Source organism: Coregonus clupeaformis, chromosome 3 (assembly GCF_020615455.1).
Source record: "Coregonus clupeaformis isolate EN_2021a chromosome 3, ASM2061545v1, whole genome shotgun sequence".
NCBI lineage: Eukaryota > Metazoa > Chordata > Actinopteri > Salmoniformes > Salmonidae > Coregonus > Coregonus clupeaformis.
In genome coordinates, this window is record NC_059194.1 from 27,789,892 (window position 1) to 27,860,994 (window position 71,103).

Consider the following 71,103-nt stretch of genomic DNA (forward strand, 5'->3'; position numbering starts at 1 on the left):
ACTCACTCACACCCAAATGACACAGATACACACCCGTTCAAGACGCATTTCACCTTTACAAAACATTTGGGTGTCTTCTAAAAATATACAGTACACTATAACCAAAAAGTGAATTATCATTGATGAACATCATGACTTGTTCACAATGGGGGGGTCGGAGGGACTATAACAAACAGCATATTCACAAATGGACAAAATAAGCCTACGATTTTTATTTTAGTCATTCAGACATTTTCAACATTTGCTGGCCTGGTTAGCATTACATTGATGTGAAATCTGTGACTAACTCAAGTGATTTGCAATTTATTTGGAAATGTTTTATGTAGTCGCCTAATCACATACAGTTCCCTGAACCTTTCAATAAAACATACATGTACCTTCAAAGCTAGAAAACCAACTGAAAACTGTACTGATCTTGTTCAGCGCTGATTCTTTTTAAGTTGAAAATACAGACATAGACTGCATAAGGGCCAAATGAAATGGCAGATATGGCTTTCTGTGCCATAACACACTACTCTCCCTCACTTTTCTCATTCTCTCACTTTGCATTCAGTCTCCCTCATACTAGTCCTCACACTCCTCCAGCGCCCTCTTTCTCCCTCTCCGCTCTCTCTGCAGCCCCTAGCAGCATGCCTTCCCTATCTGGCCTGTCATATGCCGCTGCATGGCGACTGCCTCTACTCAAGCTTGAAATTTGAGCCCATTATGTCAACAGGGGTTATGGGCAGAGAGGAGAGCAGTGTGCAGCAGTCAGAATGAAGGGAGAGGGAGAGAGAGGGGAGTGGAAAGCAAGTCATTCTCGGAAAGGAAGGAGAGACAAATATGGAGGAGAGAAGCGAGTGTGTGAATGAAGGGCTACAGCGACAGGCTGGAAGTATAACATGATAAGCAAAATGGTTGTGTTCCTGTATTCTTTGGGTGTGTATTTTCTTTAATCACAGTTGTGCATGTTTTATCTGAGGAAGAACATTATTTGGCCATGTCTTATTGCTTTTTAAGTCCATCACATCAAGGAAGAGACAAGTTATGGGTAACACGTACATTTTACTTATGCTTAAACCAATGGGCACTTTAACAGACACACACTACAAGTAGCACTTCAGGAATAAGCTCATTACAAGTAGCATTTCAAGAATAAGCTCATTACACACAAATCTTTGACAAACATTTTCAAGATACGCTAATAGTGGTGTTGATTGATGGGTCATAATAACTGAGTGAAGAAATGGTTAATAATAGCACTTTCTTAGTCCAGTTCCCATGTGCTTCTGAGTATACCGCTATTTCCAGTCGTCTTTTAAGTAATACCTACAGGACAAACACTAGCTAGCAGTTAGGCTAGTATCATAGGAATCCCCAACCAGCTAATGTTGGTGATTTACCGCCATCTGCAGTGCTGGAGTCCTGAACCAAATAGTGTCATTAATTTACTGTGGCCACTAGATGGCAGTGACTTAGCCTAAAGCGATTTACAAATCAAGACAATGCTCTGATCATTGGCTGATCGCTCCCAACCATAGGAATCGACAATCAGTTGCGTACTTTAAAATGGTGGAAGCCATCAATGGCAACGTCCATGCTGAAATGGGTTGAATCCAAGTTGAGTCCTCTAACTATCTCTATAGCTATTACACTGCACAGGGTTGAATCATAGAGACAGATAGAGGACTCCTCTTTATATATGTGCCATTATAGAGTCTGTGACAGCATGGGCAGCGTCATTGAGGCTACAACTCATAGAGCCCCGCAGTGGAGGTGTCATAATACCCATAAATCCTAGCGGTCAAACAGGGAAATGGTTCCAATCGTTTTTCCACTGTTTATTTTTCCCATTGAGGATTTTAGAAACACTTAAAATACGGGCTGTGTTTTGTGTAGGCTTGCCCTGGTGTGACGTTTTGATAACCATGTAAATCTCTCTCGGACAAGGTGACTTTTATCAATATATTCGGCTCTATTTACTCTCAGAATCAAAAATGGTAATTAGCGTCAAAGTAGACATCATGCAAAACCACAAATCCCTGCAAGGTCCTGCACATCATCTCTAGCTGACACCTTTGCTAACAGGTATTGTGTCAATTTAAAACTTGCACAAGACAGTTAACAGAATTGTCCATTTAAAGAAATGTAGCCAATTTATTCATTACTACATTTAGCTAACATTAGATAGTTAATCCAGAGATTCTTCCCTTTGCCTCGATTCGACAGTCTCGTCCAGATCATGGCATTTGTAGTTCTTTATGATAGCCACATTAGCAGCTAATTAGCATTTCATTTTTGGGGGATAAATTCAGGCAAATATATTGATTAAAGTCACCTTGTCCTAGAGATTTAAACGGTTATCAAAACGTCACGCCAGGGTAAGCCTACACAAAACACAGCCCTTATTTTAAGTGTTTCTAAAATCCCCTATGGAAAAAATTAATGGTGGAAAAACGATTGGAACCCTTTCCCCGCTAGATTTGATGGGTATTATGACTCATACTGTGGTACTTTAAGGGAATCCACACCCAGTTGACTACTTTAAAATGGGGGAAGCATGGTGGAAGCCCTCATTGGTGCTGCCCATGCTAAAACTGCCTTTTGGCCACTAGAGGCCTCTATCATTCTCTATGGGTCGAATCAGTGCATATTCCAAGATGACCGACATGGTAAATAGTTGGACAACAATCAGTATACCAGAGTTCACAGTTAGAGGACCAGAGTAGGGAAAGGAGAGGGGTTGAAAGGACTAATAATCAATGCACACAGATCAAAGCACTGGTCAACACAATGAATAGTTATTTGAAAGGTGCTCTTGGTCACTCTAACAAAGGCTTACCCCCATTAAACTGCCATAGACACTTACCCCCTACATACGGGGGGCCAGTATGAAAAATTTATGCACTCACTAACTGTAAGTCGCTCTGGATAAGAGCGTCTGCTAAATGACTAAAATGTAAAAAACACACACAAAAAAAAACACTATCTGGACCTGTTTGGGTGGGCAGTGGGCACATTAGAGTTTCAAACAAAAAGACAGCACCAACTACGATCATCTTCCCCCTCAAACAACACTTTCCCAAGTATTTTTCTCGCTCTCCTCCTCACTTTCTATCCCCCTCACTTTCTATCTCCCCCTTAAGTACACTGAGCAGAAGCTCGTATGTCGCGTTGATGATGCCCCAGGAGAGAAGGGAGCGGTGGTAGTTGAGGTGTGCCCCTCTGAACAGCATGGCCACGCTGCCACCCCTCTCCCTCCACACCGTCATCAACACCTCCCCACAGGGGCGGAAAGCACCCCCCACCTGGGACTGGGCCCGCGACTTCACCACATTCAGCGGGTAGAACATGATCCCCAGCGCCGCCCCCAGCACCCCTCCACACACAAAGTCATTGACCAGGTTGCCAGCCCGGCTGGAGGACTCAGGGAGCTGCTCCTTGATGGGCCCGCGGAGCCCGAAGAACAACACGTTACTGGGCCCGTTCCTTATTAAGACCGGCACCAGACCGCGGTAGCACTCCTTCACACCGTACTCGCTTAGGAGCGTCCGGAAGGTGTGGGCCGTGTTGTGGAAGCGGCCGTGGTGCCGATGGTCCTGGAGGAGAGTCTGCACACGCTCAAACGGCGTCAAGACAGCCTCTGCCGTACCTGCCAGCGCCGCCGCGGAGCTCCGCGTCACCAGCTCGGGAATGCCGCTGCCAGTGGGCACCTGGTCCAGTAAGACCCGGGAGAAGTCCTCGTACAGGCCGAACATTATGGCTACAGTGGTGGTCTTCTGGAGGAGAGGAGGGAGCAGCCCCCTGTAGAGTTTCCTCACCCCGTCCCGCTGGAGTTGTCTGACGGCCTCTCTGGCCCGCACACCGTGAAGCTGCTGCCTGAACAGAACCTTCTGGATGGGGAAGGTCACCACGATGTTGGTGAAGGCAGCTATGGAGCCACACACGTAGTGCTTCCCTCGAGGGCCGAGCGCAGAGCCCAAACCCCTGCCAGATAGCAGGGAGCCCCCTCCTTTACCCAGGGACCCCTGGGGCTGTGACGTGCGGGCTGACTCTGGGTCCATGCTGGTAACAGCCATGGGAGATGAGACGCACCCTGACCCTACGCCACCAGCATCACTGCTGGGGAGACAACCTCTAGGATGATTTTACACCTGTGGGAGGGAATGAAAAATAGTTAAATTTACAATGTTTAAAACTGGCTACAATATTATCTATTGGTACTGAAAAAGTGTGTGAATTGAAGCTTCCTGTTCCTTTCAGCAAAACATGCATTGGCTATTATAACATTGTAACAAATGGATGGTCAACCAGTCTGTGAAAACTCCCTCATGATTAGTGGAGAAGGATTGTGTGACAATGAGGCTTGTATACAGAAGACATCAGGTTTTCTGCACTGGGGTAGGACTGCAGTTTTGCCAAATGATAATACACCGGTAATATTCTATAAAACAATGTCCCAGTGTAACAAGGATCTTGTGTAAGTAGGTTTGGTAATGCAGTTCAGTGCACCATGGACACAATCCAGGTCTTTGTACTGCATCAATTGAAACTTGGCTCTCACAGTTTGCTGCCATTACCACCTCAGTGATAATAATTATTGCATAACTTGATTCTAATGTACAAGGTGATATTTACTCTTCAGAAAGGAATTAAGAGACATGCATCATCATTTTATGCAGCCTAGAAGTTGTCCAGAAACAATTTAAAACCAAGCTCCACACTCAAGTGCCTTCTAAATATAGGTCAGAGTGGTGGAACTGTCACTGGAGGGTAATTAGAGGTCAAGGAATGAAAGCAGATTTCGTCAAAGTGCTTCTGCCAAATGCAAACCGTTAACAATTGAAATTAGTTGAGTCACCCAGTGCAGACGAACTGTCAGTGACCAGGAGGAACAGTCAGTTTGCCAACCTGGTTGTTGAGTCTGTTCATCATTGTTTTTTTTATTTCACCTTTATTTAACCAGGTAAGCCAGTTGAGAACAGGTTCTCATTTACAACTGCGACCTGGCCAAGATAAAGCAAAGTAGTGCAATAAAAACAACACAGAGTTACATATGGGGTAAAAAAAAAACATAGTCAGAAATACAACAGAAAATATATATACAGTGTGTGCAAATGTAGCAAGTTATGGAGGTAAGGCAATAAATAGGCTATAGTGCAGAATAATTACAATAGTATTAACACTGGAATGCTAGATGTGCAAGAGATTATGTGCAAATAGAGATACTGGGGTGCAAAAGAGCAAAATAAATAACAATATAGGGATGAGGTAGTTGGGTGGGCTAATTTCAGATGGGCTGTGTACAGGTGCAGTGATCGGTAAGGTGCTCTGACAACTGATGCTTAAAGTTATTGAGGGAGATAAGAGTCTCCAGCTTCAGAGATTTTTGCAATTCGTTCCAGTCATTGGCAGCAGAGAACTGGAAGGAATGGCGGCCAAAGGAGGTGTTGGCTTTGGGAATGACCATTGAGATATACCTGCTGGAGCGCAGACTACGGGTGGGTGCTGCTATGGTGACCAATGAGCTAAGATAAGGCGGGGATTTGCCTAGCAGTGATTTATAGATGGCCTGGAGCCAGTGGGTTTGACGACAAACATGTAGTGAGGACCAGCCAACAAGAGCGTACAGGTCACAGTGGTGGGTAGTGTATGGGGCTTTGGAGACAAAACGGATGGCACTGTGATAGACTACATCCAATTTGCTGAGTAGAGTGTTGGAGGCTATTTTGTAAATGACATCGCCGAAGTCAAGGATCGGTAGGATAGTCAGTTTTACGAGGGCATGTTTGGCAGCATGAGTGAAGGAGGCTTTGTTGCGAAATAGGAAGCCGATTCTAGATTTAACTTTGGATTGGAGATTCTTTATGTGAGTCTGGAAGTTGAGTTTACAGTCTAACCAGACACCTAGATATTTGTAGTTGTCCACATACTCTAGGTCAGACCCGTCGAGAGTGGTGATTCTAGTCGGGTGGGCGGGTGCTAGCAGCGTTCAATTGAAAAGCATGCATTTAGTTTTACTAGTGTTTAAGAGCAGTTGAAGGCTACTGAAGGATTGTTGTATGGCATTGAAGCTCGTTTGGAGGTTTGTTAACACAGTGTCCAATGAAGGGCCAGATGTATACAAAATGGTGTCGTCTGCGTAGAGGTGGATCTGAGAGTCACCAGCAGCAAGAGCGACATCATTGATATACACGGAGAAAAGTGTCGGCCCAAGAATTGAACCCTGTGGCACCCCCATAGAGACTGCCATAGGTCCAGACAACAGGCCCTCCGATTTGACACACTGAACTCTATCTGAGAAGTAGTTGGTGAACCAGGCGAGGCAGTCATTTGAGAAACCAAGGCTATTTAGTCTGCCAATAAGAATGCGGTGGTTGACAGAGTCGAAAGCCTTGGCCAGGTCGATGAAGACGGCTGCACAGTACTGTCTATTATCAATCGCGGTTATAATATCGTTTAGGACCTTGAGCGTGGCTGAAGTGCACCCGTGACCAGCTCGGAAACCGGATTGCATAGCGGAGAAGGTACGGTGGTATTCGAAATGGTCGATGATCTGTTTGTTAACTTGGCTTTCGAATACTTTCGAAAGGCAGGGCAGGATGGATATAGGTCTGTAGCAGTTTGGATCTAGAGTGTCACCCCCTTTGAAGAGGGGGATGACCGCGGCAGCTTTCCAATCTCTGGGGATCTCAGACGTTATGAAAGAGAGGTTGAACAGACTAGTAATAGGGGTTGCGACAATTTCGGCGGCTAGTTTTAGAAAGAAAGGGTCCAGATTGTCTAGCCCAGCTGATTTGTAGGGGTCCAGATTTTGCAACGCTTTCAAAACATCAGCTGTCTGAATTTGTGTGAAGGAGAATCGGGGGGGGCATGGGCAAGTTGCAGCAGAGGGTGCAGAGTTGGTGGCCGGGTTAGTGGTAGCCAGATGGAAAGCATGGCCAGCTGTAGCAAAATGCTTGTTGAAATTCTCGATTATTGTAGATTTATTTATTGTACTCTGGTTAGAGGGTCTTGAGTAACGTTAACGCCTTCTAGGAACTCCCCATTTGCTGTTATGACTCATGGGCATGCTATGTGGATACACCTTCCAAATGATGCACACATGAAATGCTAAAGTTGATTTGGTCAATGGAGAAATTGTCAATATGGTCAAGAAAGACATGCTCAAGGCTATCTGAGTTTGAATATATGCAGCTAGCTTCAGAATGTATTCCAAAGATTACACACTGGCACAATCCCGATTATTCTGAATTAGTTATTGCTTTACTAGCCAACTCCAAAACACAGGACAGTAACGTTACAGTCTGCTAAACCGGTCTTCGTCCTGGCTAGACCCACAAAAATGTTTCCTGATTGGATGTCAAAGGGTTGGGTCCATGCTAACAAGCCAGCTAATTAGCTAACATCACCTTTTCAGGGCCTTCTTTAGCAGCCAGTGACATGGCTAATCTTGACAGTAAAGATTTCATTTGCAAGCTATAGTTAACAGGAGTTTGACTGAGCTAGCTATCTAGCAAGTTAGCTAGTTTGCAGTCCTTTTGTATCCAGCTAACGTTGGCTAGCAAGTTGGCAGTGTCAAAGCAGACAACTGGCTTTCACTTGTTTTTTTTGACCAGACAAACAGTCGCGAGAGAGATAGCATGCCCATTCAAGGCTATCGTTGTAAATGTAATAAATTAAAACCCACATTATATATGATATTTCAACACTAGGCCCCTAGTATCCAACTGTACCTGTCTTTTACCTTGCCACGAAGAAACCGTAGTTTACCACGGAAATGAGGCTTGCTAGGTCGTTCCGTCTGCTGTCGATCGCAGATGCATAGGGAAGCAGGTGACAGCAGGAAAACCAATCGAGATGCAGATCGCGTGCCATGTAGCGGGCCTGCGCTACGACCACGGGTCCTGCGCTAATCTACAAAAAAGAATACAAAAAATAAGTATCGCCTATACCTATAGTTTGTGGCTGAAGGTTTCAAACGTATCAGTTTATACGGATTTTCTGATACACACTAGAGGGGCTATTGGCTCTCTTGACTCATGTTACCACAATGTGTATTTGATAAATAATAATATATTATATTTTGAGGGTTAACTCCATGACTAGAATACTGCCCCATGCTTTTTGTGATGCTCTATTTTGCATTGACACGTTTATGTCTGGTTGTGTGATCTACCCTACATTTTCTATGTGCAATATTCTGTCATGCACCAGGTGGCAGCATTTACCAAGAGGATCCCTAAGTCGTCACTAGTTACCACATCCACAAATGGCTAAACCCCGCCTATTTCTACAATGTATCTTCTTAGAATCTGATTTTAAACCTAACGCTAACCTTAACGACACTGCTAACCTTATGCCTAACCTTAAATTAAGACCAAAAAGCGAATTTTTGTTTTCATAAATGTTTACGATATAGCCAATTTTGACTGTGGATCAGCTCTAGTAGTGACTGACAACCCTCGTCAATGATACCTCGAAACCAATGTCATCACACATGCGACTGCAAGTCAATATGTCATAAAAATATTGTCATTGATAGGAGCAATAAACAAGTGCCCCAATTTCAATTTCAACACTAGAAAATTCATATTTTGGGCTTGTTTATGGCCGATAACCGCGCGAACAATGTACCCCACGGACTTTAATATGGGCAAATATGTCAGCACAAAAGGGCTGCGAGTTCAGGATCTTGTGTCGGAGGACCGCTCGAACCCTCTATCCCACGGACTTCAATATTCAGGTAAGCTGTGTCTAGTGAGTGACAATTCAACTCTAGCTAGCTGTTGGCTTGATAAATATTAAAGTGCTACTAACGAGCCATTTGGAATACATGTAACGTTAGGAAAACTAGTCTCAAGAGATCTGGTCCTTGGCTTTATTGCACACAGGCTAGAATGGAATGTCACATTGGTGTCTTGTCTTGACAGTATGAGATGTACACCATTGAGAGAAATGCAGAGAAGACAGCTTCAGCGGGCAGAGTGCTGTACGACATGGGAGTGAAAGTTCTTATCTCTGTACTCATGCACACACTCACAGTACTGTTGATGACTGATATAAATGCTGTTGTTTGTATTGTGTCCTTCAGGTTGATAAATTTCCCTGATCTGCCTGTGGTGTGGCGGTAGATCACTGTCATCACAGCTGCCCTGCGTAGCGAATGTCAGAACAAACATGCTCAGTTTCTATGGGGTGAGGACTGAGACTGTCATTGTGTGTGTTTGTGTTAGGGTTTATTCACACTGAAAATAGTTATCGGAATGACATTTCCAATTACATAATATGTACATACACTTTTGAATTAACATTAGAGACGGGAATGTCACGAGCCCAGAGAGGGTTCGGTTGACGTTCTTGTCTCGCAGCTCAAAAGTACCGTCAATGTCACAGTAGCTACTAGCCAGAAGGCTAAGCATTGCAAACTATTCAACTAGCTAGCTACTAGCTAACGTTAAGCAAGCAACTACCATATTAGCTACACTTTTAATTATTGCAACAAAACCATATTATGCTCTTGAATAACTCAACAATTCACAAGCATGTGCAGACAATTAAAGGGTTTATTTTCTCTTCTGTACACGTATTACATTTTAGCTTCAAGAAAAAAAGCACATATACTGAACAAAAATATAAACGCAACAATTTCAACGATTTTACTATGTTACAGTTCATATAAGGAAATCAGTACATTGAAATAAATTCATTAGGCCCTAATCTATGGATTTCACATGATTGGGCAGAGGCGCAGCCATTGGTGGGCCTGGGAGGGCATATGCCCACCCATTTGGGAGCCAGGCCCACCCACTGGGGAGACAGGCCCAGCCAATCAGAAATAGTTTTTCCTCACAAAAGGGCTTCATTACAGACAGAAATACTCCTCAGTTTCAGCAGCTGTCCGGTGTGGTCTCAGACGATCCCGCAGGTGATGAAGCTGGATGTGGAGGTCCTGGGCTGGCGTGGTCTGCGTTTGTGAGGCTGGTTGGACTTACTGCCAAAGGCGGCTTACGGTAGAGAAATGAACATTCAATTCTCTGGCAAAAGTTCTGGTGGACATTCCTGCAGTCAGCATGCCAATTGCACGCTCCTTCAAAACTTGAGACATCTGTGGCATTGTGTAGTGTGACAAAACTGCACATTTTAGAGTGGCCTTTTATTGTCCCCAGCACAAGGTGCACCTGTGTATTGATCATGCTGTTTAATCAGCTTCTTGATATGCCACACCTGTCAGGTGGATGGATCATCTTGGCAAAGGAGAAATGCTCACTAACAGGGATGCAAACACATTTGTGGGAAAAATTAGAGAGAAATAAGCTTTTTGTGCAAATTGACAATTTCTGGGATCTTTTATTTCAGCTCATGAAACATGGGACCAACACTTTACATGTTGTGTTTATATTTTTGTTCAGTATAGTTTCTGCCAGCTAAAGCTAGCAACATATCTTCATCAAGTAATGTTAGCCTATCAAAACGGAATTATTACCCCTCTAATACAAATATAGACCCTTTTCCAGTACACGACACACTGACGTCACGCACAGATACGCGCGACTTCTAAACAAAATCACTTTTTGGGGTTCTCATACGCTTACAATTATGTTTTGATTCTTGCTTGAACAGTCTCTAAGATTATATTTGGTTGTGATCTTTACAAAATAACTATTTTGGATGCAGCAGTTGTTAGCTAGAATGCTAACACTCATTGATAGAGGCTGTAGCGAAAGCTAGCCAAAGACCCATTTTACTGGTTGAAGTGTTTTTAAAGTATAATGCAGTTGAGTTGCGATGATGACACAAACATTATATTAAGCAGGACATTCATACGAGCCTTAAAATCCTATTATAATTCAAAAGTAGTGTGAAATGCACTCAAGCTTTTTTTGCTATCGTTCTATAAGAACTCCGCCTTGTTCTGCCAGCAACTTGCGTGCATCGCCCTCGTGCAGCAATGTTAGCAAGCACAGAAAGAAGTCTATAAAAGTAGAGTAGGCCTACCTTACAACATTACAACAAAACATGCTTAATTTTTTTTAGAAATATCATGCAAATCATTAGGCTACATGTGGTAAAAGCAAATTGCAATGGAAAACGTGGGTACAATTCACCAAATTGAGATGAGCTGTTTTATATGGAAGCCCATTCCCGTCACCCAAAAATAAAATACACGTAGATCATACATATAGGTTATGTTTCTTCATTTGTAGCATTGTGTGGCGATTTCCATCTATCCACGTTGCAGAGATCAGCACAACAAGGCCGGCGGCAAACGTGTGGAGAGCTGGGATTTACCCCAGCACTTTTGATTTGGTTTAATAAAAAATATTGACACAAAAGCCTTGAAAAGAGGGACAAAGTACTGTTGTTTAGACTGATTCGCCTCATGATTTGTTTGACAGGATTTTAATGTTTTCATCCTCCCTAGGGCCAGGAGTTTTTCCAGGAGTTCTTTCAAAATCATATGACCTGATTAGAGAGAACCTGGTCTCATCATAGCCCATATAAAACCGTTTTTTACAGCTGAATTATTACTATGTCATACCCAGAGTTTTACCTGGTTAGGTTAGCCTACCAGATCAGGAAAAACTCTGGGCCCCAGTAACCCCCACCACCACTTTGGGACCTGTGGGGCAACCTCTGAAATAACCACACAATGTTACAAATGAAAAAACATTCTATTTGTATGATCTACTATCTAAAAATGTTGACTTGCGTATCTATAAATGTTGACTTACATATCAAAAAATGGGCTTTGATAGTTTTACGTGGCTTAGTACAGCCGGCAGGCGGCAGCTACTGCGACAATGTAACGGGCTGTTACTGCAATTTAAGGTAAAAACTCAATATAAGGAAAATGTCTATACATTTCATGTTTCAAAAACATTGCTCTGCTATTACCATTTATACTGTAGCAGTGTTGAGCTCAACAAGACAATTCTGTTTACACTTCCCTGCTCCTCTCTGTTTACACTTCCCTGCTCGTGCTCGGAGGGGGGCAACTATCGGGCGAGTGTCGTGTCTGACCTCCGGAGGTAGCGCTCGAGACGTGAAAATTTTGCACGTTTACACAACAGTATTGTCTCTCGAGAACCTCTCGAAAATGTCCCTTTGCTATCGTCAATGTGAAAAAGGTCATAGATCTGCCAGAGGTTAACTCTCTGCTTGGGGGGAACGTGTGAAGTGTTGTGTGTGTTTATTGTAGGTCTGTTTGAAACCCTGCCTGGCCCAGTGCAGTGTGAGATGCTGCTGAAGGCCACAGAGCAGTCTTTCAACACCCTGGAGAAAGCTGAGATGCTCCTGCTACTGCTCAGGTGCTTCCCAGAGTCTGTGGTCCAACACGGGGTACGTAACCTCTCAACTTTGACCTTCACCAACTTGTCCATAACACAGAATAATTTATTTGTAGCTTTGTTGGCACTCTCATTCTAGGTCAACCTGGGAGAGTCCCGGTTGAAGGTGGAGACGGCTGAAAAACTGGAGACGCCTGTCAACTGTTTCAGGAAGCTGTTTGGTTTCAGGAAGCTGTTTGGTGAGAGAATTCTCTGAGTCAAATTATCAAAACCTCTAACATTTAAAAACTATGAAAACTGTATGTGGGGAAACATGTTGTTTCCTTGATGTTGTGTAATTTTATGTTTTATCATTGATACATTTGTGTTTTCTCAGCTGTTGCTGTAGAAGTTTGGAGAAAAAGACACATTATCAAGTGTCTGATTTATAAAATGATTAACGTGAAGAAAACGTTAGAAAGGGTTTCTTTCTCATACCCACCCATTGTCTGTGTTCCTCTGCCCTGTAGGCACCACACAGTGACGCGTGGCATCACTAAGGGGGTGAAGGAGGACTTCCGTCTGGCTATGGAGAGACAGGTGTTACGCAGCGCGGAGAACCTGTATACTGTCCTCCACCGCTTCTGTATCAATGAGAAGATCATCATCATCATCCAGTCCCTGCCCTGACCTCTGACCCCTTCACCTTTGACCCTTGGACATCTGACATTTGAACCAGTTAAGACCCGGAGCCCTGGCTCATGGTTCTAATGTCCACAGTGAAACCCTGGTCGCTGTGCCTCTTGTGTGCCCAGAAGACCATCGTCGTCTTCCATCAGACCTGACAATTGAACTCCGGACCCCTCAACTATAACCAAATAACACACATAATTAGAAAGAGATTCCTTGTTTCCCTCTTTCTAGGCTTTATCTGTGGTGCTAATGTTACTCACGAGCATAAAATCTTCTGTACTTGTACTACTTGCCTTAATATTAGATAATGACTTTCAAAGGATGTATTCGGTAACTTGAGAAGGTTCTGTACTTGGGGAGGATTCTGTTTCTGGGGATACTTAACAGGGATTGGTCTACTGTGTCTGTGGTATTTGCTCTCTCTCTGCCATTGGCTATCTTGATACCTTTTGTTTATTTTTCCTTTTTGGATCATTTTGTGTTGCCTGTCTCCCCAAACTCTTTACTCCGGCCAAATGCTATGCCACGCCCACGGACATTAGTTTCTTCTCCGCAATGAGACTGGTTTGAGTACCTCCACGATGATTTCTAGAATGGATTGGTCCCAAAAACCAATGGGTTGGGCCAGAGCCAGAACACACGTGGGTAAAACAGTGTTTGAAAATTCGTCATTGGCTTTGATACTCAGATTGGTTAGAGATGATCTAATCGCTGATGACTGTTTTGTACAACACCCCTCATTTTGACGTCACCACAAACGACTTCAATGATGGCCGTCTCAGACTGAAGTATGTAGCGAATGATAGAGCAGCGTAATAATTCATTTTGAGTCATCATGCGACATTTTATGAAGTGTATATAAAAAAAGAGGTTCTAAATAATTGTGAGATTTTTGGAAAGTTGACAAATGTGAGCGTATTTATGATATTGTTAGATAACATTTTATTGTTTTTATTTTGTATAAAGCTGTAGGAAAATAGATAGTTTATATGAATTCTCCAATAAACCTGACTGGTTGGATACAACAGTTGTTTCTTGATCAATGTACTCTACATTGTATTTGATTTATCTTCTAAGGAAGTATGATTTGTAAGTTAATCACAGAAATTTGATTTCTCCACCACTCTGCCCCCCCATCTCCCCTATTTTCTTCCCCAATTTCTCTTATTTTCTCTCTTTCCCTCTCACTCATCCGTGTCTCGTACAGGTGCAGTGGGCAGGTCAGCCTGCAGTGCAGCCCTGAGATTGGCCCAGAACAGCCTGTGCTTGCCCCGGTCCTGGGGCCACTCCAGATACGTGTGTCTGCCCATCATGGCCTTCAGCTGATAGTACTTGGAGGGGATCATGTACTGAGGCAGAGGCTCCAGGAGCACCAGGATCACACTGTCAGACCCACGGGTCAGCCGCTGGTGGCTGGCAAAGTACAGCTCATAGTGGCACCACTCGCTCCGGACGAAGTGGCCAGAAAGGACGAACACACAGCGCCGGCTCCTCTCCACGCATTGGATGATGTTCTCCACGATCGTCTTCCCTGGGACAAAGTCCCTCTCATGGCGGCAGATGTGGAGTCCCCCGCTGGAGCCCTCCAGGTTAGGCAAGAGCTGGCCCTTGACCCAGTCTGCATCATGCTGGCTGTAGGACACAAAGGCGTGGAACACCACCCCCTCCAGATCCTCGGGCCGGACCTGCTGGGTCCTGGCACGGTGCTTGGCCCGGGTCCACTGCCAGATCATGCCCAGGTACCACAGAACGTCCAGTTGGTGGCACAGAGTCACCATAACAATGATAACAGCCACTGCCGGGCACAAGATGGCCGTTGCCAACAGGCCGACATTGCAGGAGATCTCGGGGATCTGGAAGCCCTCCAGTGTGGAGTTCCTCCAGACTTCGGGATAGCTGCAGCGATAGGCTCCTGGCCAGTGGAGAAGTTGGATTGCAGAGTGTCCGCTGCCCAGCCCAGTCCCAGCACCCAGATCCCTGAAGCCCATCAGGCCACACGTACAGGTGAAGGGATTTCGGCTGGCATCTAGAACCTGTAGAACAGGGCAGGTCTCCAGAATGCTCACAGACGGGGCATGGAGGGAGTTCTCCCTGAGAAGGAGATACTTAAGGTGTGGGAATCCAGCGCACACCGGGAGGTCCCTCAGCCGGTTGGCACTCAGGTCCAGGGCCAGGAGGGAGTCCAGGGCTAGCAGGGTCTCTGGTACAGTGGAGATCTGGTTGTTCTGGAGGTCCAGGGTGGCGGTGCCGTTCGGCAGGCAGCTGAATACCGACTCGCTCAGCCCATTGGAGGATAAGTTCAGGTGGACAATGTTCGGTGGCCAGTGGCATTCCTGGCCGCTGTAAACCAACGAGTTGAGGCTGAGGTCCAGGTGACGCAGAGAGCTCATGTTCTGGACCCTCTTGCTCAGGGTTTGAAGGTTCTTGAGGTTGTTCCCTCTCAGAACCAGGATGTCCACTTTATTCAGGGTTGTACACTCTATAGTGACTTGCTGTTCTACTCTGGAGAAGACCGTATCAGTCAGGGCGCAATCTGATAAGTCTAACTGCAGTATTCCGCTGGGAAACTTGGGGCAGGTCATGTGTATGATGGACGTCTCAGTCATTGCCAGGCACTCCACAGGCATGTTGATGAAGAAGTTACAGAGGGATTCCAGGGAGAAGAGAAAGGTAACCACCCCCGCTCGTCTGGCAGAGAAGGATTTAGTGTGGGATGTGCCTCTTCCTGGGGTGTCAAAGTAAGGTGGATTGTGGATTGCCACGTCTGAAGTGCTCAGGTGGATGATGGGGGATTCGAACACAGCGTTTATGGTGTTTGTCAGGTCCTTCCAGGTGATGGCCATATTGGTCAGGTAAAGATGTGTGGTGTTGACTGCCCCTCTCTCCTTCACAAGTTCCACCAGGTAACTGTGGTAGCCCTTGAGGTTCATACCCATCAGCTCGACCTTGTCAAACATCAACAGGGCATCTGCGATCAGATCTCGATCGGTGGGTTTGTTCGTCAGGCCAATGCTGACCTTCTCTGCCTGGACATCACTCAGGCTGCCACTCTCATAGGCTGTGAGATTCTCCAGACGAAGGGTCAAAGTTTGCAGGTGTACGTCAGTGATGTTGATGAAATCCTCCACCCTGATGATTTTTGCTCCGAGCCCCAGTCTCACCAGCTTCGTCAGGCTGTGGAACTCCACCCCCAGGGTCATGGTGTGGAACATGTTAAAGGTCAGATCTAGGTCTCTGATGTTCTGTGCTAACAGCAAGTACCGTTGATCAGATAGGTTCTGGAGCTGGTTGTGTGAGAGGTCCAGACTCTCCAAGAGCGGTGTGGGATGGAACGTCTCCGGATCTATATCCTCCAAGACATTCCAAGACAGGTTGAGGAACCTCAGGTGAGTTGTGACTTGGAAATCCTCATGGCCAAGTTTGTGTATGTTATTCTGGGAGAGGTCCAGGGCTTCGGTGCATGGCGGTAGGTTTCCAGGAACAGAGGATAAGTTTTTGGAGGAGAGGTTGACAATAATGGTGTGGATTTCTGAGGAGGAGGGGGTGCAGTGATGGACTCCCATTAACACAGCTACAGCCCAGAGGGTGACTGCCACAGCCCTCATCTCTGGAGAGGGACAAGAGAAAATTTAACAAACAATGTTAGTGTAAAAGAGGTAGTCTATAATATTGTGTGTCGTGTGCAGTGAATCATGATAAAATCATTGGCCTTCATTACAATGTGAATAAAGGTTTTGGTTCCTGTTTTCGATATGAATGTTATTCAACTTGCAGTGTTCTTAGGGTATTCGCAAAAACAAGAGCTTCCTTGTTTTATTATAAACTCTTAAATAGACTAATTTGGTCTATTGTACAGTACAGAAACTCACAAATGTCTTAAAAACAAGTCTGCAACACACACGCACACAGAAAGAGGACACAGACTGACCTGTCTTTTTCAGCGTCCTATGGCTTTTCAAGTGATGTGTTTGTTGAGATAATGTTCAGTCAGTCACAGTAAGTTCGTCTCTCACTTTCAGATAAATCTCTCTTTTCCTTAGTGATTTCTCTCATTCACACTCATCCAATCAACCTATCACTCTAACTCTAACACTCTCTCTGATCATACAGTAAATGTTGAGCAGAGGGGAAACAGACGTCAAACCAGGCCATTCAAATGTGCAGGCAACTTCTGTTCCTCCTTCACTCACATCGCTTTCTCACTTCCTTTTTTATTCACAGTGATGGGCAAGGAATTGAGTGCTTGACAGGAAATGAAGTTTGGCCACGTCTGTGGATTTGGCACAGCTAGTGGCTATGATAATATATTACTCAATGTATGGCTTCATTATAAGAATATTACATAGGACATTTTAAGGTAGATCTAACTTATTGTTATATTGATTTACAAAAATGGGTAGGGTTGGAGGATATAACAACTGCATAAGACATTGGTTACACGGGCCAATTCTTTCTTTTGCAAATGGTCGGGGGGCCGGAAAATGAAAAATATATATTTTTAGACTGCAAACTGACTGCAAGAAGCCCAAACAGATATCATATTTGACAAAACATAATCATTTCAAACCTTGATTACATTTGGGGACATTGCCCAGCGTAGGGTGCCGTCTTTCGGATGGGATGTTAAAACGGGTGTCCTGACTCTGTGCTCATTCAAAATCCCATGGCACTTATTGTATGAGTAGGGGTGTTCACCCCGGTGTCATGGCTAAATTCCCAACCTGGCCACATTCCATCATGGCAACCAAATCATCCCCCTCATTCCTAATTGGCATAAATAACTCCTCACCTCCTCACTTCTCCACCTGATAGCTGATGTGTGATGAGCGTTCTGGCACAAAAATGGTCGCTGTGCATCATTGAGGTGGGTGCAACACATTGATGGTGAATGAGGTGAGTTTCCCTCTACTATGTAAAAGCGCTTTGAGTACCTCAATTGGTGGAAAAGCGCAATATAAATCCAATTGTTATTAATTGTAAACGATCACGTCTCTCTGTTATGCGTGGGAATACTTGGGAACAGATTTCCAAAATTAAAAATCCCTTGTGTTTTTAGTCTTTTATGTCCAACAAAGAAAATTCTAAAAATAAAAACAAATCACATATAGTACCAGTCAAAAGTTTGGACACACCTACTCATTCAAGGCGTGTTCTTTATTTTTACTATTTTCTACATTGTAGAATAATAGTGAAGACATCACAACTATGAAATAACACATATGGAATCATGTAGTAACCAAAAAAGTGTTAAACAAATCAAAATATATTTTATATTTGAGATTCTTCAAATAGCCACCCTTTGCCTTGATGATAGCTTTGCACACTCTTGGCATTCTCTCAACCAGCTTCACCTGGAATGCTTTTCCAACAGTCTTGAAGGAGTTCCCACATATGCTGAGCACTTGTTGGCTGCTTTTCCTTCACTCTGCCGTCCGACTCATCCCAAACCATCTCAATTGGGTTGAGGTCAGGGGATTGTAGAGGCCAAGTCATCTGATGCAGCACTCCATCACTCTCCTTCTTGGTAAAATAGCCCTTACACAGCCTGGAGGTGTGTTGGGTCATTGTCCTGTTGAAAAACAAATGATAGTCCCACTAAGCCCAAACCAGATGGGATGGCGTATCGCTGCAGAATGCTGTGGTAAATCAAATCAAATCAAATCAAACTGTATTTGCCACATGCGCCGAATACAACAGGTGTAGACATTACAGTGAAATGCTTACTTACAAGCCCTTAACCAACAATGCATTTCTTTTAATACATTTTTTAAAAAAGTATGAAATAAAACATTTAAAAAAAAAATAACTAAAGAGCAGCAGTAAAATAAAATAACAGTAGGGAGGCTATATACAGGGGGGTACCGGTGCAGAGTCAATGTGCGGGGGCACCGGCTAGTCGAGGTAATTGAGGTAATATGTACATGTGGGTAGAGTTAAAGTGACTATGCATAAATAATAGACAGAGTAGCAGCAGCATAAAAGAGGGACGTGGGGGTGGGGGGGCAGTGCAAATAGTCTGGGTAGCAATGATTAGCTGTTCAGGAGTCTAATGGCTTGGGGGTAGAAGCTGTTGAGAAGCCTTTTGGACCTAGACTTGGCGCTCCGGTACCGCTTGCTGTGCGGTAGCAGAGAGAACAGTCTGTGACTAGGGTGGCTGGAGTCTTTGACAATTTTGAGGGCCTTCCTCTGACACCGCCTGTTATAGAGGTCCTGGATGGCAGGAAGCTTGGCCCCAGTGATGTACTGGGCTGTACGCACTACCCTCTGTAGTGCCTTGCAGTCGGAGGCCGAGCAGTTGCCATACCAGGCGGTGATGCAACCAGTCAGGATGCTCTCTATGGTGCAGCTGTATAACTTTTTGAGGATCTGAGGACCCATGCCAAATCTTTTCAGTCTCCTGAGGGGGAATAGGCTTTGTCATGCCCTCTTTCACGACTGTCTTGGTGTGTTTGGACCATGATAGTTTGTTGGTGATATGGACCCCAAGGAACTTGAAGCTCTCAACCTGCTCCACTACAGCCCCATCGATGAGAATGGGGTCGTGCTCAGCCCTCCTTTTCCTGTAGTCCACGATCATCTCCTTTGTCTTGATCACGTTGAGGGAGAGGTTGTTATCCTGGCACCACGCGGCCAGGTCTCTGACCTCCTCCCTATAGGCTGTCTCATCGTTGTCGGTGATCAGGCCTACCACTGTTGTGTCATCAGCAAACTTAATGATGATGTTGGAGTCGTGCCTGGCCATGCAGTCATGGGTGAACAGGGAGTACAGGAGGGGACTGAGCACGCACCCCTGAGGGGCCCCCGTGTTGAGGATCAGCGTGGCAGATGTGTTGTTACCTACCCTTACCACCTGGGGGCGGCCCGTCAGGAAGTCCAGGATCCAGTTGCAGAGGGAGGTGTTTAGTCCCAGGATCCTTAGCTTAGTGATGAGCTTTGAGGGCACTATGGTGTTGAACGCTGAGCTGTAGTCAATGAACAGCATTCTCACGTAGGTGTTCCTCTTGTCCAGGTGGGAAAGGACAGTGTGGAGTGCAATATAGATTGCATCATCTGTGGATCTGTTGGGGCGGTATGCAAATTGGAGTGGGTCTAGGGTTTCTGGGATAATGGTGTTGATGTGAGCCATGACCAGCCTTTCAAAGCACTTCATGGCTACAGACGTGAGTGCTACAGGTCGGTAGTCATTTAGGCAGGTTATATTAGTGTCCTTGGGCACAAGGACTATGGTGGTCTGCTTGAAACATGTTGGTATTACAGACTCAGTCAGGGACATGTTGAAAATATCAGTGAAGACACTTGCCAGTTGGTCAGCACATGCTCGGAGTACACGTCCTGGTAATCCGTCTGGCCCTGCGACCTTGTGAATGTTGACCTGCTTAAAAGTTTTACTCACATCGGCTACGGAGAGCGTGATCACATAGTAATCCGGAACAGCTGGTGCTCTCATGCATGCTTCAGTGTTGCTTGCCTCGAAGCGAGCATAGAAGTGATTTAGCTCGTCTGGTAGGCTTGTGTCACTGGGCAGCTCGCGGCTTTGCTTCCCTTTGTAGTCTGTAATAGTTTTCAAGCCCTGCCACATCCGACGAGTGTCAGAGCCGGTGTGGTACGATTCAATCTTAGTCCGGTATTGACTCTTTGCCTGTTTGATGGTTCGTCGGAGGGCATAGCGGGATTTCTTATAAGCGTCCGGGTTAGAGTCCCGCTCCTTGAAAGAGGCAGCTCTACCCTTTAGCTCAGTGCGGATGTTGCCTGTAATCCATGGCTTCTGGTTGGGGTATGTACGTACGGTCACTGTGGGGACGACGTCATCAATGCACTTATTGATGAAGCCAGTGACTGATGTGGTGTACTCCTCAATGCTATCTGAAGAATCCCGGAACATATTCCAGTCTGTGCTAGCAAAACAGTCCTGTAGCTTAGCATCTGTTTCATCTGACCACTTTTTTATTAACCGAGTCACTGGTGCTTCCTGCTTTCGATTTTGCTTATAAGCAGGAATCAGGAGTATAGAGTTTTGGTCAGATTTGCCAAATGGAGGGCGAGGGAGAACTTTGTATTCGTCTCTGTGTGTGGAGTAAAGGTGGTCTAGAGTTTTTTTTCCTCTGGTTGCACATTTAACATGCTGGTAGAAATAATGTAGAACAGATTTAAGTTTCCCTGCATTAAAGTCCCTGGCCACTAGGAGCGCTGCCTCTGGATGAGCGTTTTCCTGTTTACTTATGGCCTTATACAGCTCATTGAGTGCAATCTTAATGCCAGCATCGGTTTGTGGTGGTAGATAGTACAGCTTATCATGAGATACTCATGAGATACTCTACCTCAGGCGAGCAAAACGTAGAGACTTCCTTAGTATTAGATTTTTTGCACCAGCTGTTGTTTACAAATATACACAGACCGCCACTCCTTGCCGGAGTCTGCCGTTCTACCCTGCCGATGTAGCGTATATCCCGTCAGCTGTATGTTGTCCATGTCGTCGTTCAGCCACGACTCGGTGAAACATAAGATATTACAGTTTTAATGTCCGTTGGTAGGATAACCGTAATCTTAGGTCGTCCAATTTGTTCTCAAATGATTGAACATTGGCTAATAGGATTGATGGAAGAGGCAGTTTACTCGCTCGCTGTCGGATCCTTACAATGCACCCTGACCTACGTCCACGATATCTCCGTCTCTTTCTCATGCGAATGACGGGGATTTGGGCCTTGTCGGGTGTCTGTAGGATATCCTTCGCGTCTGGGTCGTTGAAGAAAGAAACGTTGTCCAATACGAGGTGAGTAATCGCTGTCCTGATATCCAGAAGCTCTTTTTGGTCATAAGAGACGGTGGCAGAAACATTATGTACAGAATAAATTACAAATAACGCGAAAAAACACACATAATAGTACAATTGGTTAGAGGGCTGTAAAACGGCAGCCATCTTCTCCGGCGCCACTGGTAGCCATGCTGGTTAAGTGTGCCTTGAATTCTAAATAAATCACAGACAGTGTCACCAGCAAAGCACCCCAACACCATAACACCTCCTTCTCCATGCTTTACGGTGGGAACTACACATGCGGAGATCATCCGTTCACCCACACCGCGTCTCAAAAGACCAAAGGACAACTTTCCACCGGTCTAATGTCCATTGCTCGTGTTTCTTGGCCCAAGCAGGTCTCTTCTTCTTATTGGTGTCCTTTAGTAGTGGTTTCTTTGCAGCAATTCGACCATGAAGGCCTGATTCACACAGTCCCCTCTGAACAGTTGATGTTGAGATGAGTCTGTGACTTGAACTCTGTGAAGCATTTATTTTGGCTGCAATTTCTGAGGCGGTAACTCTAATTAACTTATCCTCTGCAGCAGAGGTAACTCTGTGCTTCCATTCCTGTGGTGGTCCTCATGAGTTTCATCATAGTGCTTTATGGTTTTTGCGACTGCACTTGAAGAAAAGTTCTTGACATTTTCCGTATTCAATGACCTTCATGTCTTAAAGTAATGATGAACTGTCGTTTCTCTTGCTTATTTGAGCTGTTCTTGTCATAATATGGACTTGGTCTTTTACCAAATAGGGCTATCTTCTGTATACCCCCCTACCTTGTCACAACACAATTGATTGGCTCAAACGCATAATGAAGGAAAGAAATTCTACAAATTAACTTTTAAGAAGGCACACCTGTTAATTGAAATGCATTCCAGGTGACTACCTCATGAAGCTGGTTGAGAGAATGCCAAGAGTGTGCAAAGCTGTCATCAAGGCAAATGGTGGCTATTTGAAGAATCTCAAATATAAAATATATTTAGATTTGTTTAACACTTTTTTGGTTACTACATGATTCCATATGTGTTATTCCATAGTGTTGATGTCTTCACTATTATTCTACAATGTAAAAAATAGTACAAATAAAGAAAAACCCTTGAATGAGTAGGTGTGTCCAAACTTTTGACTGGTAGTGTATGTCTCTCTATTATGCGTGGGAATACTTGAGAACAGATTTCCAAAATGAAAACCCATTGGAGCTGATTTCCTGGTGTTTTTACAGTATTCTATGTCCAACAATGAAAATTCTGTAAAAAAGTGTAATAGTAATAATTTGCTCAGAAAACTTGGGGGGCCAAATAAAACCACCCGCTGGCCAAATTCGGGCTGCCAGTTGGGGAACCGTGCCCTAGACCAGGCCTGGGCAATTCCAGTCCTCGGGGGCCTGATTGGTGTCACACTTTTGCCCCAGCCCCAGCTAAACACCTGACTCCAATAATCAACTAATCATGATCTTCAGTTAAAAATGCAATTAGTTTAACTCAGCTGTGTTTGCTAGGGATGGGGCAAAAGTGTGACACCAATCAGGCCCCTGAGGACTGGAGTTGCCCAGCCCTGCCCTGCCCCAGACCAATGAGCCCTGCCGATCCTGATTGAGAAAAGCTTGGGTATTTTAATAGCCACCCATTACGCATTTTCAAAGACAGGGCTTGTTGGTCTGGGGGTATGGTTCTTGCTTTGGGTGTGAGAGGTCAAGGCTTCAAATCCTGGATGAGCCCTTCTTTTGAAAATTAGGGCTTTCAAGTCTGACCCCTTGCCACATTCACAGTGTGCTTCTAAACACTCCCACTTAACTCCTCCCTGGGCCCGGCGTTGACTTTACAGTGAGCTGCTCACTCCCTTTGACCCATGGATTCATGTGCTTCTCCAAGAGAGTGCAAGATAATGCATATTTTCATCCCATATCCAGCAGTTGTAAAGTTGCCAATGGGAACTGATATATTTAGCCTAGCATCCCAAGATGTATCCCACCATATACCATCACTGATCTACTGTTTGATATACTTTATACATTTTAGCCCAGGCAGCTCAAAGGTACAACGTCATACTAGTGCAGTTCTTTTTGTGGGTAGGCCTACATTTGTGCTGTATCATTGCAACCATGCTGATGTCAGGTCAGGTAGAGGTGAAGGATATCCATTTTCCAGCTAAATTGAACCTAATAATACCTGTGACACCTTAATGATAAGGTGCTGTGTCGCCAACCACCACTTTACACCAACTGGCATCTTCAAAGCTACACAAACAAAAACATTAAGGATTTGGCAGATGGAGTTGTTTCTGTTTCTTTGTATTTCCTAAAATTGGATCAAAGATAGGTAAACACACACACACACAATTTGCAGAACTGAATCAGAGCAAGAGGAACATCATGTCTGTTTTTACCTGTCATCATCTTTAATAAAATCTAGGATAACAGTGAGGCCAGGCTTGAACTGATTTGGCCATAAAACCACAGGGAACTCTCCATTTTTCCTCAGTATTCTTTGTGCCCAATGGCTGAACTATATTCTATTTGGCTCTGATTTCATAAATCCAATTGACATATGGGTTTTATTTTGTGGATGTGCCCCACAGCTAAACCCTTAACTCGACCTTATTGTGGCTATTTCTCAAACAGGACATTTTGGGTTTGAATAGCTGCAAGAACAAGCCAATATTTTCCTTATTATCCATTTGGTTGTAATGATTCCAGTATGACGGTGAGATCGATGAAAATAAAATGAAGGGTGAAGCGATAGAGAGAGTATACGATTTAGCAGGAGAAAGTGATTGTGAGATAGAGAGATGGAGAGAGAGGGAGGGAGTAAGTGGGAGCCACATCTCAGTCATGGAGGTGAGGATCAGAGTTCAAGCTAATCATTGACAAAATAATCACGCGTCTGCCTCAAAGGTGTGTGTGGGTGCGTGTGTTCCTGAGTGTATGAGTCAGTGTTTGTGAGTGTGGTTGTGCGTGTACAATGTACGTTATGTGTCAGAAAGCAGGAGGGGAGAGAAAAGGAGGGAGGGAGAGAGGGAGGTAGAGTGGGAGGTAAGGAAGTCCAACCAGGTTAGCCTGTCAGATGGATACTACACCCCTCCTGGGCTCCACATGTAGAAGTCTCATTCTCCTCTACTCGTTCACTTCAATCCCTTCATCTACTCTTCTATCATGGATCCCTCACCTTCTCAACATCTGGACCCCTGATACACAGGAACAGCCCCTCAGACAGAGACCAGCTTATTTATTCTGAAGGATTTTGGAAAACTCTGGAGAGTATCATTCTTCTTCTTCAGGCTCCAATATGGCAACATACCTTCTCTCTCTTCTCCTCTCCCTCTTCCTGACAGTGATGGTCTGGGGTGGGGCTTTCTGTTCTCTGGGGGAGGGCAGGAGGCAGTGGCAGCAGCCCTCCACCCCAGAGCCCTTCATCCAGAGCCAGTCCTTCCTCTATGGGACCTTCCCTCCAGGGTTCCTCTGGGGCACGGGGACCTCTGCCTTTCAGACTGAGGGGGCTTGGGATTGTGACGGCAAAGGCCCCTCAATCTGGGATCACTTCACTCACTCAGCCCCCCACCGAGGTGATGGAGGTGTCGCAGACATGGCCAGTGACGGCTACACCCGCTGGGAGGAGGACATTGAGGCGCTGGGGTACCTCGGGGTGCGCTCCTACATCTTCTCCCTCTCCTGGCCCCGACTCTTCCCCGATGGGGTTGCCACAGGTCGGCCCAATAGGGTGGCTGTGGAGCACTATGGGAGACTGCTCGACAGGCTCCTGGAGAGGGGAATTGAGCCGGTGGTCACCCTGTTCCACTGGGACCTTCCCCAGGCCCTGCAGGAGCATTACGGGGGCTGGAGGAATGACACCCTGGTGGGGTTGTTTGACGCATATGCTGCCTTCTGTTTCCGAACATACGGTGGCCGTGTGAGGTACTGGATCACCATACACAACCCCTACCTGGTGGCTGTCCAGGGGTACGGGACGGGGATGCACGCGCCTGGAGAGACAGGCGATGCCACTGCCCCCTTCAATGTGGCCCACAACCTCATCAAGGTAAGTCAGGGTCAAGGGTTAAGGGTCAGAGGATGAAATTGCCCCTAGTCGTTGATCTTAGGTCAGTTTTGTGTTTTCCCTCCAATGGGAATGGTTAGGATTTCGGAATGAAAAGTTGTTCCTAGTTCTGTGTCAAAGGGCAATGACTATCTGTACCCATTTGGGAGAGGGGTCAGGGGGTTGTGTTGTAAATTAGAACCCTTTGGATAGATTGACTCGTGTGAAAGGGTCTGTTGAACAGACCATAGTACAGACTGAGACCCCGTTTAGTCAGACAGCCTGTCTATGAACTTCATACTTCTGTGGGTTTTATCAGCTGATGTGGTCAATGAATGTTTGCGTCTTTCATTGGGTTTAAGACATTGCAAAGAAAATGAGTGAAGACATAAAACTTTAATAGCCATGGTACATGCTGTGCTTTATTCAGTCAATCAGGTTAAACTAATCCAAATGGTTTTATGTTGTGATATTCAATATTCACTGTGCTCCTTCAGCAGCTATTAGCAGTCATTGACCTCTTGTTAAAAAGTGTGTTTACCTTCTGCTATGAGAGGTTTATTACAGCTGCAGTACTGTGATTAGTAAACAGGACACCTAAGGAGACACTGGGGGTCTGTGACAGCAGCAGTTTTGTGGCAGAAAGACCGGCAATGCAGCAAGATGACAGGATGTTAAGAAGGCTTCATTAATAATCAGTTATGTCCCAGTGCATATTCACACTGTACAGGTCCAATGTCTGTAGTATGTGCAATGTCTCTGCCATAATGCAGTGCATGTATAACTGACCTACATTTTATTTATTTATTTATTTTCATTTCCAGGCACATGCCAAAGCGTGGCACACCTATGACACCTTCTTCCGCCCGACTCAGAATGGTCAGGTGTCCATCGTCTTGGGTTCCCATTGGATGGTGCCTAAGAGAGGCCATGCCACACCAGTCAATATCGAGCTCTGCCAGCAGTCCATGGAGGCGGTGCTTGGCTGGTTCGCCAATCCCATCTTCGGGGATGGGGACTACCCAGCTTCCATGAGATCTACCCACAGGGGGCTTCTGCCTGAGTTCACCCCAGAGGAGAAGTCCTGGGTGCGGGGAACGGCTGACTTCTTTTCCCTGTCCTTTGGGCCTAACAACCTGCGTCTGAGCCTGAGCCTGGCCCATTATGGGCAGATTGTGTCCCTGGACATGAGGTGGGTGCTGGGCTGGGTGAGGCTGGAGTATGGGGACCTGCCTGTGCTGGTGGTGGAGGGGGGCTGGTTCTCAGATGCAGCTGTGGAGAGGGAGGATACAGTGGCCATCTACCGGATGAAGAGGTTCATCAACCAGGTGCTGCAAGGTGAGGAGGGCGCAGGGAGGAGGGAGGAGGGGGCCAAGGAGGGGGCAGAGGAGGGGGCAGGATTAGGGAAAACAGAGGAGGTCAACAAGAGAGAGTACATTTGACTGACTTACCCTGTTACATACATTTAACCTCTGAACTGTTGTGCTATTTGTACTTCTGTGGTAACAGTGCATCCTCATCTCCTTCTCTCTGTGTTTGTTTGTATCCAGCCACAGTGTTTGACGGTGTCAGAGTGTTTGGCTACACAGCCTGGTCTCTGGTGGATGGTTTTGAGTGGAACTACGGCTACAGTGTGAGACGAGGTCTGTTCTACCTAGACTTCAGCCAGGCCAACAGAACCAGGGTTCCCAAGACCACCGCTCAGTTCTACAGGCAGGTCATCAAGGACAACGGTTTCCTTAGTGATGAGATCACCGGAGAGGTCAAAGGGCGTTTCCCATGTGACTTCCACTGGGGCATAGCCGACTCCACCCTACAGGTGAGGGGATGAGAAGGGGAAGAAATTAAAGAGAGAGGGAGGAGAAAGGAAAGAGAGATGGAGGAGAAAGGAAAGAGAGAGGGAGGAGAAAGGAAAGAGAGGGAGGAGAAAAGAAAGAGAGGGGGAGGAGAAAGGAAAGAGAGAGGGAGGAGAAAGGAAAGAGAGGGAGGAGAAAGGAAAGAGAGGGGGAGGAGAAAGGAAAGAGAGAGGGAGGAGAAAGGAAAGAGAGAAGGAGGAGAAAGGAAAGAGAGGGGGAGGAGAAAGGAAAGAGAGGGAGGAGAAAGGAAAGAGAGAGGGAGGAGAAAGGAAAGAGAGGGAAGAGAAAGGAAAGAGAGGGGGAGGAGAAAGGAAAGAGAGGGGGGAGGAGAAAGGAAAGAGAGGGAGGAGAAAGGAAAGAGAGAGGGAGGAGAAGGGAAAGAGAGGGAGGAGAAAGGAAAGAGAGGGGGAGGAGAAAGGAAAGAGAGAGGGAGGAGAAAGGAAAGAGAGGGAGGAGAAAGGAAAGAGAGGGGGAGGAGAAAGGAAAGAGAGAGGAGAAAGGAAAGAGAGGGAGGAGAAAGGAAAGAGAGAGGGAGGAGAAAGGAAAGAGAGGGAAGAGAAAGGAAAGAGAGGGGGAGGAGAAAGGAAAGAGAGGGGGAGGAGAAAGGAAAGAGAGGGAGGAGAAAGGAAAGAGAGAGGGAGGAGAAGGGAAAGAGAGGGAGGAGAAAGGAAAGAGAGGGGGAGGAGAAAGGAAAGAGAGAGGGAGGAGAAAGGAAAGAGAGGGAGGAGAAAGGAAAGAGAGGGGGAGGAGAAAGGAAAGAGAAAGGGAGGAGAAAGGAAAGAGAGCGGGAGGAGAAAGGAAAGAGAGGGGGAGGAGAAAGGAAAGAGAAAGGGAGGAGAAAGGAAAGAGAGCTGGAGGAGAAAGGAAAGAGAGAGGGAGGAGAAAGGAAAGAGAGATGGAGGAGAAAGGAAAGAGAGGGAGGAGAAAGGAAAGAGAGAGGGAGGAGAAAGGAAAGAGAGAGGGAGGAGAAAGGAAAGAGAGAGGGAGGAGAAAGGAAAGAGAGAGGGAGGAGAAAGGAAAGAGAGGGGAGGAGAAAGGAAAGAGAGGGGGAGGAGAAAGGAAAGAGAGAGGGAGGAGAAAGGAAAGAGAGAGGGAGGAGAAAGGAAAGAGAGAGGGAGGAGAAAGGAAAGAGAGGGAGGAGAAAGGAAAGAGAGAGGGAGGAGAAAGGAAAAAGAGAGGGAGGAGAAAGGAGAGGGAGGAGAAAGGAAAGAGAGAGGGAGGAGAAAGGAAAGAGAGGGAGGAGAAAGGAAAGAGAGGGGGAGGAGAAAGGAAAGAGAGAGGGGGAGGAGAAAGGAAAGAGAGAGGGAGGAGAAAGGAAAGAGAGAGGGAGGAGAAAGGAAAGAGAGAGGGAGGAGAAAGGAAAGAGAGGGAGGAGAAAGGAAAGAGAGAGGGAGGAGAAAGGAAAGAGAGAGGGAGGAGAAAGGAAAGAGAGAGGGAGGAGAAAGGAAAGAGAGAGGGAGGAGAAAGGAAAGAGAGGGAGGAGAAAGGAAAGAGAGAGGGAGGAGAAAGGAAAGAGAGGGAGGAGAAAGGAAAGAGAGGGGGAGGAGAAAGGAAAGAGAGAGGGAGGAGAAAGGAAAGAGAGATGGAGGAGAAAGGAAAGAGAGAGGGAGGAGAAAGGAAAGAGAGAGGGAGGAGAAAGGAAAGAGAGATGGAGGAGAAAGGAAAGAGAGAGGGAGGAGAAAGGAAAGATAGGGGGAGGAGAAAGGAAAGAGAGAGGGGGAGAAAGGAAAGAGAGATGGAGGAGAAAGGAAAGAGAGAGGGAGGAGAAAGGAAAGAGAGGGTGATTTTATTTTGCAAAACTGCTCTCCCTTACTTGCTCTTGATCTCGAACAGAACAATCAGCAAGCTAGATAATGCAAACGTATGAAATATACACAAAAACGTATATACTTTCTTCTTTTATCAAAGGTCAATTTCTATCCCTTCTCCCCTCAATTCACCGACCCCCACCTGTACAGCTGGAACCTGACAGGGGACGGGGCACTGCATCCTGTCCAAGGGGTCAAGCTCCACATCAGGGGGGCACAGTGCACTGACTACCTGGCCATCAGTGGTCACCTGGGCCTCTTTGAGTCCACAGGGGCATCTCATTACCGCTTCGCCCTCAACTGGTCCCTAATCCTGCCCCAAGGAGATCTGTCTAATGTGGACACAGAGGCCCTGAGGTAGAGACACAAACTGTATAATGTGTATGTTTAACATACATGCACACATGCAAACACACACTAAAATGCATGCCTGTATGCATACACACACTTTACATTTCAAACTCTTTCTAACAGGTACTACCGCTGCTTCCTCACCGAGCTCCGCAAGCAGGGCCTGGAGGCTGTGGTCACCCTCTACTACCCCACTAACAGAGTCCCTCTGCTGGGCTTGCCCGGCCCGCTGCATGCCTCTGGCGGCTGGCTGAACCAGAGCACGGTGGAGGCCTTCCAGAGCTACGCAGCCCTCTGCTACAGGGAGCTGGGGCCCTGGGTGAGCTACTGGATTACCATCAATGAGCCCAACAGACTGGTGGATGCCTACAAGAGCGGGGTGGAGCAGCATCTGGCAGCCCATAACCTCCTCCTGGCCCACGCTAAGGCCTGGAGGCTCTATGAGAGGGAGTATCTCAGCCAACAGGGAGGACTGGTGTCCCTGGCCCTGCACGCAGACTGGGCAGAACCCGCCAACCCCTTCCTGGAGTCACATGCAACCGCCGCTCAGAGATTCCTGTTGTTTGAGCTTGGTCGTTTCCTAGACCCACTACTAGGGGGCAGAGAGGGGGAGGGTAAGAGTGGTAAGTACCCTCCAGAGGTGAGGAGGTACTTGGAGGAGAGGGCGAGGGTGATGGGCCTCCCTGGATCCCCACTACCGCACTTCACTGTCCAGGAAAAAGAGGAGCTAGGAGGGGCACTGGGCTTCATTGCACTGAACCACTTCACCACGCGTCTCGTGTCACCACGCCCCCATTCTCCTCAGACTTCCCCACCTAACCCCCAGCAACCTCAACCTCCAGACCATGACTGCCTGCTGATGTCTGACCACACCTGGGACTCCTCTGGTCTGGGGCAGGCGGTGGTCCCCTGGGGCCTCCGGAGGGTGCTGCGCTGGGTGAAGGAGCGGTATGGAGGAGCCCTGCCTATTGTAGTCACAGCCAGTGGGGTGGACGACCAGGCCGCTGTAAAGGATCTGCTCAGGCAGCACTACATCAGGAATTACCTGCAGGAGGCCCTCAAAGGTGAGCCTCTCTCTAACCTCCTCAAACTCCCTTCATACCCTCCAACTCCAGTCCAATGATAACCCACTAGTTTGTTCTTATCATAAATATCCTGGCGGTTCTATACTGATTTATATTGTTCGAAAATAAACAGACCTCCTCTCTGCAGTTTCTGCTGCAGACAGGTAGAGTTGGGCACTCATTAGTTGCTTTAAGTATGAGAGGTCAAAGGTGACTTTTCTCACGGATCATTTCCTAACACACCACAGCACACGGCCTTATCACATGAGCCCCCTCATAAAACTCATGGACTTTACTGTATAAGGAACCTTTGAGATCATAATGTTAATCCCAGTGAGAACTGTCCTGTCCTGTACTGAACTAAACATCCTGTGCAGTACTTTAGCCACAATATAGTTTCAATTGGTTTATGGCCCCACACAGGCTACATCTTCTCTGTTGACATTGCTTTTCTGTATGTAGAAAGAGGGATTCTGACCTCAATCCTCCCTGTTTTCGCTCCCCTCCAGCTCGTCAGTTGGATGGAGTCAACCTAAAGGGCTTCTACGTCTGGAAGCTGCAGGATCGACACGTCCCTCAGTTCGGCCTATTCACCTCTTCCCACCACCAGTCCCGACCCAAAGCCTCCATAGCAGCCTACAGAGAGATCATTGAGCGCAGCGGTTTCCCTGGCAACAACGTCACATCCTCCTGTAGGATCAACGACCTCAGGATGTTGTGTTCCATCTGTGCTCGCATCTCAGAGAACAAACTGCTGCTGTTCTTCGCTGCATGTCTCCTCCTTACATTAGCTATGCTGGTGGGGGTCATCATCATCATTGTCAGGAGGAAGAGGACTAGGAGGAGGAGGGTGGGCTTGCCAGTGTGTCCCGTCCTGCTCGGGAGGAAGTGTTAGCCGTGGGAGAGAGTGTCACTACAGAATGTGGAGGATAGGATCCGCGTGGTACGCCGTTAGTCAGGGCCTCATTCATACTGGGGTTGTTCCTGTTGTAGTGGCCTGCGGGTTTTACACACCAGCCAAGCTTCTGGGAGAGCGCGATGGTCCCCTTTTGAGTAGTGGTTCTTAGGGACAGGTCTAGGATCAGCATACCCTCCCCAAAGCCTTGAACTTAGAGGAAAAACAAAAAACCTACTTTAGATCAGTGTCTAGGGGGCAACTTCATTATACTCCACAAGCCCACTGGGACTGTGCTCAACACAGCGGGATCAGCAAGGGCCAAGGGGTCATCTTTACCGAGTGACAAGTAGAGTCTGTCTGTCTGAGCCCTAGAGACCCCACATATTGATAATCAATGTATCGCCAATTAACATAATTGACAGTATGTAGCTTATACGTTATCACAGACAAGAATATGATGTAGCCATGGGACTGTTTTGTTGTTTTGTTGTCAGGAGTTGGCTATAACTTGAAATATTCTGTTAATGCTGCTATTGTGATGTACTGATCATGTATTGTGTACAAGACTGGCCTGTTAGTATGACTTGTTGATGTGTGTCATTGTGTGTCCTGACCTGTCTTATAATTTGGTGGGTACTTATATTTGTCCTGTTTCACACGTGTACAAGTGTGAATTAATACATGTGAATTGAAAATGTTTTTTTTTTTTGTTGCATATCCCAACTCTCCTTGAGACACTCTCGGAGAGTCTATGTAGAATTGTAATAGGGAGTTCCTAGCATGGGGAGTCTGGATTGATGGCAGTAGTATTTTTGTCTCTGGGCTCTAGAGACAAAACCACTGGAACATGTTATGTACAGATGGCCAACTCAAGCACTTATTATAATGTATTATTGTCAATGATTGTGCAACATTTTTGTGAAGATGATGTGCAATGTTTGCTGAGTTCAAAACATTTTACTCTGTAAATGAATCCAAAATCATTTGTTATATATTAAATAAAATGAAATTCAACTGTAATTTTCAGCTCCCCTTTTATTCTGTCTGCTGTAGAAGCTTTGCTGTGCCAGAAGTTGCTGCTCTATGTGGGCACTGTTTCCTTCAGACACTGCTGCCCCCTAGTGGGGTTCTAATGTCCCAAAACTAGTTCAGGGCCCTTGATAAGAAAACAGAGAGTGAGAGAATGAGAGAGAGAATTGAGAGAGAATTGAGAGAGAGAGAATTGAATTGAGCGAGAGAGAATTGAATTGAGAGAGAGAGACATTTAGACCCAACCAAATCACGAGAAAACAAAAAGAGAATTACTTGACACATTGGAAAGAATTAACAAAAAAACTGAGCAAACTAGAATGCTTTTTGGCCCTAAACAGAGAGTATCTGACCACTGTGACTGACCCAAACTTAAGGAAAGCTTTGACTATGTACAGACTCAGTGAGCATAGCCTTGCTATTGAGAAAGGCCGCCGTAGGCAGACCTGGCTCTCAAGAGAAGACAGGCTATGTGCACACTTCCCACAAAATGAGGTGGAAACTGAGCTGCACTTCCTAACCTCCTGCCAAATATATGACCATTTTAGAGACACATATTTCCCTCAGATTACACAGATCCACAAAGAATTTGAAAACAAACCCAATTTTGATAAACTCCCATATCTACTGGGTGAAATACCACTGTGTGCCATCACAGCAGCAAGATTTGTGACCTGTTGCCACAAGAAAAGGGCAACCAGTGAAGAACAAACACCATTGTAAATACAACCCATATTTATGTTTATTTATTTTCCCATTTGTACAGAACTATTTGCACATTGTTACAGCACTGTATACAGTGAGGGAAAAAAGTATTTGATCCCCTGCTGATTTTGTACGTTTGCCCACTGACAAAGACATGATCAGTCTATAATTTTAATGGTAGGTTTATTTGAACAGTGAGAGACAGAATAACAACAACAAAATCCAGAAAAATGCATGTCAAAAATGTTATAAATTGATTAGCATTTTAATGAGGGAAATAAATATTTGACCCCTCTGCAAAACATGACTTAGTACTTGGTGGCAAAACCCTTGTTGGCAATCACAGAGGTCAGACGTTTCTTGTAGTTAGCCACCAGGTTTGCACACATCTCAGGAGGAATTTTGTCCCACTCCTCTTTGCAGATCTTCTCCAAGTCATTAAGGTTTCGAGGCTGACGTTTGGCAACTTGTACCTTCAGCTCCCTCCACAGATTTTCTATGGGATTAAGGTCTGCAGACTGGCTAGGCCATTCCAGGACCTTAATGTGCATCTTCTTGAGCCACTCCTTTGTTGCCTTGGCCGTGTGTTTTGGGTCATTGTCATGCTGGAATACCCATCCACGACCCATTTTCAATGCCCTGGCTGAGGGAAGGAGGTTCTCACCCAAGATTTGACGGTGCATGGCCCCGTCCATCGTCCCTTTGATGCAGTGAAGTTGTCCTGTCCCCTTAGCAGAAAAACACTTCCTTAGCATAATGTTTCCACCTCCATGCTTGACGGTGGGGATGGTGTTCTTGGGGTCATAGGCAGCATTCCTCCTCCTCCAAACACGGCGAGATGAGTTGATGCCAAAGAGCTCGATTTTGGTCTCATCTGACCACAACAATTTCACCCAGTTCTCCTCTGAATCATTCAGATGTTCATTGGCAAACTTCAGACGGGCCTGTATATGTGCTTTCTTGAGCAGGGGGACCTTGCGGGTGCTGCAGGATTTCAGTCCTTCACGGCGTAGTGTGTTACCAATTATTTTCTTGGTGATTATGATCCCAGCTGCCTTGAGATCATTGACAAGATCCTCCCGTCTAGTTCTGGGCTGATTCCTCACCGTTCTCATGATCATTGCAACTCCACGAGGTGAGATCTTGCATGGAGCCCCAGGCCGAGGGAGATTGACAGTTCTTTTGTGTTTCTTCCATTTGCGAATAATCGCACCAACTGTTGTCACCTTCTCACCAAGCTGCTTGGCGATGGTCTTGTAGCCCATTCCAGCCTTGTGTAGGTCTACAATCTTGTTCCTGACATCTTTGGAGAGCTCTTTGGTCTTGGCCATGGTGGAGAGTTTGGAATCTGATTGATTGATTACTTCTGTGGACAGGTGTCTTTTATACAGGTAACAAGCTGAGATTAGGAGCACTCCCTTTAAGAGTGTGCTCCTAATCTCAGCTCGTTACCTGTATAAAAGACACCTGGGAGCCAGAAATCTTTCTGATTGAGAGGGGGTCAAATACTTATTTCCCTCATTAAAATGCTAATCAATTTATAACATTTTTGACATGCGTTTTTCTGGATTTTTTTGTTGTTATTATGTCTCTCACTGTTCAAATAAACCTACCATTAAAATTATAGACTGATCATTTCTTTGTCAGTGGGCAAACGTACAAAATCAGCAGGGGATCAAATACTTTTTTCCCTCACTGTATATACATAATATAACATTTGAAATGTCTTTATTCTTTTGGAACTTCTGAGTGTAATGTTTAATGTTAATTTTTATTGTTTATTTCACTTTTGTTTATTATCTACTTCACTTGCTTTGGCAATGTTAACATGTTTCCCATGCCAATAAAGCCCTTAAATTGAATTTAAATTGAATTGAGAGAGAGAGAGAGAGAGAGAGAGAGAGAGAGAGAGAGAGAGAGAGAGAGAGAGAGAGAGAGAGAGAGAGAGAATTGAATTGAGAGAGAGAGAGAGAAAAATAAAGAGAAAGAGAGAGAGAGCAAGAGAGAGAACGTGAGAGAGAGAGAGAGAAAGAGAGCTCGCTGACAATAATACACAGGCTGAGAAAGGTAGAAAATATTCAGAGTCAGAGTAGAGCAGCGTTTCCCGAACTAGGGGTCGCAACCCCATGTGGGGTCACCTATTTCAAAATGGGTCACGAGAATCGGGGTTATGTCAGTAACCTCCGGTAGCCGCTAGATGCGGTTGTAATAAATAATAGCGTTTTATGTTTTCTTCCTACAAATGTGGCTCTATCTTTTGAATCGTTTAAGCTACAAAATATTATGACACCATCACTGAAAGATAAGACTCTCAGGAACAAATTATTTTTTAATCTTCAACATAGGAATGCTACCAAAAAGAACTTAATGAAACTGGTTACAATTGACGGAGTCACCCATAATTCACCAAATGATATTTTGAAGGAAGAAACAAAGTACTTTAAGCGTATGTTTTCTTTTCAGTTGCTTCCATCTCCTCTAACTGAAGCTAATTGTAGAGAATTTTTTTCTACTGATAATGTCAAATTAACAGCCACACAGAAAGACTCATGTGAAGGTGAAATTACAGAGGAGGAACTTCTGGATGCAATTAAAGACTTTAAGTCTGGGAAAACTCCAGGGTTGGATGGCATACCAGTCGAGGTATACCAAACCTTTTTTGATATACTAAGAGGACCGTTATTAGCATGTTTTAACCACTCCTATGTAAATGGTAGATTATCTGACACTCAAGAAGAAGGTCTGATCTCATTATTACTGAAACAGGATACAAGTGGAAAATATAAAGATCCAGTCCATTTACAAAATTGGAGGCCCCTTACACTTCAGTGTTGTGATGCAAAAATCCTAGCAAAATGTATAGCGCATAGAATTAAAAAGGTATTGTCGGATATTATTCATTCTAATCAGACAGGTTTTTTACATGGAAGATACATTGGAGATAATATAAGGCAAGTATTGGAAACAATAGAACACTATGGAAAATATGGGAAACCAGGCCTGCTATTCATAGCAAACTTCGAAAAGGCATTTGATAAAGTTCGACTGGGGTTTATATATAAATGCCTGGAGCATTTCCATTTTGGAGAATCTCTTATAAAATGGGTCAAAATCATGTATAGTAACTCAGAAAGTTTTAAACTGTCAAGAGGAGTGAAACAAGGTTGTCCACTATCGGCATATCTATTTATTGTGGCCATCGAGATGTTAGCTATTAAAATCAGATCCAATAATAATATCAGAGGACTAGAAATCCAGGGCTTAAAAACAAAGGTGTCATTGTACGCTGATGATTCATGTTTTCTTTTAAATCCACAACTAGAATCCCTCCACAGCCTCATAGAGGATCTAGATACATTTTCTAACCTCTCTGGATTACAACCAAATTGTGACAAATGTACTATATTACGTATTGGATCACTAAAAAATACAATTTTTACATTACCATGTAGTTTACCAATAAAATGGTCTGATGGTGATGTGGATATACTCGGAATACATATCCCAAAGGAAATAAATAATCTCACTTCAATACATTTTAATAGAAAGTTAGCAAACGGCAAGCCAGACAAAATTAAAAGGGCATATTTATATAATGAATATGAATTCGGAGGACAGAAATGATTAAATATTAAAGCATTAGACCTATCACTAAAATCTTCAGTCATACAAAAGTTATACTTAAATCCGAACTGGTTCTCAAGCAAATTAGTAAGATTGTCTCACCAAATGTTCAAGAAAGGCCTTTTTCCCTTTATTCAGAATACAACAACTCATTTGCAGTTATTTGAAAAGGAAATCATCTCCCAAATATCACTATTTCTAAAACAAGCCATAGAAAGTTGGTTGCAATTTCAATTTAATCCTCCAGAAATGACAGAACAAATAATGCAACAAATATTGTGGTTAAATTCAAATATACTAATTGACAAAAAAACTTTATTTTTTGACAGAATGTTTAAAAAAGGTATAATCTTTGTAAATGATATCATCGGTAGGACTGGTGGAGTTATGTCACACATGCAGCTAACAAAAACATATGGAAATGTCTGCTCTACCCAAAATTACAACCAAATAATTGCAGCCTTACCGCAAAAGTGGAAGAGGAAAGTGGAAGGTGGAGAAAGTAAGGAACTTGTCTGTCGGCCTTGCATTAAAGAACATAATTGGTTAAGGAAAACTGTGATAAATAAAAAAGTATATCAGTTTCACTTAAGGACCAAAGGATTGACAGCCGTCCCATATAGATTGCAAAATAGTTGGGAAGAGATTTTTGACGTACCGATCCCATGGCATAGTGTTTATGAACTGACACGCAAAACGACACCGGATTCAAAAATTTGAATCTTTCAATTTAAATTATTATATAAAATTCTTGCTACCAATAGAATGTTATTTATATGGGGGATACAATCTTCCCAGCTCTGCAGATTTTGCTGTGAAGAGACAGAATCATTAGATCATTTGTTTTGGTTCTGTCCATTTGTAGCTTGTTTTTGGACACAGGTCCAGGAATGGCTAAAGGATTGCAATATTTACCTGGAGCTAACCTTGCAGATAGCATTACTGGGTGATCTGAAAAGTCATAGTCAATCGATCAATAATATAATAATACTTTTAGCAAAAATGTTTATTTTTAATTCACAATCTGTAGAAGCAATGAGAATAGAAAGGTTCAGAACTTTTGTAAAACATCACAGTATGGTTGAAATATATATGGCAAATAGAAATCCTATATGGATGGTGTTAAGAGATAGATGGGAGGTATTGAATAGAGTTGAAGGATGGAACTAATAACAAATAACAACAAATAATAACAAAGATAGCTAATAATGTAAGCATACTGTGTCCATAATAAGTATATAGGTTGTATGTTGGGAGCTTTTGGGAAAGAGCACAGTTAGAAAGATATGGCATATAGAAGCAAACCGGATGGACATCATGAAAATGATAGGAGAGGTTGAGAGTAGAAGAAGTTCAGGAGCAAAATAAATAAATATATATATATATACATTCGGGAAAAAAAGTATTTAGTCAGCCACCAATTGTGCAAGTTCTCCCACTTAAAAAGATGAGAGAAGCCTGTAATTTTCATCATAGGTACACGTCAACTATGACAGACAAAATGAGAAAAAAATATCCAGAAAATCACATTGTAGGATTTTGAATGAATTTATTTGCAAATTATGGTGGAAAATAAGTATTTGGTCAATAAAAAAAGTTTCTCAATACTTTGTTATATACCCTTTGTTGGCAATGACACAGGTCAAACGTTTTCTGTAAGTCTTCACAAGGTTTTCACACACTGTTGCTGGTATTTTAGCCCATTCCTCCATGCAGATCTCCTCTAGAGCAGTGATGTTTTGGGGCTGTCGCTGGGCAACACAGACTTTCAACTCCCTCCAAAGATTTTCTATGGGGTTGAGATCTGGTGACTGGCTAGGCCACTCCCGGACCTTGAAATGCTTCTTACGAAGCCACTCCTTCGTTGCCCGGGCGGTGTGTTTGGGATCATTGTCATGCTGAAAGACCCAGCCACGTTTAATCTTCAATGCCCTTGCTGATGGAAGGAGGTTTTCACTCAAAATCTCACGATACATGGCCCCATTCATTCTTTCCTTTACACGGATCAGTCGTCCTGGTCCCTTTGCAGAAAAACAGCCCCAAAGCATGATGTTTCCACCCCCATGCTTCACAGTAGGTATGGTGTTATTTGGATGCAACTCAGCATTCTTTGTCCTCCAAACACGACGAGTTGAGTTTTTACCAAAATGTTCTATTTTGGTTTCATCTGACCATATGACATTCTCCCAATCCTCTTCTGGATCATCCAAATGCACTCTAGCAAACTTCAGACGGGCCTGGACATGTACTGGCTTAAGCAGGGGGACACGTCTGGCACTACAGGATTTGAGTCCCTGGCGGCGTAGTGTGTTACTGATGGTAGGCTTTGTTACTTTGGTCCCAGCTCTCTGCAGGTCATTCACTAGGTCCCCCCGTGTGGTTCTGGGATTTTTGCTCACCGTTCTTGTGATCATTTTGACCCCACGGGGTGAGATCTTGCGTGGAGCCCCAGATCGAGGGAGATTATCAGTGGTCTTGTATGTCTTCCATTTCCTAATAATTGCTCCCACAGTTGATTTCTTCAAACCAAGCTGCTTACCTATTGCAGATTCAGTCTTCCCAGCCTGGTGCAGGTCTACAATTTTGTTTCTGGTGTCCTTTGACAGCTCTTTGGTCTTGGCCATAGTGGAGTTTGGAGTGTGACTGTTTGAGGTTGTGGACAGGTGTCTTTTATACTGATAACAAGTTCAAACAGGTGCCATTAATACAGGTAACGAGTGGAGGACAGAGGAGCCTCTTAAAGAAGAAGTTACAGGTCTGTGAGAGCCAGAAATCTTGCTTGTTTGTAGGTGACCAAATACTTATTTTTCCACCATAATTTGCAAATAAATTCATAAAAAATCCTACAATGTGATTTTCTGCATATTTTTTTCTCAATTTGTCTGTCATAGTTGACGTGTACCTATGATGAAAATTACAGGCCTCTCTCATCTTTTTAAGTGGGAGAACTTGCACAATTGGTGGCTGACTAAATACTTTTTTTCCCCACTGTATAATAGAATTATTGTAAAATTAACTGTGTCCATAAGGTGTAGATAGTAAGTATAGACCGGAAGTAGAGGCCTGGGCATTGTTGTTCACTAATTTACTCCAAGTAGGGAAAGGATGGCGGGGTTGAAAAGTAATAAAGGGGAGTATATATATAAAAAACATGGGGGATTGGAAGTGATGCAGACAATTACATTGATAGAAGATACAATCTATCTGCAATATTAAGCTAATCCCCCCCCCCCCAAAATAATAAAAATAAAATAAAAAACTCTCAGGAACATATAGGCCTATGTATCTGTGTCCCTGTACAATGCCCACAAGCTGCACAGGACTCATTAGAAGAGAGTGGACAGGTCCAGGCACTAAATCAGACTTGGGGAAAAATAACATTTTTCAATGATTATGTTATTTTCTACACAGAAGATCATACAACATTATTGCCTGATGATCTTCCGAACTTCCCAATACCTTTCTGATGCATTTCAGTCACTTCAAACCATACTTCCTTCAGATTTAAACACTGTCAAAAGTACTCTCAGACCACGGTTTCCATTAGGAAAATGTGGCGCCTGGTCTGGAAGATTTAAATGTACCGGCCATTTGAGAAATGTACCGAACCCATACACATTGGGTACATAACCAATTAGGGCATTTAGATTATGGTAATGCATTTTAACAGAACATGCAATTTATGTAATGAAGCAGCTAATAAAAAGTAATTTTCAAACATTTGCCAAAATGCAATTTGAGGGAAAACACCATTTTAAACAGCGCAAATCTCTGTTAGAAACTTAGAAAGATGGGAAATCTAAAGATGCAACAACTAGGATGGGTTGCTAATATGACTAGGATTGTGCCTTTATAGCTTCTGAACAATGAATTAAAGTTGATATGAAAACCAATAGAAAAGGAGAGAAATTGCATAGTGGTGGGTCCAATGGGGAAGTAAATGGAAATAAATGTGCCTTAATTATATAATGATTCCTGTCTATACAGAAATAAAATACTTCAAAATACTTCCCCAGAAAGCATGACTTAGCCACAGAGGAATCGGCGATCATTAGCTTCTTTAAAGAAATAGCTGTGGATTGTTTCATCTCACAAGCTCATAGGCCTATGCCTTTTTTGGGAAGCCGACAATTTGGGCAGCGCGTGTTTCAATAGGCCTTGCTGATTGTTGAGTTGCGGCTGTCAGTGAAAAGCATCTAAAATACAGCATGTGTGAAGATAATGTCTTGAGTAGAACTTAAAATATTGAGGCATGAAGAAGGAGGGGTGTTGCGAAGATACAGTATAGGCAAGGCTCTTTCCAGAATGGCTCAGATGTCTCCCGCCAATTCTTACGGATTCATTGTGTGAATTGTTTTCCCTTTTATTTATTTTTAGCAATTCTCCATTACATATGTCACCAGCAGTAAATGTACCGTTAATCCCCGTAAAATGCATGTATTAATTATAGTAATTTGCCGTTCTCGTTCTCAGAGTGGAAACGTTGTTTGCAGAGTTCACAACCTGCTACACTTGTGAGAAACAAGTTGTGGCTCATTTCCTAACCATCATTTAAGAGATGTGTCAATTTTTTCGGTGTCTTTTGTTTGGGGTGCTCCATGTGAGCAATGAGCATGTGTCTGTTTTCTCTGTCCTGATAATGTTGAGGGAGCCTGCTGCATGGAAACGTAGGAAAGTATATATATAAAATATATATATATATATATTACATTCCATTGCGAATGATAATATATTAAAACTATAGTTCCTCACAGTAAGCTATTTGAAAAATATTTTCAACAATCTGCCCCGCGATAGTCACCAATCCTCGATGTGAAAGAGCAATGGAAGTAGGCCTACTGCTTCATTGGCCCATAGGCTATGAGTTCCATGCGCCCATTTCTTTATCAATGTGTCAAAATGGCAGAGGCTGGTGATTTCGCATTAGTTGATTTTTAACGTTCAGATTTGTATCATTTTAATTCCGATTTTTACGATTGACCAAGTGACAATGATTTTGAGAAACTAAAACGTTATTGTTGAAATTAAACTGTTCCACGAAAATGTGCATATGAAAATCATAACTGTCACGCAGAATGGTAGGATAATCGTAAACGTCATGTTTCCATGGTCGGATTTTGACTATAGGCTACTTTGAAGCAAGGTAAGGCATGCTTCATAATATGAAATAAAACATTCAGGTTTCAAACAATTAAGTATGTTTGCATATTGCCTCCAGCTCACATTGTAAAGTGGTGACAGACTTGCTGATAGCCTGTTGGTCTGCACTTGAATGGTGAATGGGAAGCCTGCTTCATATACTAGTTGAGAAATAAAAATAGTAGCTCTTTTTAAATCATGCACCAAAACTGTTTTTAACCAGGGCCAGCACCAGAATGAATCAGTTGGACAGGCATTTTATTTCCATAGGGGGGCAGGAACCGCTGGGCCTTGAAGAACTCCCCTTCAAGCTAATGAGCAGTCATTCTGACTGCAACATTCTAACAGTGTGTTAATACATTTCATATATGCTATCTCAAAAATAATAGTTTGGCTGTGTTTATGAAGGTCTTAGGTAATATTAGAATACGAAGAAAAACATTTAATAACACAAGCATTTTCATTAGTTTATGTTACAAATTCAAGTGTTCAGTACATTTTATTTGTGGAGTGCCTTTGTTACAACTATGAAACAGAAAAAATATGTGTTGGAATGCGGTAATGGCTTCTTTTTATAATGACAAAATAAAATACCCCAACCACCAAGATGCATGGTCAGCAAGATGCGCAGTCCAATGATGAAAACACCAGTAGCCTAAAAATCATTATAAGCGCCAAGTGTGCTTGATTGTCAAAGGGGTGATGTGTACGCGGCAGTGAAGTCAGGCGCAGGACACAGAGAATCAGGATGACTACTTTACTTAATGCAAAACGCACAAACAAAAGTCTCCACAACACTGGAGGAGAAAAACACTCTGTGCGTAAAAAGGCGAAATAGATATGCCAAACATCAACGAGACAAAATGACAATAACACACAAAGGCCAAACGTAAAACAAGGAACTTATATGTTACACAATCAACACAAAATAAGCAACAGGTGTATAAACTAGACAACACAAGACAAACACCGAAAACATCGATCGGCAGTAGCTAGTACTCCGGGGACGACGAACGCCGAAGCCTGCCTGAGCAAGGAGGAGGAGCAGCCTCGGCAGAATCCGTGACAGTACCCCCCCCTTGATGCGCGGCTCCAGCCGTGCGCCGATCCCGGCCTCGGGGACGGCCAGGAGGACGCGGAGCAGGGCGAGTGGGATGACTCCGGTGGAACTCCGTCAGGAGGGAGGGATCTAAGATGTCCCTCCTAGGCACCCAGCACCGTTCCTCCGGACCGTACCCCTCCCACTCCACGAGATACTGCAGACCCCCCATCCAACGTCTCGAATCCACGATGGACCGGACTGAGTACGCCGGAGCCCCCTCGATGTCCAGTGGGGGCTGAGGAGCCTCCCGTATCTCATTGTCCTGGAGTGGACCAGCTACCACCGGCCTGAGGAGAGACACATGGAACGAGGGGTTAATGCGATAATCATTTGGCAGTTGTAACCTGTAACATACCTCGTTCAATCTCCTCAGGACTTTAAATGGCCCCACAAACCGCCGACCCAGCTTCCGGCAGGGCAGGCGAAGGGGCAGGTTTCGAGTCGAGAGCCAGACTCGATCTCCAGGTGCATACGCTGGACCCTCACTGCGGTGGCGATCGGCACTCGCCTTATGCCTACGGATAGCCCGCTGCAGATGGACATGCGCAGCGTTCCATGTTTCCTCCGAGCGCCGAAACCATTCATCCACCGCAGGAGCCTCGATCTGGCTCTGATGCCAGGGTGCCAGAACCGGCTGATACCCCAATACACACTGAAAAGGAGTCAGATTTGTAGAGGAGTGGCGAAGGGAGTTCTGGGCAATCTCTGCCCAGGGGATATACCCCGACCACTCCTCCTGCCGGTCCTGGCAATAAGACCTCAGAAACCTACCCACATCCTGGTTTACTCTCTCCACCTGCCCATTACTCTCAGGGTGGAAACCCGAGGTAAGGCTAACCGAGGCCCCCAAGCGTTCCATAAACACCCACCAGACTCTAGAGGTGAACTGGGGACCCCGATCAGACACTATATCCTCAGGTACCCTGTAGAGCCGGAAGACGTGAGTAAACAGGGCCTCAGCAGTTTGTATGGCAGTAGAGAGACCCGGCATTGGAATGAGACGACAGGCCTTAGAAAACCGATCCACAACGACCAAAATAGTGGTATTCCCCTGGGAGGGGGGAAGGTCCGTGACAAAGTCTACCGATAGGTGAGACCACGGCCGTTGTGGAATGGGTAGGGGTTGTAACTTCCCCCTGGGCAGGTGTCTAGGTGCCTTACACTGAGCGCACACCGAGCAGGAGGAGACATAAACCCTCACGTCCTTTGCCAATGTTGGCCACCAGTACTTTTCACTAAGGCAGTGCACTGTCCGGCCAATACCAGGATGTCCAGAGGAGGGTGACGTGTGAGCCCAATAAATTAGTCGATCACGAATCTCGAGCCCCAATACCCGCCTCTGACGCGTCCACCTCCACTTGGAACGCCAAAGAGGGGTCCGGATGTGCCAGCACCGGAACCGAGGTGAACAGGTCCTTCAGTTGTCTAAACGCCCTGTCCGCCTCAGCCGACCACTGCAAACGCACCGGGCCCCCCTTTAGCAGGGAGGTGATGGGAGCTGCTACCTGTCCAAAACCCCGGATAAACCTCCGGTAGTAATTGGCAAAACCCAAAAACCGCTGCACCTCCTTAACCGTGGTAGGAGTCTGCCAATTACGCACGGCTGAAACTCGGTCAATCTCCATCTCCACCCCTGACGCGGACAACCGATGGCCCAGGAAGGAGATGGACTCCTGGAAAAACAGGCATTTCTCCGCCTTCACAAACAAGTCATGCTCCAACAGCCTACCCAACACTCGACGCACCAGGGCCACATGCTCGGCTCGTGTAGCAGAGTATACTAGAATGTCGTCAATATACACCACTACACCCTGCCCATGCAAATCCCGGAAAATCTCGTCCACAAATGATTGGAAGACTGAAGGAGCATTCATTAACCCGTATCGCATGACGAGATGCTCATAGTGACCCGAGGTGGTACTAAATGCTGTTTTCCATTCATCTCCCTCCCTAATGCGCACCAGGTTGTAGGCGCTCCTGAGATCCAATTTTGTGAAGAAGCGCGCTCCGTGTAATGACTCCGTCATACTCGCAATCAGAGGGAGAGGATAACTGTATTTAACAGGGATCTGATTGAGACTACGGTAATCAATACACGGGCGCAAACCTCCATCCTTCTTCTTCACAAAAAAGAAACTCGAAGACGCAGGAGAAGTGGAGGGCCGTATGTATCCCTGTCCCAGAGACTCGGCGATGTATGTCTCCATAGCCGCCGTCTCCTCTTGTGACAGAGGATACACATGACTACGCGGAAGTGCAGCACCTGCCTGGAGGTCTATCGCACAATCCCCCTGTCTATGAGGTGGCAATTGTGTCGCCCTCTTCTTACTGAACACGAGTGCCAAATCATCATACTCAGGAGGAATGTGCAGTGCGGGCATTTGGTTCGGACTTTCCACCGTGGTCGCCCCTACGGAAACACCTATACACCGCCCGACACACTGATCAGACCACTCCCTGAGAGCCCTCTGTTGCCACGAAATGGTGGGGTCATGAGAGATTAACCAAGGAAGCCCCAGCACCACGGGAAACGCAGGAGAGTCGATCAGATACAACTGTATGATTTCCTCATGACCCCCCTGCGTCTTCATCTTTAGTGGCGCCGTGACCTCCCTAATTAAACCTGACCCCAAAGGACGGCTGTCTAGGGCATGGATAGGGAAAGGCACATCTACTGGTAGGAGGGGAATCCCTAACTTAACACAGAAATTACGATCAATAAAATTCCCAGCTGCGCCTGAATCGACTAGCGCCTTATTCTGGGAATGAGATGAAACCTGGGGAAATTCAACTTGAATACACAAGTGGACAACAGAGAGCTCTGGGTGAGTTGGGCGCCTACTCACCTGAAATGTCTCATCAGTGCGTGACCTGTTGCCTCGATCCCCAGGAGACCCTCCCCAGCACCGAGCCGCAGTGTGTCCTCTACGGCCACAGTTGGTGCAGGGGATGGCCTCTATCTGGGTCTCTCTCCTCCTCTCTCTAGCACCAGCACCCCCGAGCTCCATAGGGCTCGGCTCGGAGGTGCTGGGGGATGGAATGGACGGCCCCAACTCCGGACGTCCGCGGGTAGCCAGCAGGGTATCCAGACGGATCGACATGTCCACCAACTGATCGAAGCTTAGGTTGGTGTCCCTGCAGGCCAACTCTCGGCGAACGTCCTCTCGTAGGCTGCACCGATAGTGGTCGATGAGGGCCCTCTCATTCCACCCCGCATTGGCCGCCAGAGTCCGGAAATCCAGGGCGAACTCTTGCGCGCTCCTCTTCCCCTGTCGGAGGTGGAACAGACGCTCCCCCGCCGCTTTCTCCTCTGGGGGATGATCGAAAACCGCCCTGAAGCGGCGGGAGAACTCCGCATAGCTGATGGTGGGGGCGTCTATTCCCCTCCATTCGGCATTGGCCCACTCCAATGCCTTGCCGGATAGACAGGAGATGAGGGCGGAAACGCTCTCGTATCCCGAGGGCGCCGGGTGAATGGTTGCCAGGTAGAGTTCTACTTGAAGTAGGAAACCCTGACACCCGGCTGCGGTGCCATCATAGGCCCTCGGGAGTGAGAGCCAATCCCACTGGACTCCGGAGATGGAACGATGGGTCTGGCCGATGGTGGTGGTATTGTAGGAGGAGGTGTGGGCAAGCCTCCTCTTTCCCATCGGCTCAGCGTGTCCATCACATCCTGCATGGCGGTGCCAAGTCTACGGATCATGGCGTCCTGGCTGCTGACACGATCCTCCAGAGACTCCGTTACCACCGCTGGTCCTGCTGACTCCATGGTGGTGTGTTATTCTGTCAAAGGGGTGATGTGTACGCGGCAGTGAAGTCAGGCGCAGGACACAGAGAATCAGGATGACTACTTTACTTAATGCAAAACGCACAAACAAAAGTCTACACAACACTGGAGGAGAAAAACACTCTGTGCGTAAAAAGGCGAAATAGATATGCCGAACATCAACGAGACAAAATGACAATAACACACAAAGGCCAAACGTAAAACAAGGAACTTATATGTTACACAATCAACACAAAATAAGCAACAGGTGTATAAACTAGACAACACAAGACAAACACCGAAAACATCGATCGGCAGTAGCTAGTACTCCGGGGACGACGAACGCCGAAGCCTGCCCGAGCAAGGAGGAGGAGCAGCCTCGGCAGAATCCGTGACATTGATAAATAATTAAAATTGGCACATAAGCAATAATGGCATTATAATGTGTCAATATGACAGCAGTCGAAATATTATTGTCAGCTCGTGCTTACATGGTGTGCTTCTTCACGCAATGGCATCAGTTGCAGCACATCCATGTCACATAAACAACAAAAGCTGGTGAGTGCATTGCTGATGTTGTTTTTTGCTTGAGATGTAGGGCCTGCTCTCTCAGTGATGACATTTTGTGCTGATAATCGTCCATAGCATTGTCACCGGCTTGTTCTGTCTCTTCTCTCCTGTCTCACCTGCTCAGTGGACTCCATTCTTTTTTTGCGCTTAGGACTCGGAGATGTATGTTCAGGCTGAGGCTCAGAATCAGAAGAATAATCATCAGAGATGTCATGATCGATTCTTCCCCACCATCTGAGTCGTTTTCATTCAGATCTTGTAGCAACGCTAACGCAGCATGTGCATCCATTCGTCTAGGTCTTCTTGCCATTGTAAATTATGCACGCTTTCACTGTGTACTCCAAGTAGGCCAGAGTAGACTGATAAGACTGCTTGGATTCAGTGGACTGATATAGGGTACCTACCATTTTGAGATTATAATTAGAATATATCAATACAATAGAAAGGCCGCCCTGTTCTTCATTCACAATTGGTGATTACATAATAATTATGCATAGATCGCTTCACCTCGCTCATCAACTCACCCATTCTCCCCCTTCCTCCCAATCATACTTTACTTCATTTATTTAAACTGTTGTTATATTGCTGAAATTAGTTTCGGTATAGTTTAGGTTGAGTTTCAAGGCAATTATTAGGGTGATTATCAACTGGGCATGGTACCTTCAACTATTGGAGAAGGAGCGGTGCAGGCTCTACTGTCTGGAGAAGGAACTATTCACCAGAGAAACATCTGAGCGGAAACATCTGAGCGAGAGAAACAGCACCCCTTAGCCCATGTATCTGATCCTGCCTGGAAACAAAGATTATGACATGCCAGACAGCACCAGATTCATGGGCTACACATACTGAAACAGAGGGGCGCTGTTTCGCTTGCTCGGATGATTTATCTGAGATTTATTCGTCTTTGTCTCGGTCAAATAAAGAACCAATATTTACATATTTTATTTGGATAGGCTAGGAGGTATGGTAGTGCAGGCCAGGCCCCCTAAGGCCCGCCCATAACGCCGGCCTTGTTTTTAACATGCAATTGCATTTAGAATTGTTGCCCAGTGAATGGGGCTTGTAAAATAAATCCCGGTAGAAATAGGCACTGTATGCTGCGCGCATGAGATAGTTGTGTTGGATAAATAAGATGCATGGCGACTAATGAAAATACACACAGGCAATTTAATTCCACTAAATTATGCAAATTAACCTATAGACCGATAAGCATGACCTCAAATGTATTTCCATCGACTGGTATTTCCATCAATGAATAAAAAGCATTATTTTGCAATGGCATTTTTTTTCTCCCGGTCATTTTGGCCTGCAATGGTTTTCATTATCGGCTTTTCCTTTTTTGTTTTATCTGCTTTTGCAATTGCTGGCTGATATAAACCCTCCCAGTGGGCAAACCCTGGTTGAAAAGACATTGATTGATTTGTAATAGACCGTCATAGCCCCAATTTAAAAAGTAAACATTGGCTGTTGATTACATCAAATGTTTTACATGGTGGGACCCTGCATTTTTTTTTATATCAAAATGCGGTCATGGGGCAAAAAAGTTTGGAAACCGCTGGAGTAGAGGATTAATTAGTACCATCGTTTCACCACAGAGTCTAGTTTGTAACTTCGGTAATATGTCAAATGTATGACGACTTATGATAAGTAATCTTGAGCTGTCATCTGTAATGATGTGGCATCTCCACATGAAACAGTTTTTCTAGGTAGAGACAGTGAAAGACCACGAATACAAATAAGGAAAGGCTTTGTTATGACAGATTGATAGAATAACCTTTGACCTTGTTCTCATCCATCACAATCAAGACTGGGGTGTATTCATTAGGTCTTGCAACGGAACCCGTTTACGTTTAAGAACCAAACGGAAGCAAACAGAGCAAATGGAACGAAACTGGGAGGGACCTACCTGAATTTGTCCAATAGAAACTCTCATTTTCGTTTTAAAACGTTTTGCAATTGCAATAAACTAAACGCTTTGCAACAGAATTGGCGTAATGAATACACCCCAGGGTTTATGGAGGTATACAGTGAACCTTTTCTATAAGTGTATAATGTTGAATTGAGAGCTTTTCTATAGTTAGGTTCTGAATGTTGCATCATTGATGATAAGAAGTGAGGTCCAGTTAACAATAAATATAATGTACAGTGTCATTATTTATTTATGATCAATTAACGTTTACTCCCGGGTGGCGCAGTGGTCTAAGGCACTGCATTGCAGTGCTAGCTGTGCCACTAGAGATCCTGGTTCGAATCCAGTCTCTGTCGTAGCCGGCCGCGACCCATGGGGCGGTGCAAAATTGGCCCTGCGTCGTCCAGGGTAGGGGAGGGAATGGCCGGCAGGGATGTAGCTCAGTTGGTAGAGCATGGAGTTTGCAACGCCAGGGTTGTGGGTTCGTTTCCCACGGGGGGCCAGTATAAAAAAAAAAATGTATGCACTCACTAAAATGTAAGTCGCTCTGAATTAGAGCGTCTGCTAAATGTAAAATGTTTACTTTTTTTTACCTTTATTTAACTTGGCAAGTCAGTTAAGAACAAATTCTTATTTACAATGACGGCCTACACTTTGGACAATATATCCAAGCATATATAAGCAACGATATGCCTGTTTTTAATTGTCCACTCATACAAATATGTATACCAGTTATTGCAGACATAAGAAGCATCTCCAAAAGGTTATAATGACAGGGAGGGAACCAATGGCAAGCAGCGTACAGGAAAGCAATGCTGTCGAAATCACATGACCAGCATTTCAGTTTGCATGCGGTTGGTATTAAAATGTTTCCAGGACCACCGACTGTCCACTGCGTACATAGTGGCAATATTGCGAGAAAATACACATGTCCCTCGACTCTTTTGTAACTACCGTAATATTTTATGACATCGGGGCTCCGTCACGTTCCCGCAAAACGTAGCATTTACTGACCGTAGCTAGCTGTATCTTGCAGCTGTTATTATTGCTCCGATCCAAAAGTGACAGAGAGGACGAAAGTGCGAGGGGGAGTGCGAATTAGCTGGGTTAGCTAGCTAACTAGGAGGGCTGAAGCCAAGTGAGGCCTGTGACCGAGAGGATCCCTTCCGACAGAAACACGGCGAAATCATGGCCAACATCGCGGTTCAAAGGATAAAACGGGAATTTAAAGAGGTTCTCAAAAGCGAGGAGGTGGGTTGTTTATTTTCTTCAGTGAATGCAACGCTAGGTAGCTAGCAGCTAGTTAGCAAGCTAATGTTAGCAGAGTTTGTGTCAAACACGATTGCCTGTTGGAAATGAGTGTTTTGTTAGCTAACACAGCTAGCTAGCGGTACTTAGCCAGATGTTAACAAAAGCGAAGGCCATGAAAGGAAAATGTGACTGGCTTTTTGTTAACTACGTTACGGTTAGTTGTGCTGCTAGCCTACAGGAAATCCCATACCTGGATGCCAGCTACAGATAGCGTTTCCAGCGAAGGTAGCAACCTAGTTAGGCCAGGGGTTGTGAAAGAAGCAACGCAAAAATGCTCACCCTGGCTTGATATGATGTTTAAATCAACCTAGAGGTGAAGACGTTAGATAACTGGTTAGTTAGCCAACAAGATAAAAAGTATATTTACCACATACAACTAACGCTGTGTTACCACCAATGATGGTTATAATTGGTTACCACCAGGGTGTCAACTTCTGCCGCATTGGCAGAGGGTTCGAAAGCTAACGTTAGTGTGACATTTTCTACCTGTCCTGTTGCAGGCTAGGTTGACGATAAGTAATCAAATATGATAAATAACTTGCATCAAAACCCAATTTAACTGCCATCTAATATTAGGATTTTAGGGGACAAAATGTAACTTTGGTTCAGGTGTTATACTTTGTATTCCATGTTGTAGATGCTTCTCGCAGAAACACAGAACACTATTTCAAAAGGATAGGATTTACTGTAGCTGAGCGATGATATTGAAAAAGGTCGGGGACAGGTCCATGTTAATCCCTAGTCGATAATGGCATCAAATCACCTGTCTGGATTCTTAAATTCACCATGTTTTGTCCAATTTCTCAAGATAAGGTGGTCATATTGTTATGACATCTTTTCAATTAAAATTATATATTATGCAAATGAGGCAGTACGGAATACATAATTACAGTAATTTAAGACCAATAATTTTAAGTAGGGTGGTCAGAGTTTGTAACAATTTGAAACAATGTATGAAATTAGAATATAACTTTTATACTACTTTATGCCAATTAGATAGTTAATACACACACAGCATCCCCACACACAGCCTAAAACAGACACACTTCTCAGCATCCCTTCACACTCACAGCACCCCCACCAACACACACACACACACACCACACGTAGCCTAACACAGATTCTCACTAAGTCTGAACTGTAACACAGAAGGTTCCTAGTTGAATAACATAGCTTACTTCTAAGGTAGGCCTACACCTGAGTTGGGTTAAATTGTAAAGTTGTTTTTGGTGTTGATTAATTACTCTGGTGATGGGAGGATAAACTGCAGCAAATAATTAGCCTAAGCACACAACAGTGAGCTGCATGCTAGAACCAGCTGCACCAAAGATAGATGGGAAACATTTTCAATTCACTGGTATTTAGCTATATTTTTATTGATTGTAGGGCTGTAGCCACTGCATTCTGGTAGTTTTTACTTTAAAGAATAAAACCATCAATCACAAAATTCACCACTTGCCTGGCTCGTTGCCTCAATGAAAGGCGTCAGGCACTCCCCACACAGCTAGCACTAGTCATGGGAATGGGGGTGGCGAAACGTGAAATTGGACCAATCCCTGACAACCCATACATCAAAATGTAGCTACGAAGCTCTACTTTGTAAACCTGCTGTTTTTTTTCTGTGTCTCTGAAAACATCTGAATGACAGATCAAAGAAAAAACGTTTTACCTTATATACTGAACAAAAATATAAACGCAACAGATTTGACTGAGTTACAGAAAATCAGTCAACTGAAATTAATTCTAATCTATGGATTTCACATGACTGGGAATAAAGATATGAAGCTGTTGGTCACATACCTTAAAATAGGTAGGGATGTGGACTATAAAACCAGTCAGTATCTGTTGTGACCACCATTTGCCTCATGCAGCGCGACACATCTCCTTCGCATAGTCGATCAGGCTGTTGATTGTGGCCTTTGGAATGTTGCCCCATTCCTCTTCAATGGCTGTGCGAAGTTGCTGGATATTGACTGGAACACACTATCACACACGTTGATCCAGAGCATCCCAAACATGCTCAACGGGTGACATGTCTGGTGAGTATGCAGGCCATGGAAGAACTGGGACATTTTCAGCTTCCAGGAATTGTCTACAGATCCTTGCAACATTGGGACATGCATTATCATGCTGAAACGTGAGGTGATGGCAGCGGATGAATGGCACGACAATGGGCCTCAGGATCTCGTCACGGTATCTCTGTACATTCAAATTACCATCGATAAAATGTGAATGTGTTCGTTGTCCATAACTTACCATAACCCCACCGCCACCATGGGGCACTCTGTTCACAACGTTGACATCAGCAAACCGCTCGCCCACACGACGCCATACACGTGGTCTTCAAGTGTGAGGCCGGTTGGACGTACTGCCAGATTCTCTAAAACGACATTGGAAGGTGTGTGTTGGCGGCGGCTAATGGTAGAGAAATGAACATCCAATTCTTTGGCAACAGCTCTGGTGGACATTCCTGCAGTCAGCATGCTCCCTACAAAACTTGAGATATCTGTGGCATTGTGTTGTGACAACTGCACACTTTATAATATTATTATTTATAATTGCCTTTTGTTACCAGCACAAAGTGCACCTGTGTAATGATCATGCTGTTTAATCATCTTCTTGATATGCCAAACCTGTCAGGTGGATGGATTATCTTGGCAAAGGAGAAATGCTAATTAACAGGGATGTAAGCAAATTTGTGCACAATTTGAGAGAAATAAGCTTTTTGTGCGTATGGAAAATATCTGGGATCTTTTATTTCAGCTCATGAAACATGGGACCAACACTTTACATGTTGCCTTTATATTTTTGTTCAGTGTAGTTCAGTCAAAAGACGTCCGATGATCGTGAAACACCCTTGGGACTTTACCATACCTCATGGCCGTACAATGTTACATCGATCTTACTCTTATAGGTTGAGGAATACCCATCGCAATTATAAACACAACGATTTGGGGGGTTTCACAAAAAGGGTTGGCCCCCAGATTTGAATGTTCTTGGCACAATATTGGGATTTTTAGACATGGGTAACAACTGCCACATTGTTTTCAAATTATTTATTATGTATATTTTGACGACCACATAATTGACATTTTGGGTGCGTTCGTAAATTCGCTCTGGCTATTTACTCTCGTCTGAGTGTGCCAGAGCGCAGAATAACTGATGAATTTACGAACGTTCAACACACGTTGAATATGGCCGGTGTCAGTAAACGTCACCAAAATAGCACAATTAAATTGTTGCCATCAGCACATTTACTGTCACCAACGCTATGGATAACATGAAAACAGCCTAACCAGCTCTTCTTGGGCGAGTAAAATGGTCAGTGAGGTGTTCTCTCGTTTGTCTGGAAGTAGCTAGCCAACGTTAGCCGGTTAGCTTGGATGCTTGACTGCCGTTGTGAGGTCAGAACGCTTGGATCAACCCTCGGCCAGAGCGTCCAGTGAACACTCCGAGAGCGAAACGCTCTGAATTTAGCTACAAACGGACAACGCTCTGAATTTACGAACGCCCAGAGAGGGTCAGGCTGCTTGGGCTTTGCGGTGGCCACTGGTTTGTTTGTCCTCGGCAGAACGGTGTCGCCGTAACCAAGTGGTCACACATAGTTCTGGGTTCCACTGCACAATAGTGTTGCATGGTATACTGAAACTTTTTTGATACTAGAACATAAACGGTTCGGTACTCACATTTTTGTTACTTTCGGTACTTCTGCCAAATGTGTCTGACAGATCAAGCCTGTCTATCAGCGCAGCCGACCCCTTATTATAGCACGCACGGTGCCTGGTCCACTTACTCAGTGCTAGCCTGCACTAGGAGTCTGGGCTGCATCATGTTAGCTCCCACTCGTTCTGCACAGAAGTTAAAACACTTGGATAATGTGACACGGCATGTAGAAATGTTGAAAATGTTCATAACTGTTCGCAAAACAATGTCCCTACAGGCTAGAACACTTTACAATGCAAGAAGATACCGGTAGCTTCCAGCTATTGTAGGCTAACTTTCTTTGCTACCTAACAGCTAAAGGTAACATCAATTCACTACCTTAGTACTTTGTGCAAATCATAACGCAAAATATGCTGATTTGAAAGATTTGAATTTTTATAAATTATTACCGTAATGTTATCATGTAGTTAGATTGGTGAAAACTATTGTGTGTTGATTGTATAATTGATTCATTAATGCATCCATGGCTGTCTGAAAGTTTTGATTTAAAACAATTCAAATGTAATGATGTTGAACTCAAAAGATGCCCAACGTTTGAGCAGAGCAGTAGCTGAGTTTCTGTCTACAGCAAGCTCCATTCTGTGACTTTGGTATCTTTTTAGTATAGAGTATCGTAATGGTATAGAGTATTGTGATGATAAACCTGGTATCGGTATCAAAGTCAAAATTCTGGTATCGTAAGTAGGCCTTGTGCATAGAGTTGTATGGTTTGTTTAACTTTGCAATCAATGGTTTTTACTTGGCATACTTTTTAAAGTGGAAAATGGGCATCTCAGCGTCATTCGTTTGCTGTGGAATTGGCCCTTTGGATATCGTATCAGAATCTATAGCACAAGTCACAAATTAACTGTCAAACTTCTCAAAATGTTACTTGTTATTAAAGTATCTGTCGTACTCAAGTACAAGGAGACAGATCATGTGAAAGTATTAGCTCTCACTTTTCTGTGAGATTGTCTGTGTTGAGAGGATGTTGGGATGAGGTACCGTCTGACGGATACCCCTCCTTTCCTTACACCCTGGCCCATGCTCTGTGACAGAACCAACTGATGTCCTCTTCTCTCTGACAGACGAGTAAAAACCAGATAAAGGTGGACCTGGTGGATGAGAACTTCACAGAGCTGAAGGGGGAGATCGCAGGGCCACCTGACACACCGTATGAAGGTGAGAGGCCTGACTTTGGAATTTAGACAGACTGGTTTACCTGGGACAGACTTAACCTGGGTTTACTTGAAGGCTGAGGCCAACTTCCTAACTTACCACAATAGGATTCAAAGCACTTTTACCTCAAGGGAGCGTGGCTCATGTCATGCAAAAGGATACAGAAGATTTCTTTCTGTGATATTTTTTATTTTTTTTGTTCAGGTGGTAGATATCAACTAGAAATAAAAATTCCAGAAACATATCCCTTCAATCCACCAAAGGTAGGTAGGTTTGTGTGTATATATAGTACCAGTCAAAAGTTTGGACACACCTACTCATTCAAGGGTTGTTCTTTATTTGTACTATTTTCTATATTGAAGAATAATAGTGAAGACTTCAAAACTATGAAATAACACATATGCAATCATGTAGTAACCAAAAAAGTGTTAAACAAATCAAAATGTATTTTATATTTGAGATTCTAAAAATAGCCACCCTTTGCCTTGATGACAGCTTTGCACACTCTTGACATTCTCTCATCCAGCTTCACCTGGAATGCTTTTCCAACAGTCTTGAAGGACTTCCCACATATGCTGAACACTTGTTGGCTGCTTTTCCTTCACTCTGCGGTCCGACTCATCCCAAACCATCTCAATTGCGTTGAGGTCGGGGGATTGTGGAGGCCAGGTCATCTGATGCAGCATTCCATCCCTCTCCTTCTTGGTAAAATAGCCCTTACACAGCTGGGAGGTGTGTTGGGTCATTGTCCTGTTGAAAAACAAATGATAGTCCCACTAAGCCCAAACCAGATGTGATGACGTATGGCTGCAGAATGCTGTGGTAGCCATGCTGGTTAAGTGTGCCTTGAATTCTAAATAAATCACAGACAGTGTCATCAGCAAAGCACCTCCATACCATAACACCACCTCCTCCATTCTTTACGGTGGGAACTACACATGCAGAGGTAATCCATTCACCCACACCGCGTCTCACAAAGACACAGCGGTTGGAACCAAAAATCTCAAATTTGGACTCCAGACCAAAGGACAAATTTCCACCGGTCTAATGTCCATTGCTTGTGTTTCTTGGCCCAAGCAGGTCTCTTCTTCTTATTGGTGTCCTTTAGTAGTGGTTTCTTTGCAGCAATTCGACCATGAAGGCCTGATTCACACAGTCCCCTCTGAACAGTTGATGTTGAGATGCGTCTGTGACTTGAACTCTGTGAAGCATTTATTTGGGCTGCAATTTCTGAGGCTGGTAACTCTAATGAACTTATCCTCTGCAGCAGAGGTAACTCTGGGTCTTCCATTCCTGTGGCGGTCCTCATGAGAGCCAGTTTCATCATAGCACTTGATGGTTTTTGCGACTGCACTTGAAGAAACTTTCAAAGTTCTTGACATTTTCCGTATTGACTGACCTTCATGTCTTAAAGTGATGATGGACTGTCGTTTCTCTTTGCTTGTTTGAGCTGTTCTTGCCATAATATGGACTTGGTCTTTTACCAAATAGGGCTATCTTCTGTATACCCCCCCTACCTTGTCACAACACAACTGATTGTCTCAAACGCATTAAGTAGGAAATAAATTCCACCAATTAAATTTTAAGAAGGCATACCTGTTAATTGAAATGCATTCCAGTTGACTACCTCATGAAGCTGGTTGAGAGAATGCCAAGAGTGTGCAAAGCTGTCATCAAGGCAAAGGGTGGCTATTTGAAGAATCTCATATTTTGATTTGTTTAACACTTTGTTGCTTACTACATGATTCCATATGCGTTATTTCATAGTTTTGATGTCTTCACTATTATTCTACAATGTAACAAATAGTAAAAATAAAGAAAAACCCTTGAATGAGTAGCTGTGTCCAAACTTTTGACTGGTAGTGTGTGTGTGTGTGTGTATATACACAGTGGTGTGAAAGTGTTTGCCCCCTTCCTGATTTCTTAGTTGTTTACATGTTTGTCACACGTAAATGTTTCAGATCAAACAAATTTAAATATTAGTCAAAGATAACGCAAGTAAACACAATGCAGTTTTGAAATGAAGGTTGTTATTATTAATGGAAAACAAAATCCAAACCCACATGGCCCTGTGTGAAAAAGTGATTGCCCCCTACAACCTAATAACTGGTTGGGCCACCCTTAGCAGCAACAACTGCAATCAAGCGTTTGCGATAACTTGCAATGAGTTTTTTACAGCGCTGTGGAGGAATTTTGGCCCACTCATCTTTGCAGAATTGTTGTAATTCAGCCACATTGGAGGGTTTTCGAGCATGAACTGCCTTAAGGTCATGCCATAGCATCTCAATATGATTCAGGTCAGGACTTTGACTAGGCCACTCCAAAGTCTTCATTTTGTTTTTCTTCAGCCATTCAGAGGTGGACACGCTTGTGTGTTTTGGATCATTGTCCTGCTGCAGAACCAAAGTTCGCTTCAGCTTGAGGTCACGAACAGATGGCCGGACATTCTCCTTCAGGATTTTTTGGTAGACAGCAGAATTCATGGTTCCATTTATCACAGCAAGTCTTCCAGGTCCTGAAGCAGCATAACAGGCCCAGACCATCACACTACGACCACCATATTTTACTGTTGGTATGATGTTCTTTTTCTGAAATGCGGTGTTACTTTTACGCCAGATGTAATGGGACACACACCTTCCAAAAAGTTCAACTTTTGTCTCGTCAGTCCACAGAGTTTTTTCCCAAAGGTCTTGGGGATCATCAAGATGTTTTCTGGCAAAAATGAGACAAGCTTTAATGTCACTTTTTGCTCAGCAGTGGTTTTCATCTTGGAAGTCTGCCATGCAGGCCATTTTTGCCCAGTCTCTTTCTTATGGAGGAGTCATGAACACTGACCTTAACTGAGGCAAGTGAGGCCTGCAGCTCTTTGGATGTTGTTGTGGGGTCTTTTGTGACCTCTTGGATGAGTCGTCGCTGCGCTCTTGGGGTAATTTTGGTTGGCCGGCCACTCCTGGGAAGGTTCACCACTGTTCCATGTTTTCACCATTTGTGGATAATGGCTCTCACTGTGGTTCGCTGGAGTCCCAAATCTTTAGAAATGGCTTTATAACCTTTTCCAGACTGATGGATCTCAATTACTTTCTTTCTCATTTGTTCCTGAATTTCTTTGGATCTCGGCATGACGTCTAGCTTTTGAGGATCTTTTGGTCTACTTCACTTTGTCAGGCAGGTCCTATTTAAGTGATTCCTTGATTGAGAACAGGTGTGGCAGTAATCAGGCCTGGGTGTGGCTAGAGGAATTGAACTCAGGTGTGATAAACCACAGTTGAGTTGTGTTATAACGGGGGGGCAAACACTTTTTCACACAGGGCCATGTAGGTTTGGATTTTGTTTTCCATTAATAATAACAACCTTCATTTCAAAACTGCATTTTGTGTTTACTTGTGTTATCTTTGACTAATATTTAAATGTGTTTGATCTGAAACATTTAAGTGTGACACATGCAAACAAATAACAAATCAGGAAGGGGGCAAACACTTTTTCACACCACTGTATATATCTCAAACATATTCTGATGTTTGTTGTTCAGTTGTGTATTTTGTCAACATTGACCGGTGCCAGGGTGAAGTCCCTTGCTAATTCATTTGCTTGTTTATGTGCTTCCCCTGGCCCCCCAGGTGCGATTTATCACGAAGATTTGGCATCCCAACATCAGCTCAGTCACAGGTGCAATATGTCTGGACATCCTCAAAGACCAGTGGTGAGTCACCTTTTTTTCAATACTCTTAAATTCAATTTTTTTCATTGTCATATCTTGGTTAAGACTGATCCCAGTTCGTACTGCTCTGTGTACCCTCTGTGTGTCTGACAGGGCGGCAGCTATGACGCTGAGGACAGTGCTGCTGTCACTACAGGCCTTACTGGCAGCTGCAGAACCAGACGACCCACAGGACGCTGTAGTGGCCAATCAGGTGAGAGGAACACTGTGTGCATGTGTGGGAGAGGGAGCGCATGCATAAGTATGCCTGTAATGTCTTTGTAGATTTTCAAATGTGTTTTTTAGACTTGCTCTGTCTCCCCACTGCTTTATTCTACAATGGGTTGAGCAAAACAAGCATTGCGGTTGGTTGAGACGCGTTCTAAACCATACTGAAAAATCTGTTTAGCACGGGTAAGCCTATGATGCAAAAATGGGCATCTTGTGTTCTGTTCCATCTGTAAAAAGTATCTAGACGTTATTTCCCCTTGCTTCTAGCCTAACATTTGATTTGGAACGACGGGGGTTTGTACCAACGTTCCAGTCTGTCTCTCGACATTTGCAACATTGTTTCAATATTGAAATTCGATCTCCACTGTCCTATTGAGAATTAACGTGTCAGGACGAGATGGACATCTTTTCTCAGCCAGTTGAAATCATGAATCAGCATCATTTTTATTGATATATACAAAGAGATGTCCATAGAAAAACAGGTCAAACGAAATGAAATGCAGCTACTTTGCTGTTATTCTAGTGACTGTGTTAGCCATAGTTGGCTGGCTAGCTAGCAAGCAAGGGATAAGAGCATTGCCAGCCAGCATGGGAACGGAACATTTAGAACGAATGACTGGGATATAGAACAAAGACTTAACGACTGGGTCGCGACTCTGGCAGCCTAACCGATAGAATGAACGGCCAGCCGGCTTGGCTAGCAACCGTAGATGCGTCGGGCTAGCCTATATTTCTGTTTAGGGATGAAATAGTAGCCTATGAATACATTGATCAAAATATATATTTTTAATTGGTAACCCGCTGTAGAAAAGCTATTGTACATTCGAGGTTGTACAAAACAACTTCTTTATCACTAAAAAAGTGCTAAAAAATGTAGTTTAGCACGCCCTCTCGTGTACAATTGCTTTACTAAATTGTAGCCTAGTGAGGTTTTTTATACTGCTGTCTTGCTGCCCACTCAGTGTTGTGTGTTCTCACTCTTTAGTATAAGCAGAACCCAGAGATGTTCAAACAGACGGCCAGACTCTGGTCTCACGTGTACGCCGGCGCCCCCTCCTCCAGTCCAGAGTACACCCGCAAAATAGACAAACTCTGTGCCATGGGCTTCGATAAAGTGAGTGGGCCCCATGTGACCAGCTCTATTACTGTCTCAGTGGTCGATACCTTCATAACTCATTTACATTTTAATATGGTTCACCAATGGATCTGTTTTGTGTTCGAATACTGTAGCATAGTTATGACTGTGTTATAAACTTCCTTCTCTCCTGTTTGTCCCGTCTCCACAGAATGCAGTAATAGTGGCGTTGTCGTCGAAATCCTGGGACGTGGAGACGGCGACAGAGCTACTGCTCAGTAACTGAGACTCAATGGCCCCCTGGTCCCAAAACACCCATCACACCACCTCACCCCCCGGCCCCCATCATACACACCCTCTCCTTCAGCCTCCCTCCATCTGAAGCCCTCTGTTCCTCTGACCCCTCACCTCCACACCTGTTGGATACCCCCTCTCAATCTCCTGGCACTTCTCCCCTTTGTCGTAATCACCATCATCTCTGTTCTGTACCACGCTCCATCTTCCATGCCATCTTCACATTGGCACTATACCCTTCACATACCTCAATCAAATGACTTGAACCAAGTGCCCTTCCTCTCTGCTCATGCTGGACCCCATTCACTCGCTGGCTTTGTCCAAACACTCTCCACTGGCATCCTATTTAACTATACAATCGTTTTACATCAGCTATGACCTTGAAGAAGGTAAGGAAACAGTGTTAGATTGTTTGAACAGGGCCATTTTCTTAATCTCCACCATCTCCACCCTTTTGGCACTTGCTAGCAAACATCTCTGATGTTTCCTTGCAGTAGCCACATCCATATCATGCCACACCTGTCTTAACAGTTTTACCTTCCCAAACTCCCCTCCCCAGCCCACTCCATCAGCAGGTAGCCCCACCCCCCTCCTGACTCGTAATCATCACTCTTTCCTCCTCCCCCTTTTTATTTGGTTCTGGCCTCCTACAGGAAGACATTTGGATTCCCATTTTTAAAAAGAAGGAAAACAAAAAGCAGGAAGCGCTCACCTCATTGTTCACAGATAACGCTACTCAAGCAAATTGAGACTGGAAGTAAAAAAAAAAAAATTTAAGGTGTGAAAAATATGGCATCCACTGAACTACGCCAACAGAGAAAAAAACTGTCGAAAGAATTCATCTGTAAATAAAGCTATTAAAGTCTGTGTAAATTAATCCAAAACGTGTGGAATTTGTATTATGTGCTTTTAAGAAATGCATAATATTGTATAATATTTTTATGATTTTGTGTGTTTGCATTTGTGTGTGCGATTAGTAGTCTTCCCTCTGTGTAAAAATCTAGGGTGAGAAGCTACATTTATGATGCTGGCGAAATAAAGTCCAGTGGGAATTATATACTTGGGGAAAGTAGAACAAGCATATTCATTACAATAGAATTGTGTGCATGTAACCATGCTGCATACATATGCATATTTATTTCAATAAGTGCATTTGTATGCACAGCAGCACTGCACCGTCAGTGGCACCAAAGGAATTACTAAATGGGTTGAACCTGTCAGTACAGATGATCAAAAACCCACATGCTACTGGATCAGTGCAGGAGCTAGATTGACGTATTGTACAATGGACTCTCAGTTCATGTTTGAGAAAAGCCACAGAGCATATTGTCTGTGTAGTCAGGCGAGAGTTATTAGTCAGAACACAAGCAGATGGCAGCGTAGGTAGCATGTGTCTGGGCTAGCCTCGCCAACAAGTCCATCTTTAATCACAGGAGTGGACCTGGCAGCACTCTCTTATACCCATATTGCAGCCTGCGTGCCTGCACTGGGAAGAATGCCCCTACAAGCTTGTGTGGGTGCTTGTGTGTTTCAGTCTGTGTTTCTGGGAGCAGTCTATACTTTGTGTAAGTAGGCTTACACTCTTAGAAAAAAAAAGATGCTAAGGATTCTTCGGTTTGTCCCAATAGGGGAACCCATTTTGGTGCTAGGTAGAACACTTTGCAAAGGGTTCTACCTAGAACCCTCTATGAAGGGTTCTTCCTAGAACCCTCTGAATGGTTCTACCAACATTAATTGCATTTTTTTATTATTATTATTTATTTTTACAATACATTACATTAATAAGGCTTTTCATTCCGGGCCTAGTTAAACACAGTGGTCGTAAACTCCTGGTTTACAGGCCATATTAGGCCTGCAAGTCACATTATGCTGGCTTGCAAAGTGATGTGTAATTCTTATTGGAATCCAGCTAGAGTGAGGATATCCAACAAAAGCTGTGGTGCATAAAGATGGTGGCCTCCATGCACTTACCATAAATGCCTTCTTTACCAAGTTTGCTGTATTGTACATTGCTCTATGTTACTCTTTTGTATCGTCATTAGCACAGTATACATGATCCCATTTTAAGCTCCAAGACGCAGGCAATTTGAAAAAACAAAAATGTACAGTGAGGGAAAAAAGTATTTGATCCCCTGCTGATTTTGTATGTTTGCCCACTGACAAAGACATTATCAGTTTATAATTTTAATGGCAGGTTTATTTGAACAGTGAGAGACAGAATAACAACAAAAAAATCCAGAAAAACGCATGTCAGAAATGTTATAAATTAATTTGCATTTTAATGAGGGAAATAAGTATTTGAACCCTCTGCAAAACATGACTTAGTACTTGGTGGCAAAAACCCTTGTTGGCAATCACAGAGGTCAGATGTTTCTTGTAGTTGGCCACCAGGTTTGCACACATCTCAGGAGGGATTTTGTCCCACTCCTCTTTGCAGATCTTCTCAAAGTCATTAAGGTTTCGAGGCTGACGTTTGGCAACTCGAACCTTCAGCTCCCTCCACAGATTTTCTATGGGATTAAGGTCTGGAGACTGGCTAGGCCACTCCAGGACCGTAATGTGCTTCTTCTTGAGCCACTCCTTTGTTGCCTTGCCCGTGTGTTTTGGGTCATTGTCATGCTGGAATACCCATCCACGACCCATTTTCAATGCCCTGGCTGAGGGAAGGAGGTTCTCACCCAAGATTTGACGGTACATGGCCCCGTCCATCGTCCCTTTGATGCGGTAAAGTTGTCCTGTCCCCTTAGCAGAAAAACACCCCCAAAGCATAATGTTTCCACCTCCATGTTTGACGGTGGGGATGGTGTTCTTGGAGTCATAGGCAGCATTCCTCCTCCTCCAAACACGGCGAGTTGAGTTGATGCCAAAGAGCTCGATTTTGGTCTCATCTGACCACAACACTTTCACCCAGTTCTCCTCTGAATCATTCAGATGTTCATTGGCAAACTTCAGATGGGCCTGTATATGTGCTTTCTTGAGCAGGGGGACCTTGCGGGCGTTGCAGGATTTCAGTCCTTCACGGCGTAGTGTGTTACCAATTGTTTTCTTGGTGACTATGGTCCCAGCTGCCTCAAGATCATTGACAAGATCCTCCCGTGTAGTTCTGGGCTGACTCCTCACCGTTCTCATGATCATTGCAACTCCACAAGGTGAGATCTTGCATGGAGCCCCAGGCCGAGGGAGATTGACAGTTATTTTGTGTTTCTTCCATTTGCGAATAATTGCACCAACTGTTGTCACCTTCTCACCAAGCTGCTTGGCGATGGTTTTATAGCCCATTCCAGCCTTGTGTAGGTCTACAATCTTGTCCCTGACATCCTTGGAGAGCTCTTTGGTCTTGGCCATGGTGGAGAGTTTGTAATCTGATTGATTGCTTCTGTGGACAGGTGTCTTTTATACAGGTAACAAGCTGAGATTAGAAGCACTCCCTTTAAGAGTGTGCTCCTAATCTCAGCTCGTTACCTGTATAAAAGACACCTGGGAACCAGAAATCTTTCTGATTGAGAGGGGGTCAAATACTTATTTCCCTAATTAAAATGAAAAAATCAATTTATAACATTTTTGACATGCGTTTTTCTGGATTTTGTTGTTGTTATTCTGTCTCTCACTCTTCAAATAAACCTATCATTAAAAATATAGACTGATCATTTCTTTGTCAGTGGGCAAACATACAAAATCAGCAGGGGATCAAATACTTTTTTCCCTCACTGTATATAGTGCTGATTTATTGGCACGTAGGACCATGTCGCGTGCCGTAGTTTAAAAACTCCATGGATAGTGATAAAACCATGACGTCAAATCTGAATTCACAAATCTTTATGCAACTTCGCCATTTGAATTTTTAATCACCTGCAAATGATGTAAACTGGAACAACCATCTGACCCAGTAACGGGTGCAGTTACAAACCGTTTAGATAAATGGATGCTATTTATCTTTGTGTAGCTTAAGATCAACCAATCAGATGATGTGCATGCAAAAACAGATATTGAAACAAACAATTATGAAAATCAACCTGCAATAGAGCATGCTGGGATATATGATAATGGTTGGGTGTGGTTTTGAGTGTTACTCCACACAGAGTAAAAATTACACAATCACACAACTGGTTATTAACACCAACACATTTTAAATTTACATTTTAGTCATTTAGCAGACGCTCTTATCCAGAGCAACTTACAGTTAGTGAGTGCATACATTTTTTCATACCAAGTTAATTAAACTCCTGAATCAACACTATAAATGTCACACTGAAAAATCCACACTAGTTAATAATAATAAAGAATAATATGCCATTTAGCAGACGCTTTTATCCAAAGCGACTTACAGTCATGCGTGCATACATTTTTGTGTATGGGTGGTCCCGGGGATCAAACCCACTACCTTGGCGTTACAAGCGCCGTGCTCTACCAGCTGAGCTACAGAGGCACTGGCCAATTTGCTGTGTACCATACAATACACTGCTGGTTCACTCAGACTCCCTTCTATTCTTCTATTCTCTGCTCAATAAAAATCACAGAAAATAATAATTTGAAAGTTTATATCTTTGCCATGATTTCTTTCTATGTCAGTACTGTACATGTAAAATGATTAAAACCTCTTAAATGTAACTACATGTAACATAAAATGTAATCTACGTAATCCCTCAAAGTAATTATTTATCATGAGAGGACCATGAACAATAACTATTGTCATCAAATCAAATCAAATCAAATGTTATTGGCCACATGCGCCGAATACAACAGGTGCAGACATTACAGTGAAATGCTTACTTACAGCCCTTAACCAACAGTGCATTTATTTTTGACAAAAAAGTAAAAATAAAACAACAACAAAAAAAGTGTTGAGAAAAAAAGAGCAGAAGTAAAATAAAATAACAGTAGGGAGGCTATATATACAAGGGGGTACCGGTGCAGAGTCAATGTGCGGGGGCACCGGCTAGTTGAGGTAGTTGAAGTAATATGTACATGTGGGTTGAGTTAAAGTGACTATGCATAAATAATTAACAGAGTAGCAGCAGCGTAAAAGGATGGGGTGGGGGGGGCAGTGCAAATAGTCCGGGTAGCCATGATTAGCTGTTCAGGAGTCTTATGGCTTGGAGGTAGAAGCTGTTGAGAAGTCTTTTGGACCTAGACTTGGCACTCCGGTACCGCTTGCCGTGCGGTAGCAGAGAGAACAGTCTATGACAAGGGTGGCTGGAGTCTTTGACAATTTTGAGGGCCTTCCTCTGACACCGCCTGGTATAGAGGTCCTGGATGGCAGGAAGCTTGGCTCCAGTGATGTACTGGGCTGTACGCACTACCCTCTGTAGTGCCTTGCGGTCGGAGGCCAAGCAGTTGCCATACCAGGCGGTGATGCAACCAGTCAGGATGCTCTCGATGGTGCAGCTGTATAATTTTTTCAGGATCTGAGGACCCATGCCAAATCTTTTCAGTCTCCTGAGGGGGAATAGGCTTTGTCGTGCCCTCTTCACAACTGTCTTGGTGTGTTTGACCATGATAGTTCGTTGGTGATGTGGACACCAAGGAACTTGAAGCTCTCAACCTGTTCCACTACAGCCCCGTCGATGAGAATGGGGGCATGCTCAGTCCTCTTTTTTTTCCTGTAGTCCACAATCATCTCCTTTGTCTTGGTCACGTTGAGGGAGAGGTTGTTGTCCTGGCACCACACGGCCAGGTCTCTGACCTCCTCCCTATAGGCTGTCTCATCGTTGTCGGTGATCAGGCCTACCTCTGTTGTGTCGTCGGCAAACTTAATGATGGTGTTAGAGTTGTGCCTGGCCATGCAGTCATGGGTGAACAGGGAGTACAGGAGGGGACTGAGCACGCACCCCTGAGGGGCCCCCGTGTTGAGGATCAGTGTGGCAGATGTGTTGTTACCTACCCTTACCACATGGGGTCGGCCCATCAGGAAGTCCAGGATCCAGTTGCAGAGGGAGGTGTTTAGTCCCAGGATCCTTAGCTTAGTGATGAGCTTTGAGGGCACTATGGTGTTGAATGCTGAGCTGTAGTCAATGAATAGCATTCTCACGTAGGTGTTCCTCTTGTCCAGGTGGGAAAGGGCAGTGTGGAGTGCAATAGAGATTGCATCATCTGTGGATCTGCGGTATGCAAATTGGAGTGGGTCTAGGGTTTCTGGGATAATGCTGTTGATGTGAGCCATGACCAGCCTTTCAAAGCACTTCATGGCTACAGACGTCAGTGCTACGGGTCGGTAGTCATTTAGGCAGGTTATCTTAGAGTCCTTGGGCACAATGCTGCATACTCCAAGAAAGGTTAAAATCTCACCTTTCTGGTTAAACTAGTTATAAATTGCTGAGGATCTAGACACAAGCTCAAGTACACAGTACAAATATGATAAAAATTCGAAATATCTTATGACGTATTTCCTATTCAACAAAACGATGCATTTTTTATCTTACCTTTATTTAACTAGGCAAGTAAGTTAAGAACAAATTATTATTTACAATGACGGCCTACACCGGCCAAACCCGGACGACGCTGGGCCAATTGTGCGCCGCCCTATGGGACTCCCAATCACCGCCGGTTGTGATACAGCCTGGAGTCGAACCAGGGGGTCTGTAGTGACGCATCGAGCACTGAGAGCAGTGCCTTAGACCGCTGCGCAACTCGCTTGAAATGACTTATATGCTTTCTAAATATATTATAATCAAATGATAAAACCTCTAACTATAAGATTTCACCTTCCTTATTACTGTAAAATACATATGTGTATGTTTAGTGTTAGAGAAAATGTGCATATTTTCTAAAGATCTCTCTTTATCAAAACATCTGTGAACGTCACACAGAGCTCTAGCTTGGCTTCCTGAACTCGTTAGGAACTCGCCTTTCATCACATATTAATCTTGTCAATCTATGACAAAACAGAAAGGGTTTTTTGTTTAAAGTCTGAATTATTTTAGATGAATGGCTATAAATTGATCTCTGAATGTGCAATAGTGATGAAACCACTCTCTCCTGCTGAGCTACAATGTAAGGATTGCAGGCATGTGCTTTGTCAGTGGCTGTGATGTAGGCTTCAGCCAGGAGCTGGACAGTTGGAAGAACGAAATGAAATTGTAGGAGGGACATCAAGCTTCAAGTGGTTTCAGATTTCACATCCTATGTAAAAAAGGGAACTTTACATCTCCATGTAGGAACAGTTTAAAACAATTCTCACACCTATCTTTTTTAATTTATCAGATTACTCAAACTCCTGATGTTTAAGTTTAAACAATGAGGTAAACACTAATACTCAGAACAAAATACAATAAAAAACCTTATTCAGATTCAGAAGGGTTCTAGAACCCTTCTTGCCTTCCAAAAAATCCTTATTTCCTTCTGTTACGAAACCCCTAACCTAATGTAGCAGGCGTAAAAGAAACGCCTGAAACTAGATCCCCCACATACTGGTCATGATGAGAACAACGGGGCGGCAGGTAGCTTAGTGGTTAAGAGCGTTATGCCAGAAACCGAAAGGTCGCTGGTTCTAATCCCCGAGCCGACTAGGTGAAAAATCTGCCGATGTGCCCTTGAGCAAGGCACTTAACCCTAATTGCTCATGTAAGTCGCTCTGGATAAGAGCGTCTGCTAAATGACTGAAAAAATAATAATAAAAAAAACTGTTGGGGGAGGTTCTCTTCTGCACTGTTCAACCAATCCAGTAAATGTGGAGTAGGAGTTAAGATGGAGTGTCGCCTTGTTAAGGTCCAAATGCAAAAGTCTTGTCACAGGCTCTCTTTCCATTTCCGCTGAAAAGCGGAACATTCGGCTGTTGGGGACTCGGCAGAGGCTGCGAAACCCCTAACTATCGTTGTCTCCATGCTGCTGTGCTGTTTGCTTGGCTACCTGCCAAACGTTTTGCTTTTTACTTTTAATAGCCGTTTAATCAAACTCTGTATTTAACAAGTTTACCAACGTCTTAGTTTTGTCCTCACACTTTTTTCATTCAACTTTTTCACCCCGGACACTTTATCTGGACATGGATCTGCAGGACCTCCACCAGCCGAAAAAGCTTGCTACAGTGCCTTCAGAAAGTATTCATACCCCTTGACTTATTCTACATTTTGTTGTGTTACAGCCTGAATTCAAAATGAATTAAATATATATTTTTTTCTCACCAATCTACACACAATACACCATAATGACAAAGTGAAAACATGTTTTTAGAATGTTTGCAATTGTATTTAAAATAATTACAGAAATCTCATTTACATACAGTGCTATGAAAAAGTATTTGCCCCCTTTCTAATTTTCTCTACTTTTGCATATTTGTGATACTGAATGTTTGTCACGTTAGTTTAAGGACGGGTCAGACCAAGGCGCAGTGTGAAATGCGTACATGTTTATTTCACAGATAAACATACAACAAAACAAACGAAACGTGAAGTCCTAAGGCTGAACACAAAATAAGCCTACACACAGAACAAGATCCCACAACTAACTAGTGCCAATAGGCTGCCTAAGTATGATCCCCAATCAGAGACAACGAGCAACAGCTGTCTCTGATTGGGAATCACACCCGGCCAAACATAGACATACAATCCTAGAATGAAAACATAGAAAACATAACATAGAATATTCACACCCTGACTCAACATATAAGAGTCCCCTGAGTCAGGGCGTGACAGTGTTATCAGATCGGATCCAGAGCAACACTGGCTTGGTGCGAGGAGCAGGAACAGGCCGGGCCGGACTGGGAACACGCACCACTGGCTTGGTGCGAGGAGCAGGAACGGGCCGGGCCGGACTGGCGACACGCACCACTGGCTTGGTGCGAGGAGCAGGAGCAGGAACAGGCCGGGCCGGACTGGCAACACACACCACTGGCTTGGTGCGAGGAGCAGGAATGGGCCGGGCCGGACTGGCGACACGCACCACTGGCTTGGTGCGAGGAGCAGGAACGGGCCGGGCCGGACTGGGAACACGCACCACTGGCCTGGTGCGAGGAGCAGGAACAGGCCGGGCCGGACTGCCGACACACACCACTGGCTTGGTGCGAGGAGCAGGAACGGGTCGGACCGGACTGGGAAGGTGCACTGGTGACACAGTGCGTATCTCCGCATACCTAGGTTCCTTTATTAACCCCCGCTCCTTATGCTGCCTAACCAGCTCCTCTCTCCGTGCCTCTACTTCCTCCTTTTCCCTACAAGCCTCCTGCAGTGCCTCCTCTTGAATGGATCTCTCCCGCTCTATTCTAGCTATCAGCCCCGGTAATATGGTGGCCTCCTCTCTTACCCTGCCGATCCGATCCTTCTCTCTCTCTCGGCACTCCTCCTCCAGTGAGGACTCCTCCAGGAGCCCCCACGAGTTAGGGAACAGAAACTCATCGTCGTCGTCATCCTCCAACTCCTCAGAATAATACTGTTCCCACTCTTCTTCCCATGGTCGTAGGGACTCAATCTGGAAACCCACCGGGTGCAGTGGTCGGGGCTCTTCTCTCTCGCTCCCCGACCACCCCTTTAGCCCCCCCCAAAAAATGTTATTGGGGCTGCTTCTCAGGCTTCCTCCTCGGCCGGCTTCTGTGTTGCCCTTGCTCCTCTCCTGCCTGGGCTTCCTTCTTCGCCCAGGGTCCTTTTTCCCGCAAATATCTCCTCCCACGACCACATCTTCCCCACCTGTGTCCAGGGTGTTCGGTCCTCCTGGGCACGCTGCTTGGTCCGTGTTTGGTGGGATCTTCTGTCACGTTCGTTTAAGGACGGGTCAGACCAAGGCGCAGTGTGAAATGCATACATGTTTATTTCACCGATAAACATACAACAAAACAACAAACCAAACCAAACGTGAAGTCCTAAGGCTGAACACAAAATAAGCCTACACACAGAACAAGATCCCACCACTAACTAGTGCCAATAGGCTGCCTAAGTATGATCCCCAATCAGAGACAACGAGCAACAGCTGTCTCTGATTGGGAATCACACCCGGCTAAACATAGACATACAATCCTAGAATGAAAACATAGAAAACATAACATAGAATATTCACACCCTGACTCAACATATAAGAGTCCCCTGAGTCAGGGCGCAGAGGT

The 71,103-nt window shown here is 44.5% G+C and overlaps 4 protein-coding genes and 1 long non-coding RNA gene across 9 annotated transcripts; 3 read left to right on the plus strand and 2 right to left on the minus strand.

The window, feature by feature from the left end:
• Window positions 1-2,542: 2,542 nt before the first annotated feature.
• LOC121546706 (mitochondrial nicotinamide adenine dinucleotide transporter SLC25A51-like) lies at window positions 2,543-7,812 on the minus strand. Of its 2 annotated transcripts, none has more exons than XM_041857947.2 (2): window positions 7,727-7,812; window positions 2,543-4,133 (listed from the first exon to the last, which is right to left on the minus strand). In XM_041857947.2, the coding sequence occupies exon 2, from the start codon at window positions 4,056-4,058 to the stop codon at window positions 3,087-3,089; it is 972 nt and encodes a 323-aa protein (XP_041713881.1). In that variant the 5' UTR covers window positions 4,059-4,133; window positions 7,727-7,812; the 3' UTR covers window positions 2,543-3,086. The 2 variants fall into 2 exon arrangements, with proteins under 2 accessions (XP_041713881.1, XP_041713872.1); XM_041857938.2 differs by having other exon boundaries at window positions 7,716-7,802.
• A 541-nt stretch (window positions 7,813-8,353) lies between these two features.
• LOC121543501 lies at window positions 8,354-13,626 on the plus strand. Of its 4 annotated transcripts, XR_005996021.2 has the most exons (6): window positions 8,354-8,725; window positions 8,913-8,971; window positions 9,074-9,177; window positions 12,161-12,321; window positions 12,409-12,508; window positions 12,779-13,626. It is a non-coding gene; the product is annotated as an uncharacterized LOC121543501 (long non-coding RNA). The 4 variants fall into 4 exon arrangements; XR_005996019.2 differs by having other exon boundaries at window positions 8,913-9,177; XR_005996020.2 differs by having other exon boundaries at window positions 8,913-9,177; window positions 12,182-12,321.
• A 242-nt stretch (window positions 13,627-13,868) lies between these two features.
• Window positions 13,869-17,082, minus strand: LOC121543507 (toll-like receptor 6). The gene is made up of 2 exons (XM_041853419.2): window positions 16,870-17,082; window positions 13,869-16,548 (listed from the first exon to the last, which is right to left on the minus strand). The coding sequence occupies exon 2, from the start codon at window positions 16,544-16,546 to the stop codon at window positions 14,126-14,128; it is 2,421 nt and encodes an 806-aa protein (XP_041709353.2). The 5' UTR covers window positions 16,547-16,548; window positions 16,870-17,082; the 3' UTR covers window positions 13,869-14,125.
• A 7,759-nt stretch (window positions 17,083-24,841) lies between these two features.
• LOC121546720 (beta-klotho-like) lies at window positions 24,842-32,708 on the plus strand. The gene is made up of 6 exons (XM_041857958.2): window positions 24,842-25,769; window positions 26,591-27,104; window positions 27,317-27,585; window positions 29,531-29,787; window positions 29,905-30,845; window positions 31,355-32,708. The coding sequence occupies exons 1-6, from the start codon at window positions 25,020-25,022 to the stop codon at window positions 31,738-31,740; spliced, it is 3,117 nt and encodes a 1,038-aa protein (XP_041713892.1). The 5' UTR covers window positions 24,842-25,019; the 3' UTR covers window positions 31,741-32,708.
• A 17,689-nt stretch (window positions 32,709-50,397) lies between these two features.
• Window positions 50,398-61,953, plus strand: LOC121543515 (ubiquitin-conjugating enzyme E2 K). The gene is made up of 7 exons (XM_041853432.2): window positions 50,398-50,838; window positions 55,689-55,782; window positions 55,984-56,042; window positions 59,397-59,479; window positions 59,591-59,690; window positions 60,693-60,821; window positions 60,994-61,953. Exons 1-7 carry the CDS (start codon window positions 50,776-50,778, stop codon window positions 61,066-61,068), a joined length of 603 nt encoding a protein of 200 aa, XP_041709366.1. The 5' UTR covers window positions 50,398-50,775; the 3' UTR covers window positions 61,069-61,953.
• Window positions 61,954-71,103: the final 9,150 nt, after the last annotated feature.

Excerpts from the sequence above, each read along its gene's own strand:
- LOC121546706 (XM_041857947.2), bottom strand. The coding sequence starts at position 4,058 with ATGGCTGTTACCAGCATGGACCCAGAGTCAGCCCGCACGTCACAGCCC.
- LOC121543507 (XM_041853419.2), bottom strand. The coding sequence starts at position 16,546 with ATGAGGGCTGTGGCAGTCACCCTCTGGGCTGTAGCTGTGTTAATGGGA.
- LOC121546720 (XM_041857958.2), top strand. The coding sequence starts at position 25,020 with ATGGCAACATACCTTCTCTCTCTTCTCCTCTCCCTCTTCCTGACAGTG. Across the intron at positions 25,770-26,590 it reads TGGCCCACAACCTCATCAAG|GCACATGCCAAAGCGTGGCA; the intron begins GTAAGTCAGGGT and ends TTTCATTTCCAG. Across the intron at positions 29,788-29,904 it reads GTGGACACAGAGGCCCTGAG|GTACTACCGCTGCTTCCTCA; the intron begins GTAGAGACACAA and ends TCTTTCTAACAG.
- LOC121543515 (XM_041853432.2), top strand. The coding sequence starts at position 50,776 with ATGGCCAACATCGCGGTTCAAAGGATAAAACGGGAATTTAAAGAGGTT. Across the intron at positions 56,043-59,396 it reads ATCCCTTCAATCCACCAAAG|GTGCGATTTATCACGAAGAT; the intron begins GTAGGTAGGTTT and ends CTGGCCCCCCAG. Across the intron at positions 59,480-59,590 it reads GACATCCTCAAAGACCAGTG|GGCGGCAGCTATGACGCTGA; the intron begins GTGAGTCACCTT and ends TGTGTCTGACAG.